The sequence below is a fragment of the Natator depressus genome, chromosome 4 (genome assembly GCF_965152275.1).
Source record: "Natator depressus isolate rNatDep1 chromosome 4, rNatDep2.hap1, whole genome shotgun sequence".
Taxonomy (NCBI): domain Eukaryota; kingdom Metazoa; phylum Chordata; order Testudines; family Cheloniidae; genus Natator; species Natator depressus.
In genome coordinates, this window is record NC_134237.1 from 135,263,620 (window position 1) to 135,335,708 (window position 72,089).

The window sequence follows — 72,089 nt, forward strand, 5'->3', positions numbered from 1 at the left end:
ACAACGCACAGTTAAGCTGTCAAGTATCGGGGGTAGTCGTGTTAGTCTGTATCACAAAAACAACGAGGAGTCTGTTGGCACCTTAAAGACTAACAGATTTATTTGGGCATAAGCTTTTGTGGGTAAAAAACCCCACTTCTTCAGATGCAGTTAAGCTGTGGAACTCGTTGCCGGGGATGCCGTGAAGGCCAAAAGTATAATTGGGTTCCAAAAAGAATTAGATCAGTTCATGGAGGTTAGGTCCATCAATGGCTATTCGCCAAAATGGTCAGCGATGCAACCCCATGCTCTGTGTGTTCCTAAGCCTCTGACTGCCAGAAGCTGGGACTGAATGATGGGGGTGGATCACTCGATAATTGCCCTGTTCTGTTCATTCCCTCAGAAGCATGTGGCACTAGTCACTGGTCTGACCCAGTATGGCTGGCCTACCGTTACCGTTTCCTCCCCCCCTCCCCCCCCCAAACAAACATTCAAACCAGAAAACTGAACAATTTCAGGTTTTTGAAAGTTGTTTTTGGCAAAAAACATTGGTGTTCAGTCCAAGTTTTCTAAACTAAACTCCAAATATTTTTACTGAAAGTTTTTTGGTTTCTGGCTTTTCATAAGAAAGAAAACCTGAAAATTTTTGGCCAAAATGAAAATTGTCCGCAACATTTTTTTGTTTTCATTGAGAAGCTATTTTTTGTCAATAAAATGTTTCAATGAAAATATTTCGACCAGATCTGAAGTTTTGCAAAAGGAAATTCAAACAAAACCGCTGAGTTTAAACTGTCCAGTCAGAACTATGTGAATCTGTTTTGCACTGAAAACAAGAAATCTGGCTGAACCCCCACTAAAATGCAGCCCAGGTCTGTGAAGAACGTGATTGAGAGTCACTCACAGTTTGTGAACTTCTGTCCGTGTTCTCTGAGGGCCCAACAGAGCAACTGGACTGGAGTGTTGTTGTGTTAAGTGTGCAATCTTCTCTCTGTGCATGCCATCTAGGGAGGCAGGGGTATCGGCCACCTTAGCTAAGAAGGAAGAATAAAGCAATGCCATGAAATCTAGCTCAAATTTGCCATGTAACTCATGAACGAAAGGGCCTCACGATCCCAGCCTGTTAATAATGCCTATCTCTTACGTAACACTTTTCATCCGAAGATCTCAAAGTGATTACTAATCTTTAGTAGATTTATTGTCACAGCACCCCTGTGAGGCAGGGCAGTGCTATTATCCTACATGTACAGATGGGGAACAGAATAACAGAGAGGCTAAGTGACTTGCGAAAGGTCACCCAGGAGATCTGTGGAAGAGCAGGGAACTGAATCCAAGTCTCCCAGCTCTAATGCTAAGGCCCCTACCACTGCACCATTCGTCTATCCTATTACCCTAGCCCTTAGACCACCCACCCTCCTTAGTTGAGAACACATAGGAAAGATTTCAGGTTGACCATCAGCCATTTCCTCTCATTTTAGGTGTTATAGTCCAGACTCCACTGTAAGGGTCACATTTTCAAAATGAGGTAACTAGATTGGGCCCATGAAATAGTCAATTAGTTGTGCAGACAGGTAATTATGTATGCAAAAGTGGTGATTATGCATGCCACTCCGTCAGTGTAATTTTCCATTGGGCCATACCTTGGGTAGTGATTTCCATCAATGCAAGTTGAATATAAAATGCACTAAATCAGAACGCCACCTTTTTACAGCCACTTCCCATTGGGTTAAGCGACGACATTGGGTAGGGATAGCTCAGTGATTCAGGGTTGTGAGTTCAATCCTTGAGGGGCCATTTAGGGATCTGGGGCAAAAAATGGGGATTGGTCCTGCTTTGAGCAGGGGGCTGGACTAGATGACCTCCTGAGGTCCCTTCCAACCCTGATATCCTATGATTCTACAGAGGGTGCAGGCCATGGGGAATTAGACCTTAAAAGTGCCATTTCCAATTCATGTGCAATTTAGACAAAGTAATTCCAAGCCTCCTCCACATTCAGATCCTTGAGTTCTTCAGTCTAGTCCAGTTCCCTACCCAATTCCCTTCTTTTTAAAGTTTGCCCTTTTGAAAACAAGGGTCCTAGTTGCAGACCTAGTTTTGTTGATCCTTCCATTTAGATTAATCTGAATTAGCTCATGATCTCTCAAACCAAGGCTGTCCCCTACAGCCAGTTCTTCTACGAGGTCCTCACTACTTACCAACACAAAGTCTAAAATGGCATCCCCTCTTCTTGGTTCGGTGACTATTTGGTGAAGAAATCTGTCGGCTCTCACATCCAGGAATATCTGGGCCCTACTCTTATTAGTAGCATTCGTCCTCCAAGCGATATCTGGGAAATGAAAGTCTCCCATAGTCACACAATTCCCAGTAGTATTTATTTCATTAAAATAGGACAGAGGTTCTATCCATATCCAGATCAGATCCTTGGGGTCTGCAGCATATCCCAAGCACTAACCCAGTGGAGCCACTGTTAGGTTTCCTCCCCGAAGTGATATTGACCCAAACAGAGTCTGTTTTATCCATTCCATCACTTCTAATTTCTTTACAATCTACCTCCTCATTAATATTCAGTGATATCCCATCACCTTTACCTTTATTTCTGTCTTTCCTGAGCAGCATGTACTCTTCAATACCTGTACTCCAGTCATGACGACTATCCCACCATGTTTCCGTTATCCCCATAATATCTGGTTTCACATTCCGCACAAGCCCATCATTTCAATCATCAGGAGAACCAGTGTCTCAAGATTAAGTACTATAAATAAGGCTGCGAGTCTGTCACGGAGGTCATGGAAGTCACGGATTCCATGACTTTCCAGGACCTCTGTGACTTTTGCAGCAGCCGGTGTGGCTGGCTCCGGGGGCCACTGCTGCGGCAGTCTCGGGACCCCGCACCGTCTCTACCCCCTAGAAGCAGCAGCGGGGGTCTCGGGCCGCCACATCCCCCATCCCCCCAGTAGCAGCAGCGAGGGTCCTGGGCTGTCGCTGCCCAGCCCCCCCTTGCCAGAACCGGCGGGGGTCCCAGGCCATGCGCTGCCCCCCCCACAGCACTTGCGGTGCCCTCCAGCTGTGTGCTGCTCCCCCCCAGCACCCAGGATGCCCCCAAAGCACCCGCGGCACCTAGGGTTGCCAACTTTCTATTCACACAAAAGCGAACACCCTTGCCCCACGAAGCCCCACCCCTTCTCTGAGGCCCCGCCCCTGCTCACTCCATCCCCCCTCCCTCTGTCGCTTGCTCTCCCCACTGTCACTCACTTGCTCATTTTCACTGGGCTGGGGCAGGTTTTGGCTGCGGGAGGGGGGTGAGGGCTCCAGCTGGGGGTGTAGGTTCTGGGTTGGGGCTGGGGATAAGGGGTTTGGGTGCAGGAGGGTGCTCTGGGCTGGGATCGAGAGGTTCTGAGGGCAGGAGGGGGATCAGGGCTGGGGCGGAGGGTTGGGGCACCGGGGGGTGAGGGCTCCACCTGGGGGTGCAGGCTCTGGGGTGGGGCCTGGGACGAGGGATTTGGGATGCAGGAGGGGGATCAGGGCTGGACCAGGGGGTTGGGGTGCAGGAGGAGGCTCTGGGCTGGGGAAAGAGTTGGGGTGCAGGCGGGGTGAGAGCTCCAGCTGGGGGTGTAGGCTCTGGGGTGGGCCTGGGGATGAGGGGTATGGGGTTTGGGAGGGGGTGAGTGCTCTAACTGGGGTTGCAGGCTCCGTGGTGGGGCCAGAAATGAGGGGTTCAGGGTGCATGAGGGGGCTCCAGGCTGCGGCAGGGAGATGGGGTGCAGGTGGAAGTGAGGGTTCTGGCTGGGGGTACAGGAGAGGGCTCCAGGCTGGGGATGGGGCAGAGGGATTCGGAGTTCGGGAGGGGGCTGTGGGTTGAAGCAGGGTGTTGGGGTGTCGGAGGCGGTGAGGGGTCCAACTGGAAGTGCAGGCTCTGGGGCGGGTCTGGGGATGAGGGGTTTGGGCTGCAGGAGGGGGCTCCAGGCTGGGGGCTGAGGCAGAGGGATTTGGAGTGTGGGAGGGGGCTGTGGGTTGAAGCAGGGTGTTGGCGTGTAGGAGGGGATGAGGGGTTCAACTGGGGGTGCGAGCTCTGGGGTGGGTCGGGGATGAGGGGTTGGTGGTGCAGGAGGGGGCTCCCGGCTTGTGGGGGGGCCCAGGCTTACCTCAGGTGGCTCCCGGTCAGTGATGCTGCGGGTCTAAGGCAGGCTCCCTGCTTGTCCTGGCACCACGCTGCACCCTACAAGTGGCCAGCAGGTCCGGCTCATAGGCGGGGGGCCAGGAGGCTCCACGTGCTGCTCTCACCCACAGGCCCCCCCCAGCTCCCATTGGCCGCGGTTCCTGGCCAATGGAGTGCAGAGCCGATGCTTGGGACAAGGACAGTGTGCAGAGCCACGAGGCCCCCCAGCCTAGGAGCCGGATCTGCTGGGCTCTTCCAGTGCGGAGCACAGTGCCGACAGGTAGGGACTAGCCTGCCTTTAGACCCGCAGCACCGCCAGCCGGACTTTTAACGGTGCTGACCGGAGCCGCCAGGGTCCCTTTTTGACCAGGCATTCCGGTCGAAAACCAGACACCTGGCAACCCTAATGGTGAGCCAGACCAGGGTCTGGAATTTATGCCAAAATAAGGAAAAAGTGTTTCTAAATATTCTTGCCCTTTTCCCCCCGACATATACATTTCATTGACTTTTACTAAATCAGTTCTTGATGTTTTTTTAATAGTAGACATCAGCAAATTTAGCTGGGATTGGCAACCAACATACATAGAGAGACACAGTAGCATAAAGGTCTCTGAAGTGAGACATAAGGTGATAAAAACCTTTTGATTTGTATGAATGCCATCCAGACAGATTTTTTTCTACTTCTTTTCTTGTGTCCTAATTCTATAAAGACATACACACATGCTTAACTTTAAGGTCTGTGAGTAGTCCTACTGGAGCTGACAGGACCATTATTATTTATTATTATTATTATTATTTATATGTTTTTGCAGGATTGGGGTATCAACTAATAGCATGGGTTGGAAAATGGCTTTTTCCTCTCTGCCCACAAAAAATGTCAACAAAAATGATTCTTTAACATTTTTGTTGACATTTGGTTTTTCATCAAAATAATTATTTAGGTTTTTTCAACAAACACCTGAACATTCTGGAGAAAAACATTCTGTATTAATTTTCATGTAGTTGAAAAGCCATTTTCAGGGAAGGGGGTGAGAAATGTTTGGATGGAATTTTTTTAACCAACTCTATGAATCATAAAGGTATTTTATGTCTGTGCAAGTCTATAATATTTTTGAAGAGCTGTTGCGAGGCTAGGACACGAAGAGGTTGTGGGTTTGGTTTTGTGTTTTAAAACACCAGGGCTTGATATTCCACTGCCTTGTACCTTGTGTCGTCACTGATACCGGTGCAAAGAGTGTGTAAATCACTACCATCCTGATCAGGCAGCATTTTGCACAATACAAAGTGTAAGTCAGGGGAGAATCAGTCCTCAATCATAGAATATCAGGGTTGGAAGGGACCTCAGGAGGTCATCTAGTCTAACCCCCTGCTCAAAGCAGGACCAACCCCCAACTAAATCATCCCAGCCAGGGCTCTGTCAAGCCTGACCTTGAAAACCTCAAAGGAAGGAGATTCTACCACCTCCCTAGGTAACGCATTCCAGTGTTTCACCACCCGCCAACTCCTTTAGCACTCTCGAATGCAGCGCATCTGGCCCCATGGACTTGTGCTCGTCCAGCTTTTCTAAATAGTCCCGAACCACTTCTTTCTCCACCGAGGGCTGGTCACCTCCTCCCCATGCTGTGCTGTCCAGTGCAGTCGTCTGAGAGCTGACCTTGTTCGTGAAGACAGAGGCAAAAAAAGCACTGAGTACATTAGCTTTTTCCACATCCTCTGTCACTAGGTTGCCTCCCTCATTCAGTAAGGGGCCCACACTTTCCTTGACTTTCTTCTTGTTGCTAACATACCTGAAGAAACCCTTCTTGTTACTCTTAACATCTCTTGCTTTAGTTGTTCAATGCTTTAGTTGTTTTAAAAATGAATTGCTAATACTTGTAAAAAAGACTAGAATGCAGAGCCATCAGTTTAAAGTCCTCTACTCAGCCACGGAGCAGGGAAAGTTTTCCCCAGAGTGCATTGCCAGCATAACTTCACAAGAGAAGTGTGTTTTCTTTTTATAACTCATTGCATTTTTTGCCTTTCTGCTGAGGCTACCAATGAGCGCAAGCTGTGACAGGAACACTTTGCCACTCATCAGTGGTGCTCATTTCACATAGGCTATGACTGAAGACAGCTCTCAGAGGGAAATAACTTCCACCTATCATTGATCTGGGATGGACTTGAACTGATGACCTAAAAGAGAGAAAACCCATAGTCCACAATTAATCCCCTGCAGCAGACCTTTGCATAGTGCTAAGAATTTGTTTCAGATGGATTCTTGCCAGGCAGATCTACATATCTTGATCTGCTGGTAAACCAGGTTCACGGCTGCTGAAATGAATGATGGAAGCCTTGATGATTCAGCAAAGGGTTAAAGAACATGCAAGTCCCTCCAGAAGCAGTTTAGCGCCGTGATTACAGGCAGGTAATTGGGAAACTGCACATTATAGCCGCTGAATGAGTGACCCTTAACGTCATGATGACACATCACCATTGTCCGTTGTAAAATATTTCCTTTGGGAGTAAGATAAGTGAGAAATGAGCTCCCAAATGATTGCTATTGAGAAAAAAAAAAAGACTGCAGAGGCTAAGAGCAAATTACTCCGCAATTCAGAGAGTGATTTCGGGAACATGCTGCAGGGATAATGTATTCTGAGTGGCTAGAATTTCATCTAATTCCACCTCATTGTGGAGCATCTTTTCCAGTATTTTTATGGTCAAACACTGAGTGCCCATTTTCCTTATTCTTAAGCTTGCAGTTTGACAGTACACTGTGTTCGTGTTTATTTGCAGGAAGCCTCTTTATGGCAAATCTCTCCCCAGGATTCTCCTTGGCCAGGATGCCTACAAAAAATTTGGCAAGGGTTAGGCGACTGCTGCGCTGACACCACGGCCCATCAGGCTGAACGATCCTGTCTCATTGTTTCCTTATTCTCCCCCATGGGTCTGTATCTTGTCTCAGGTCTGTACCTGCTGTCTCTGGTCTTAGGTCTTTAGACTGTAAACCCTTTGGGAGCAGGGAATATCTTTTCTTCTATCTTTGTACAGTACCTAACTCAGTGGGGTCCGGGTCCATGACTGGGGCTTCGAGGTGCTACAATAATGCAATTAATACATAATAAGTGTGTCCCTAGGTAGAATCATAGAATATCAGAGTTGGAAGGGACCTCAGGAGGTCATCTAATCCAACCCCCTGCTCAAAGCAGGACCAACCCCAACTAAATCATCCTGCATGAGCAAAATATTCACAAAGAAACCACCAATCTTGCCCTTAGGTTTCATTAGCGACTGAGAACTCAAGACCTTTGCTTCCGTTCAGCCTTGGTGTGAGAGAGTGAACACAGCTCTATTTCAATGAAGAACCTGGAGTTAAATCCACTTATGAAAGGGCTGAACTGGGCCTGATGTTCACTGAAAGCTTTTCAATTGTTTTTGAGCTGGGAGAGAGAGACAAGGTGGGTGACGTAATATCTTTTATTGGACCAATTCTTTTTGGGAGAGACAGGTAGTTGAAGGCAGCTATCAAATCCCCCCTCACTCTTCTTTGCAGACTCAATAACCCCAGTTCCCTCAGCCTCTCCTCGTAAATCATTTTCGTTGCCCTCCGCTGGACTCTCTCCAATTTGTCCACATCCCTTCTGTAGTGGGGGGACCAAAACTGGACACAATACTCACCAGTGCCGAATAGAGGGGAATAATCACTTCCCTCAATCTGCTGGCAATGCTCCTACTAATACAGCCCAATATGCCGTTGGCCTTCTTGGCAACAAGGGCATGCTGCTGATTCATATCCAGCTTCTCGTCCACTGTAATCCCCAGGTCCTTTTCTGCAGAACTGCTGCTTAGCCAGTCTGTCCCCAGCCTGTAGCGGTGCGTGGGATTCTTCCGTCCTAAGTGCAGGACTCTGCAGTTGTCCTTGTTGAACCTCATCAGATTTCTTTTGATGCAATCCTCCAATTTGTCTAGGTCACTCTGGACCCTATCCCTACCCTCCAGTTTATCTACCTCTTCCCCCACCTTAGTGTCATCTGCGAACCTGCTGAAGGTGAAATTAATCCCATCATCCAGATCACTGATAAAGATGTTGAACAAAACCGGCCCCAGGACCGACCCCTGGGGCACTCCGCTCGATACCGGCTGCCAACTAGACATCAAGCCGTTGATCACTACCCTTTGAGCCCGACAATCTAGCCAGCTTTCTATCCCCCTTATAGTCCATTCATCCAATCCACACTTCTTTAATTTTCTGGCAAGAATACTGTGGGAAACCATATCAAAAGCTTTGCTAAAGTCAAGATATATCTCGTCCACCACTTTCCCCATATCCACAGAGCCAGTTATCTCATCATAGAAGGCAATCAGGTTGGTCTGGCATGACTTGCCCGTGGTGGATCCATATTGAGTCTTCCTGATCTGAACGTGACCAAATTTATCTGCATCTGAGATTTTGCAAACAGAAACGTTTGTCTCATATTCTTGTGCTGTCCCTGTCCCTGTCTGTCGGTCTCCATCTGTTCCCTCTTGTTTTGTGTTAGGATTGTAAGCTCTTTGGGGAAGGGACTGTCTTTTTGTACAGCACCTAACACAATTGAGGTCTGATCCATCATAAAAGTCATGATTCCACAATCAAGAAAGAGGATTTCTTTGACTAAAAGCCCATTATAGTTCAATGGCAAAATGAAGGCAGCAATTAGAAATTTTAAAAAAGCAATATATAACAAATGGGAAAAAAGGACTAGATAGCAACCAATATAAATTGGAAGTTGTGAAGTGCAGAAAATTGATATAGGAAGCTAGGGACATGAGAGAAAAATCGATGGCTGGAAAGGCTAAAGACAATAAGAAGGAGCTTGTATATTGGGAAAAAAGAAATGCTAGCCACAGTATGGGCCCATTATTAGATGGTGATGGTAAAATTGTTAACAATGCACAAAGGCAGAAGCATTCAATAAAATATTTCTGTTCTGTATTCGGAAAGAAGCAGGATTATGTATGCAGATCTAGCCTTGGCAGAATTTCAATTTTATAATGTTGATGGATAATATCGATGTTTATTTTTAAGCATTTTTTCTGTTTCTATAAACATATGTTTTCACAGTTGTGGGAAACTGATGGGGGGGAGGGTCAGACAATTATTTAATGACAGTAGACTGAGATTCAAAGAGTTAAAGCTTTACAACTGCTAAAACCCGAACTGTCAACATCACATGCCACAATGTACCAAGTAAATATCCTTAAATCAAACTCAAAAAAGTTCTCAAACAGCGTTTTTCTTCCTTTGCCTATCTGTAAATTTCAATTATTATTGGTGGAAATATGTTTCCATTGGCTTGTATGCGCACAGTGAGATTGATGTTCACCGATAAACATCTAATCCTTCCAAGTCAACTCATATCACATGAGGATGATGAAGAATTTTCCAGTCTGAAGAGGAAGATAGACAATATCTGCTAGGGGTGTCACAGAGCTGGCCTCTGTAGTGCCCCCTTGTGACCCAGTTGGGCACTACTCACCCTGTTGTGGGGTCTCTGACAGCCGGTTGCTGCATCTCATAGGGTCCGGCACAGTGGTGCTTTAGCCCCCTGGGTAAGGCATCCTTGTATCCCACCTCTTCCAGGGTATTAAAATCCAAAAAGAAAGCAATGCTAAGAACCCTAAACAGGACTCACCAAGGAGTCTTTGGCTGGACCTCACCCTTCTATTTAGGGCTTGTCTTCATGCAGCCAGTGCTTCAGTTGGTCTCTCTAGAGCCAGTCATACCATCTACTGGGAGGCTCATCCAGGCAGCAAGCTGTCTCAGACTCTTGGTTGTACCCAAGTTTTCCTCACCAAGAGGGACACAGAGCTCTGCTCTCCTTCCTGGCCAGTCCCAAACTGAACTGGAGCTTCTTCTGTTACCTTCCCCAACCACAAGTGCCATCTGCTGCAGGTATAGTGGGGTGGGGCCTGCAGGCTCCATCACACCAAGATAAATATATTTAAATCACCAGACCTGGACAACTTGCACCCAAGAGTCCTAAAAGAGTTGGCTGAGGAACCCTCTGGCCTGCTAATGTTAATTTTTAATAAACCTTGGAATACTGGGGAACTGCCAGAAGACTGGAAGAGTGCTAATGTTGTGGTAATATTCAAAAAAAAGGAAAGCAGGATGATCTGGGAAGCTATAAGCCAGTTAGCTTGATATCAATCCCTGGAAAAGTAATAAAAAAGCCAATGCAGGATTCAACTGATAAAGAATTAAAGGACAGGAAGATAAATATACAACCTACATAGATTTATGGAAAATAGGTCTTGTCAAACAACCCTGATTTCATTCTTTGATGACATTACAAGTTTGGGAACTGTGAATATCGAATATACTTTTGGAAATCATTTGACTTAGTACCACACAGCATTCTGATTAAAAAATTAGAACCACACAGTATCAGTAAAGTACATGTTAAATGGATTAAGAACTGGCTAAGCAACAGATCTCAAAAACTAGTTGTCAATGGGGACACATCACTGAATAGGGGTATTTCTAGTGGGATTCTGCAGGGATCTGTACCAGTCCTGCCATAATGCAACATTTTCATCAATGATCTGGAAGTAAATACAAAAATCGCAGCTGATAAAGTTTGTGGATGGCACAAAGGTTGGTGGAATAGTAAATAATGAGGAGGACAGGGCAGTCACACACAGCCATCTGGATCACTTGGCTCATTGAAATGAAATATGGTTTAATACAGCCAATGCAGAGTTATGCATCTTGGAACAAAGGATGCAGGCCCTACCTACAGAATGGGGGGCTGTTTTATGCAAAGCTGGGATGCTGAACGGGATGGAGGGGTTACAGTGGAGAAACAACTCACTGGGAGCTCCCGGAGTGATGCTATTGCAAGGACAGCGAATGTGATCCGTGGATGTACAAACTGGGGAATCGTGGGTGGGAGTAAGGAGGCGATTTTACCTCTGTGCATGGCATTAGTGAGACCGATACGGGAATACTGCATCCAGTTCTGGTGCCCACACTTTAAACAAGTTGTCAAAAAATTGGAGATCAGGCAGGAAAGAGCCACAAAAATTATTTGAGGGCTGGAGAAAATGCCTCACAGCAAGAGACGGAAAGAGCTCCATCTGGTTAGTTTATCAGAAAGAAGATTGAGAAGTGACTTGACTACAGGGGAGTACCTTATCAGGGAGAAAATACCAGACATTAGAAGGGCCCTTTAATCCAGCGGGAAAAGGCAGAAGAAGAACCAGAGTTTGGAGGCTGAAGCCAGATACATTCGAATTAGAAATTAGCACCACTCTTTTTTTAACAGTGAGGGTGATTAACGAACGTGAGTAGTACACCTCCAGCTCCGTCGCTGACCCGCTGGGCGAGTGGGGGCAAATCCCTTCCCTCCTGCCCACCTCTCTTCTACCTTGTCTACCTCCTTCATAACACAGGCCAGGGAATCTCACCTGCTAATCCCTACATCAAGCCCATAGCTTCTGGTTCAGCTAGAGCATATATACAGAAAAACGCCCAGTCTGGATTTAAATATTTCGATGGCAAATCCACCAAATCCTAGGTGAGTTGTACTTTGTAAATTCTTCAGGGCAAGTACTGTCTCTTACTATATGTCTGTACAATATCTAGCACAACAGGGCCCTGATTTCGGCTGGGTCTTCCAGGAGCTACTATAATGCAAATAAGCATGAGAGTGGGAAGAATAAAGTGGATAAATTGGAGAGAGTCCAGTGAAGGGCAACAAAAATATTTAGGGGTCTGGAACACATGACCTATGAGGAGAGGCTGAGGGAACTGGGATTGTTTAGTCTGCAGAAGAGAAGAATGAGGGGGGATTTGATAGCTGCTTTCAACTACCTGAGAGGTGGTTCCAGAGAGGATGGTTCTAGACTATTCTCAGTGGTAGAAGAGGACAGGACAAGGAGTAATGATCTCAAGTTGCAGTGGGGGAGGTTTAGGTTGGATATTAGGAAAAACTTTTTCACTAGGAGGGTGGTGAAACACTGGAATGCGTTACCTAGGGAGGTGGTAGAATCTCCTTCCTTGGAAGTTTTTAAGGTCAGGCTTGACAAAGCCCTGGCTGGGATGATCTGATTGGGGATTGGTCCTGCTTTGAGCAGGGGGTTGGACTAGATGACCTCCTGAGGTCCCTTCCAACCCTGATATTCTATGATTCTATGAAAGTGAAGGGAGAAACAGAGATGGGAAAAGAACCCGTGTTTTGAGGATACCTGTGAGTAACTCTCATTGCACACAGTTGTCAATAAAACCATGCTGCTGACTGGGCATAGTCCATCATCCTCGGGAGAACTCAACATAGCATCATGCTGAAAATGGAACAGGAACCACATCATAGAGAGTCATGGAGTTTAAGGCCAGAAGCTTTCCTCTTTCTTGACCAGTGCTTGTCTCGCCACCTAGCCTCACGCCCGTGGCTTCAGTGGGATCTCAGCACCACTGATCTTCTGTCCCTTCACAAAGTGTTACGGAGCCTTCTGGGGAGCATCACCTGGTCAGAAACCCAAAGAGACTTAACTGCAATACCAATGGGCATCTGAACTGCTAGCCAGGACTCAGAGCTCACCACATCCAAAAACTGAAAGTCTCCTCACTGAAGCAGAAAATAGGAGCCATCACATGGCCTCCAATAAAACTGGAAGTGAGACCAGGGGTTTCCAGGGAGGCTCTGTGCATCCCTCATTTTATTTTTAACGTTTTTTTTTTTTTAAGAAAAAATAATATTCCCATCCCATGACGACAATAATGTCTATTTACTCCACAGCTCTTAGCTGATATTCACCACTCTCAGGCTGGCACTGGCCACGGATTTCAGTTACAAGGGATGGGGATGTGGTGGCAGGGAAGTTAATGTCTATTGGCCCGATCGTTAGCGGGTGCAGATTGGCAAAGCTCTGTAGAAGCCAATGGAACTATTACGAGTTATACCAGCTGAGGATCTGGGGACACGTTGATTAAGCCCTGTCCTCTCTTTCCAGCCCTTCCACAGCTGTGAGCTCTTGCCATTGCATAAGGGAGCTTGATTATCATCATCCAGCAGCATTGGGATGAAATTAAGTGAAGGAGGATTTAGGAAGAACACCTGGAAGAATTTCCTAACAGTGAGATCTATTAGGCTAGAGAATACTCTCCCAGCAGAGAAACCACATCACTTGGGTCACTGAAACCTAAGCTGCTCAAAGCACCGGACAAGATGCTGTAGGGAATAATCCTGCTCCAGCCTCGAGTAAATATGGGCTCTGGCTGAACTGCTGCAATTGTATGATTATCTGCTTCTGAGTGAGTAATCTGTCTTCCCAACTATATGCTATCCAAGCAGGGCATCAGCTATCTGAACGATTATCCAAGCAAACGCTCTCCCTCTTGAAATCTGGGAAGTTTTCCAGCTTAATTAACATTAGCAATTGTTTTCACTAAGCCGTCTGTCACAGTGCTCTGAACACGGGCAGGTAAGATGCCTTTCAGGTGGACCATGCAGTTTTATTCCCAAGGTTTGTTCCTTAAAAGCTTTGTTACTTCTCAGCACTTTAAATCATCTTTTCTTTGAACTGCAGATGTTTCCCTCGACACATGGTCTCACCATAAGCCCCGTGTAGCATCTATGGCTCAGCTGCGACCATAAATTAGCCCTGGGCATTTCTGCTGGTATTGCTGTTGGTAGCAGCGTGGAAGGGGAAAGCTTTAGAAAGCAATGAAAGAGGAGGGCAATTGGCAGAAGAGATGGACCAAGAGGCAAGGAGCTATTTTATTGTTGGTACGTTCTGCCCCGCTGCCGACCAGATACAGCATGATCCACTCTCTATCCTCTGAGTGAGCACACACCACTCACCAACAGAATGGTCTGTATGTGAGAATGGCATGAACCCATCACCCACCTTCGCCCTCTTTCCTTTTATTCCTTCTGTGGGTTCGCTGCTCACCCCCCACATGCCTGGGCCAAGGGCTGTACGATCTCTCTGCCCAGAATCCAGCGCAGATGTTGGAGGGAGTTTGCCAGATGTGCACAGGCAGATGCGATGCCCCAAACAAGGGAAGGCAAAGGGAGGAACGGACACAAATGATCAAGCCACCCAGGCATTCTCCTTGCTAAAAATCGGTTAAATTCCTTGGGGAAAGAAAAAATCAGACAATTGAGACCCAGACCCCCGCAGGCAGCTTTAAACTTGCACAGCTGAGGCTCATCAGATCACCATTGGTCTCCCTGGCCTAGACACACTTGCAAATGCCGTGTTTTCCCACGGCTGAATTGCTCTTGAGCAATTTATTTGGGACAAACAGGGTCCTCGTCGGCAGTGGGCATGTTACACACCTTTGCTTTGCAGCGGTTTGTTCAACAGACGTATGAATCGCTGCCCTAGTGAGGGGAATCCCACCCAGCCTTAATGCTTGTGCTCCCCGGCAGCGAGTCCCCGACGGGGTGACAAAGGGGTTCCATGTGCCTAAGTTGCAGCGAGAGATGGTCCTGACCCAAACCCCAGATCTGGCTTCACACTCAGCAGCTCGGTCCCATCTTGGGCTGGGGTGGTAAATGGAACTGTGAAGAGGTTTTTCAAGTGAAACCCGGCACCAGGCAGGCTGAGTTTGGCTTGGGTTTCACTGAGTTCAGGTTTGCCAGGGAGGGATTTATGGTGTTTTGGATGGAACTTGGTGGGATTTTTAGGGAGTGGGGTGTGGAGGAGTTTCCATTTGAGATATTGTGTCTGTTTGAGGCAATCAGAATTTGCAATTGGCACTCAGTGGTTTGCAAATTCACAGGCATTGACACAGAACACAAGGTTGGCAGGGACCCCTGGGGTTTGCCCAGCTCTTCTTTTAACCCTTGAAATATCAGATTCCTCAATTTCTGATCCTTCCCACAACCACCTCAACTGCCAAGTCCACCCCCTCCCTCACAGCTCTCTTGCCACTCCCAGAATGCCCCTTCCTCCTCTGCTTGTTTTCTTCTGCTAATGCCCAGTCTTTCCACTGCCACAAACCACCCCCAGCATCTGCTCTCTTACTTCACAGCCTCCCACCTGGCAGTTCCCCCACCCAATTCTGGACCTGCCCCATCTCTGAGGCACCAAACAGCTTGCTGTCCCCTGGAATTAACACCTCTTGCAGGACTCACCTGCCAGGCCTACTGACTCCCCCCGGGGCCTTGCACAGACCACCTATGCTCAGAAAGCAGTGTTTAACTTTGGCCATCTCTGTCTTGGGGTGCCCAGCTTCCGACTCCCTGAGAACCCACAACTCCAGCTGCAGCCAGCGGTGCTTTTGCCTGGGTGATGGCCGAGAATGTAGTGGCCAGGTTTGACCCTAAATGAATGCACATGAGGAAAGGTCTCTCTGATGGGCTAGGAAAATCTGTTATGGATAGGAGAGTTCGCTATGGGCCGAATGCGACCCCCTGGTCCCTACCTGAGTAACTGGGCTAGGTACTGGTTGGAGGCAAGAGGGAGAAATCCCCCCAGCGGGGTTGGAGAGTAGGCTGGCAGCTACATACAGTCCCTGACGTGCCCATTCTCTGTGGGGAGGGCTGCAGGTGTAACCCAGGCCTGCTTAGCATGGCACTCTGTTCCCTTCTGTTGGCGGCTAGACCAGCTAGAGATTGATGAGCCTGCTACAGCCTTGCCGAAGAGAGACATGTCTTTTAGAGCAGGCAGTAGAGGCTCCAACATTAAGCTCAAGAGGTCCCAGGTTTGATTCCGGATGACGACGACCAGGGTCTGTCAGTGTTACACGGGGGCAGATCCTCTGGCCGCATTCATACCACTGCTGAGCAAAACAAAACAAAAAAAATACCTTCAGGGAGCTGTACCTCCACACTGCGTAGCCGTCTGGAATCCTCCCCTCCTCCTGTGAACAGTGGACCTGCACCGATTCCACTCCCTATGGTTCCCTGTGGCTGGCTTTGGTCCTGGCTACAGAGATTCACTCCGAGTTCACTGTTGATGGTCCTTGTTGGGTAGACTGGATAGAACAATGGTGACCCAGGCTAAACCACCAAGGTGAATGAAGAGGAACATTCCAGTAACCCTTCTGCCCATCAGAGTTGGCAGCAACGAGGGCCGGGTTCAGTATCTAGGGGATCCATTCCAATAACACAATGCAAAACCGGCTCGAGCCCCCACCCAGTGACAAATATATACCACCCCTGCTGGGCGCCTCCAAGAGGCAATACTTCCCCTCTCCCAAGCACAGAGTCTGAGTGTAGCAAAGCCTTTTAATAACAGAGAGAAACAATGTGGCATTATGTTGGGGAAACACCACCAACAGGATTCATAACACAACCCATGAGCAAAAAACCCACCTCAAGCAAATTGGGGCATGTCCTTTCCCTTTGGTTCTTGAGTCCAGCAACCCAAAATCACCCAAAGTCCCAAAAGTCCAACACCCCAAAAGTCTCTGTCCCTGGTCAGTGTAGCGCCAGAGTTTGAAAGTTTATCTGCAGAGTTTTACCTCCCAACCTGGGTGGAGATGGGGGGGGTTAAGGAGCACCTTACGTGGTCCAAAGCCGATTGCCCCACCTCTCCATGAGGCTCTGCTCCACTCCACCAGCCATCCCACTAATTGCTCCGCTCTGCCAGCCGCCCCCATGAGCTGCTCCAGGCATCCCACAAACTGCTCCGCTCCTCCAGCCGCTCTGCTCTGCCAGCCGTCCCATGAGCCACTCCAGCTGTCCTGCGAACTGCTCTGCTCCAAGAGCCGCTCTGCCAGCCGTCCTGCAAACTGCTCCACAATATATCTTCAGGCTCCCCCACTACTTAACGCAACACTCAGTGATTTCAGCTCTTAGTAAGTTTAGCTCTTTTGTGATTTCAGCTTGTAGTAGGGGAGCCTCAGTGCTAGTGCACCATTGGCCCAAAGTGAATTCAGCTCAGCAGCCTGTAACTAGACTCCTAATGGAATCAAAATTAGCTCTGATATTCCACAGTGGAGAGAGAAGGAAGTGCAATTAGCATCTAAGGCCCTCACCACAGGGCCCATACCATCTGGTATTAATACCTATCCCCAGCCTCTCTCTATTCACTGGGTTTTGGAACCCATGATCCTTGCCTAGCGAGTGCTGCTTAGTTGATGGTGAGTCCCTCCATCATAACAAAAGGCCAAGTACAGTTCCACTGTCCTTGATTCACATAATCGGGATAACAACAGTTTATTCCTGCCCCAATAACAGAGAAACTGGGGCTCCTACAGCAGCCAAAGTGACCATCTAGGCGGGATGGGTGTGTCTATGCAAATGAGATCAGCCCCTGAAGTTCTTTTCCACAACCCACCATGACTCGCCACCAGATGTCAGGGTAGAGCTCATCCTGACTCTGCTTACAAGTGTGTTGGCGATGAAGGGCTTTTGAGAAGGCCCTGGTGGGACCTGAGAAGGGATGATGGGCTGGACAACACACTTGGAAATAACCTGTAGGGAATGACAAGTGATACAGAAGGTGAGCCACATTCTCCCTTCATGCCAGGTCTTCACTATCCAATAATATTAGGCACATAAGAACCCTAAAGCTGATGGGGCGGGGGGGAAGGGTGAATCTCAGTGGGACTCCTTAAGGAGCAAATTGCTTCTCACCAGAATCAGGTCCTTCCTTGTAACACTATGATTTAGTCTTCAACTTTAGCTGCCTAGTTTAAAAAAAAATTAAAAAATTTCACTGGAATACACAAAAATACAGTCTCTCCCCTCCCGACACAGACTGGCAGTCCACCGTAAACACTGCCTGATTTAAATATCAAATCTATTCAATGCATCAACCACAACAACAAATAATCCGGGTAATTTTATCTGACAATGCACAAAGCACAAAAATAGAAAGTCCTGCTCCGCTAAGCTGCCACCTCAGCCTGCACTGTAATTATAATCAGCAGCTTCTTCAGAGAAAAGAAAAAGGGAATGTGGGAAACGGAGGAGAGAGAAATGGGGAAGCACTTTCCATTGCACTTAAAAGACCAGATTCTGATCGCACACCAGCTTTATGCAGGCGTAGCTCCCTAGACTTCAGTGGAGTTCCAGTTACTCCTGATTTACACCAACTGTAAGGGAGGCAGGATCTGGCCCATAATGGTTATCTGGGACCCGATTCTCACCTTTCATTGTCATTTACACCTGTGCAAAGTGGGTTCCCAATTAGAATTTTCCACTCACTCACAGTGCTGACAGCCTTTTGCGCCTGGGCCCTGTGAATGTAAATGACAATGACAACACAGGGTGCAAAGCTGTGGAAAATAAGGTCTAGAGTGTCAGTTTTTAATTGGCAGAGGATTTAGCTATTTGGTCCCAGCTTAGTTCCATTAAGTATGCTCTGAGACAAGGAGTTATGAAAGTCACAATCATAACTATATGTGGACAAGACCTCGTAGGTCATTTAGGCCATACTCTGCGGGTCAGGGCTGAGCTCTGTATGTATCTTCTAATCCTTTGTCCAGTCCAGTTGGAAACCATGAGATTAACAGTAAGATGTATTAAATGAGGGGTTCTCATTGTGGGGATAATGACCCTAAGGCATCTCGAGAGGTTTGGACAACCCTACAGTTATCATATTGCTCAATGGGAATGAGGTGCAAGCTAGAAGTGAACAGGGTCCTGGTATGGAAAACTTGAGAACCAGTGTATTGTTATGGCAGGAGTCACTAGAGAGTGCTGTTACAAGCAGTGTACATTCCTTGAAGAAATGCCATCTTGTCATTAGTTCTGGCAAGCAGGGTCTTTGGGGGGAGCTGTTGCAAACAGCAAGAGAGTTTACCCTCTGCCTTAGGCTCTTTAATTAGGAGTATATTCTTGGGGCAGAGATGGCTCCCGAGAATAAGGCACTGGGGTTTGGAATGAGATTTCTGAAAAGGGAGATGCTGTTTGTGCCCACCTCTGTTCAAGGACTGGTGCATGCAGTGTTGATAAAGAAGCTGTGTTAAGAAAACATCCAGGGTAAAATCCTGGCTGTATTTAAATCAATGGGAGTTTTGCCACTGACTTCAATGGGGCCAGGATTTCTAAGACACACCTCTCTTCCCCCCAGATGTTATGCCACTGGTTTTTCCTCTAACAGGAGTGGACCTGCAAAGCCCTGGAATCTGCAACTGCTCCACAGAGGGCTACCAATAGTAAAGGTGTAATACTTAATAGAACTCACTCTTGAGAAAAGGTTTCCCTTAGCCTAAGCTTTTGGATTACCAACCTTGTTTTAACTAAACAGGAGTTTGGGTTTGTGTTCTCAGGATCCTGCACATGCAGAGGTGAGTAATTCAGGATTTAATTGCAGGAACATGCAAGGATCTTGCCTTGACACGGGTACACTGGTCTATACCATGCAGTTTGACCAGTATATTGGATTCTGTGACACAAAGTGTGAGATTGCATGGAAAATTAAATGGCCTCATACAGTTGCAGAGTTGAGTGATTCCACCATTGGACGCATATGTACTGCAACATCCTTCATAAATGTATTAGCTGCTGCATTGCCTTGGATCTTTATTTTTTTAATTTGGACTAGAAATATACACTGGCTTCCCATTTATAGTAAGTAGCACTGACAGCATTGGTGTTGGTCATTTAAAATTAATTCCTGTTTTGCAGGGCATTTCTTACAGTCCAGGGTGAACCCTGTTGAATAACACCAAGTAAAGAGTAAACAAGACACTCACTTTCATGCAAGACAGGAGAAATGGTAAAAGGCTAGCACCACATACTGTGAGGATCCCCACCGCCCCCCACCCGAGACATAGGCTCTATTAACATCGCTATAAAAGATGCATTACAGCAAAGTCTGCCTCTCCTTAGGCTACATATCAACTCAGTGGGAACCAGATTTCAGACTTTAACTCCAAGGTTATTTCCTTATCATCATCATCAATACCTAGCTTTTATGCAGTGCTTTGCACCCGTAGATCTCAAAGTGCTGTACAAAGGAGTTCAGTATCATCATCCCCGTTCGACAGATGAGGAAACTGAGGTACAGAACAGCAAAGTGACTTGCTCAGGGTCAGTAGCCCAACGGCAGAGCCAGCAACAGAACCCAGGTCTCCTGTGTCCCTGTCCATTGCTTCAGGCTTGGAACTCGAGCAGTGGAAAATATTTCAAATGTGGTTTGTCAACGTATTTGATTGGAAATTCAAAGGGAAATTCCCCCTCCCCCCCACCCATGAAACATTTAATCTCCATTTTTCTCTATTTTTGGACCAACTCCAGAGCTGGTTATAATATTTCAATAGCGCCCAAAGTAAAACCAGCAAAGGATTTTTTTAAAAAGTGTCGTGACATTGTCAAGCCGGTTTTCCAATCAGCTCTACCAGGAACTTGCCAACGGGACCCCGTCAGTGGACCTCCTCACATGAGTGAGGATTACGCCTGTAAGAATGCGTTGCACGGTCCGTCCCCAGGTCTCCAACCCGTTTGGAAGGTGTTTACCCTTCCCTCCTGCAGCAACAGAAGCCAGTCTTTGTTATTGTTACATTTTTTATCGTTGATTTATGGAAATGAAAGTCAGAAACACCAGCACTCCACTCAGAAGGAAAAACGCTGCTTTTACAGGCTCAATATTTCACACAGATTATTCGTTCTTCCTCACGAGCTACTACTTTCCCCTCACATTATGTTTTTACTGGTAGCATTAAATGCTGGATGTAGACAATATCTTTGATATATGGACAATTTACAACACATGAACACACAGACAGAATCCTGACAGGATTTTCCCATCTTCCAGTACAGAAACGAGGGGTGATCAGAAAAGGGGCTTCTGTGAAAGGCAGATGGGGACATGTTTTGAGGGGCTATCATAGAATCATAGAATCATAGAATATCAGGGTTGGAAGGGACCCCAGAAGGTCATCTAGTCCAACCCCCTGCTCGAAGCAGGACCAATTCCCAGTTAAATCATCCCAGCCAGGGCTTTGTCAAGCCTGACCTTAAAAACCTCTAAGGAAGGAGATTCTACCACCTCCCTAGGTAACGCATTCCAGTGTTTCACCACCCTCTTAGTGAAAAAGTTTTTCCTAATATCCAATCTAAACCTCCCCCATTGCAACTTGAGACCATTACTCCTCGTTCTGTCATCTGCTACCATTGAGAACAGTCTAGAGCCATCCTCTTTGGAACCCCCTTTCAGGTAGTTGAAAGCAGCTATCAAATCCCCCCTCATTCTTCTCTTCTGCAGACTAAACAATCCCAGCTCCCTCAGCCTCTCCTCATAAGTCATGTGCTCTAGACCCCTAATCATTTTTGTTGCCCTTCGCTGGACTCTCTCCAATTTATCCACATCCTTCTTGTAGTGTGGGGCCCAAAACTGGACACAGTACTCCAGATGAGGCCTCACCAGTGTCGAATAGAGGGGAACGATCACATCCCTCGATCTGCTGGCTATGCCCCCACTCATACATCCCAAAATGCCATTGGCCCTCTTGGCAACAAGGGCACACTGCCGACTCACATCCAGCCTCTCGCCCACCGCCACCCCCAGGTCCTTTTCCGCAGAACTGCCGCCTAGCCATTCGGTCCCCAGTCTGCAGCGGCGCACTGGATTCCTCCATCCTAAGTGCAGGACCCTGCACTTATCCTTATTGAACCTCATCAGACTTCCCCCGGCCCAATCCTCCAATCTGTCCAGGTCCCTCCGCATCCCATCCCCCCCCCCAGCGCATCCACCACTCCTCCCAGCCCAGTATCATCTGCAAATCCGCCGAGAGTGCAATCCACACCATCCTCCAGACCATTCACGAAGACATTGAACAAAACCGGCCCCAGGACCGACCCCTGGGGCACTCCACTTGACACCGGCTGCCAACTAGACATGGAGCCATTGATCACTACCCGTTGAGCCCGACAATCTAGCCAGCTTTCTACCCACCTTATAGTGCATTCATCTAGCCCATACTTCCTTAACTTGCTGACAAGAATACTGTGGGAGACAGTGTCAAAAGCTTTGCTAAAGTCAAGAAACAATACATCCACTGCTTTCCCTTCATCCACAGAACCAGTAATCTCATCATAAAAGGCGATTAGATTAGTCAGGCATGACCTTCCCTTGGTGAATCCATGCTGACTGTTCCTGATCACTTTCCTCTCATGTAAGTGCTTCAGGATTGATTCTTTGAGGACCTGCTCCATGATTTTTCCAGGGACTGAGGTGAGGCTGACTGGCCTGTAGTTCCCAGGATCCTCCTTCTTCCTTTTTTTAAAGATTGGCACTACATTAGCCTTTTTCCAGTCATCCGGGACTTCCCCCGTTCGCCACGAGTTTTCAAAGATAATGGCCAAGGGCTCTGGAATCACAGCCGCCAATTCCTTCAGCACTCTCGGATGTAACTCGTCCGGCCCCATGGACTTGTGCACGTCCAGCTTTTCTAAATAGTCCCTATCCACCTCTATCTCCACAGAGGGCTGGCCATCTCTTCCCCATTCTGTGATGCCCAGCGCAGCAGTCTGGGAGCTGACCTTGTTAGTGAAAACAGAGGCAAAAAAAGCATTGAGTACATTAGCTTTTTCCACATCCTCTGTCACTAGGTTGCCTCCCTCATTCAGTAAGGGGCCCACACTTTCCTTGGCTTTCTTCTTGTTGCCAACATACCTGAAGAAACCCTTCTTGTTACTCTTGACATCTCTTGCTAGCTGCAGCTCCAGGTGCGATTTGGCCCTCCTGATATCTTTCCTACATGCCCGAGCAATATTTTTATACTCTTCCCTGGTCATATGTCCAACCTTCCACTTCTTGTAAGCTTCTTTTTAATGTTTAAGATCCGCTAGGATTTCACCATTAAGCCAAGCTGGTCGCTTGCCATGTTTACTATTCTTTCGACTCATCGGGATGGTTTGTCCCTGTAACCTCAACAGGGATTCCTTGAAATACAGCCAGCTCTCCTGGACTCCCTTCCCCTTCATGTTAGTCCCCCAGGGGATCCTGGCCATCTGTTCCCTGAGGGAGTCGAAGTCTGCTTTCCTGAAGTCCAGGGTCCGTATCCTGCTGCTTACCTTTCTTCCCTGCGTCAGGATCCTGAACTCAACCAACTCATGGTCACTGCCTCCCAGATTCCCATCCACTTTTGCTTCCCCCACTAATTCTACCCGGCTATAGTATGTTCTGTGTAGGACATACCCCTGGGAGTGGCAGGCTGTATTTGCCCTCATATTTTCGTTGAGTATAGCATGCTTTTAACAATACTGACCTCCTTTGCAAAGGACTTTGAGAACTACTGATGAAAAGCAGTGTCTATATTGGAGTTGGGTATTTCTCTCTGAGGCCCACAGTACACACGCATGCAAAGGGAGCGTAACCCCTTAATCCCCTCTTTGGGATAGCTGTACTATGGGTCAAAGCATAAGGGACTGAACCGCCTCCATAGATGGGTGGGGGTGGGGGTGGAGTCAAGGAACTGGCTAGCACAGCTGGGCTTGTGCAAAGCAGCAGGCGATCCAGGCCGAGGATAGGGCTGCTGTGGGTTGTTTTCTCCTGGAGGAACAAGGAACCAGATTAGGACTCTGTCTGCTCTGCTCCAGGGGTGAATACACGCTGCTCTTTACTCTGGGTTGTGACAAAGCCACTGTCAAACCCCAAATGCTTAGATAACCTCAGTCCCCGGAAAAATCATGGAGCAGGTCCTCAAGGAATCAATCCTGAAGCACTTAGATGAGAGTAAAGTGATCAGGAACAGTCAGCATGGATTCATCAAGGGAAGGTCATGCCTGACTAATCTAATCGCCTTCTATGATGAGATTACTGATTCTGTGGATGAAGGGAAAGCAGTGGATGTATTGTTTCTTGACTTTAGCAAAGCTTTTGACACTGTCTCCCACAGTATTCTTGTCAGCAAGTTAAAGAAGTATGGGCTGGATGAATGTACTATAAGGTGGGTAGAAAGTTGGCTAGATTGTCGGGCTCAACGGGTAGTGATCAATGGCTCCATGTCTAGTTGGCAGCCGGTGTCAAGTGGAGTGCCCCAGGGGTCGGTCCTGGGGCCGGTTTTGTTCAATATCTTCATAAATGATCTGGAGGATGGCGTGGATTGCACTCTTAGTAAATTTGCGGATGATACTAAACTGGGAGGAGTGGTAGATACGTTGGAGGGCAGAGATAGGATACAGAGGGACCTGGACAAATTGGAGGATTGGGCCAAAAGAAACCTGATGAGGTTCAATAAGGATAAGTGCAGGGTCCTGCACTTAGGACGGAAGAACCCAATGCACCGCTACAGACTAGGGACCGAATGGCTAGGCAGCAGTTCTGCGGAAAAGGACCTAGGGGTTACAGTGGACGAGAAGCTGGATATGAGTCAGCAGTGTGCCCTTGTTGCCAAGAAGGCCAATGGCATTTTGGGATGTATAAGTAGGGGCATAGCGAGCAGATCGAGGGACGTGATCGTTCCCCTCTATTCGACATTGGTGAGGCCTCATCTGGAGTACTGTGTCCAGTTTTGGGCCCCACACTACAAGAAGGATGTGGATAAATTGGAGAGAGTCCAGCGAAGGGCAACAAAAATGATTAGGGGTCTGGAACACATGACTTATAAGGAGAGGCTGAGGGAACTGGGATTGTTTAGTCTGCGGAAGAGAAGAATGAGGGGGGATTTGATAGCTGCTTTCAACTACCTGAGAGGTGGTTCCAAAGAGGATGGTTCTAGACTATTCTCAGTGGTAGAAGATGACAGGACAAGGAGTAATGATCTCAAGTTGCAATGGGGGAGGTTTAGGTTGGATATTAGGAAAAACTTTTTCACTAGGAGGGTGGTGAAACACTGGAATGCGTTACCTAGGGAGGTGGTAGAATCTCCTTCCTTAGAAGTTTTTAAGGTCAGGCTTGACAAAGCCCTGGCTGGGATGATTTAATTGGGGATTGGTCCTGCTTTGAGCAGGGGGTTGGACTAGATGACCTCCTGAGGTCCCTTCCAACCCTGATATTCTATGATTCTATGAACTGGAAAAAAACCAAGCAGGGCGAGATACATAATGCTTATGCCATAAAACAATGGATGGCACTTCTACACACCTTCCTGCACCATCAGCTGAGACAGCTTTGCGAACACAAAGGCCAAATTTTTCACACTAAGGTGCCTAAAGTTAAGCACTTAAATCCATATTCAGAGACTTAAACATCATGGTTTGGGGAGGCGGGTGTGCGGAGCAGCCACAGTTCCCTCTGAAATCTAGATTCCTCTGAGGTCACCCGTCACTGTGGTACCTGAGTGGTGGCACACAGAGAAGTTCGGTGCACTGAAACCCCCAGAAAGACAGGATCACTGCTTTCAGTCTAATGGTCTTGGATTACCATGTAAAGGCACGGACTATTGCCCGAGGCCATTCCAGAAGCAAGCCTTAGGTATGTCAGCTATACATTGTGCTGGAACTGTACTAACCTTCATCTACACGTGGATTTCACATCCCTTGTCTGAGGACATTCAGTCACCCTTATCCCCTTTTCAGGGGGGCTGGTGGGGGAGCCCACTCTCTCCCACCACTCTCCCAAAGTCTGCTCGGTCAGACTCCTTGCTGCAGCTTTCCTGGCACGTCTTCCTCCATAGCCTTTCAGCAGGCCTCTCCCACAGCCTACCTAAATTCAACCTTCTCTGGGGCCCAGGACTCACAGGGCCTCCCCGGCACACACCCCCCCCCAACAAACCCCCCAAAGTACACCTGGAAACCCACTTCTGCCCTTCTCCAGCTTGAGCTTTCATCCCTCTTACATTTCCCTTACTCAGCTCCTCACTTGAACATCCCCCAGGGCGCTGTTCGGGGAAGGAACTGTCTCCTTATTTTAGTCTGTACAGTGCCTGGCACAATGTGGCCCCGATCCTTGATTGAGACCCCTACATATATTATTATTAGTATGAATAATAAACATAATACAAATAATTTAACATAGGTCCCCACAGAGCCATAAATGCAGCTGACTTTCAGTTTCTACTGACCTGAGCTAAATTCAAGAGTGTCCCCGCAGTTCATAGATTCTAGTCTGACCTGCTGCATAACACAGGCCGTGGAACTTCACCAAAATAATTCCTGGAGCAGATCGTTCAGAAAAACATGCAGTCTTGATTTAGAAATTGCCAGTGATGGAGAATCCACCGTGACCCTTGATAAATTGTGCCAATGGTTAGTTACGCTCACTGTTAAAAATTTACTCCTTATTTCCAGGCAGAATTTGTCTAGCTTTGGGTTCCAGCCATTGGATTGTGTTATGCCTTTCTCAGCTAGATTGAAGAGTCTATTATTAAATATTTGTTCCCCACATAGTTACTTATAGATTGTAATCAACTCACCCCTTAACCTTCTCCTTGCTAAACTAAACTCTTTGAGTCTATCACTATAAGACATGTTGTCTAATCCTCTAACCATTCTCATGGCTCTTCTCTGAACCCTCTCCAATTTTTCAACATCTTTATTGAATTGTGGACACCAGAACTGCACATGGTATTCCAGCAGAAATATTGGTTCAACATTAGCTTTCTTCCAATCTTCTGGAACTTCCCCAATGTTCCAAGACTTATTGAAAACGAATAACAGTCCAGTGAGCTCCTCATCCAGCTCCTTTAAAACTCTTGGATGCAAGGTCCTGAGTGGTGTAGTTAAGCTGACCTGTAACTGTATAGACAGCACTAGGTCAATGTAACAATTCTTCCATCGACCTAGGGACCACCTCTCAGAGAGGTGGATTACCTATGTCTATGGGAGAATCCCTCCCGTTGGTGCAGGTAGTGTCTACACTGAAGCACTACAGCGGTGCAGTTGTGCCACTGTAGCATTTTAAATGTAGACAAGCCATGAGTAAGGCTTGGTCTACACTGAGGGGGGAATAGATCTAAGTTACACAACTTCAGCTATGTGAATAACGTAGCTGAAGTTGACGTACTTATATCTACTTACCGCGGTGTCTTCACTGCAGTAAGTCAACAGCTGACGCTCTCCTGTCGACTCCGCCTGTGCCTCTCGCTCTGATGGAGTACCGGAGTCGACAGGAGAGTGCTTGGCGGTTGATTTATTGCCTCGAGACTAGATGAGATAAATTGACCCCCCCGCTGGATTGCTCGCTGCCTGTCAATCCAGCTGGTAATGTAGACAAGCCCTAAATCACCAAACAGGAGAGAGGCATTCATTAGTGTGACATGCTGGCCCACAACAAAAGGTGTTAGGACCTGCCCCACAGAAAAGACCCATCAACACCAAACAAACTATTGTGGAACATCAAAGAGGGCAAAAGACTCTGTTGATTGCTATCCCCCAAACCCATGAAGAGGAGACCTGCAAAAGAATTCCTCTCATCAGCTAAGCTGGCAACTCAGAGAAGGGGGGCAGGGAATAAATGTCCCTGACAAGGAGAAACTATTTGTATGCTGCTTGGACTCTGGGGGGCAAGATTTTCCAGGCATAAGCAAGTGATCCTCAGTGTTTAGCCTGGGTTAGCTCTAAGGGACATATAGATCTTGCTTATTATAGAAGCTTCTATTACAGTTTGAAACTTAAAACTGTAACTCTTGTGTGTATAAATGTTGTCTTTGGTGTGATATCTAAGGTGCAATTAACATGGGGTAAGTGACCAGCTCCTTGGGACTGGGAGTAACCTGAACATTATTGTGATTTTTTAGTGTAAGAGACCATCTGTCACAAAGACAAGCTTGTCTGGGTGGCAAGGGGGCTGTCTGTGACTCCATGGTTAGGCTCTGATAAAGCCTGAGGAGTTTACACTTGTTACTTGGTTGGTGACATCTAAGTATAGACCTCACAACAAATTTGGGGTTTGTGCCCTACCTCTTAACAGGCTGCCCTGAGGTTGGTGCTTATCCTCCTGAGCAGGGATTTCAAACTCAAATCACCAGGAGGGCCACATGAGGACGAGTACATTGGCCTGAGGGCCACATCACTGAAACCTTTTCATACAACAATACAAAAGTATAGTCAAAAATGAAAAAAAAGAAGAGTAATATAGTATGCTATTAAAAGTCAATGTATTCACTTTTTAAAAACTGTAATGCGACAAGTCAGTGCTAACTTTGATAGTCATTTCATTTTCGGCCACTTAGCTGGCAGCGTTTCGCATCAACCAGAGCATCAATATTAGGTTTGATATCCTGAGACAAAACCAGTCTTGTACCACATTCCACACTAAGGGTATGTCTACACTACCCGCCGGATCAGTGGGCAGCGATCGATCCAGCAGGGGTCAATTTATCGCGTTTAGTCTAGACACGATAAATCGACCCTCCGAGCGCTCTCCCGTCGACGCCTGTACTCCACCGCCACGAGAGATGCAGGCGGAGTTCATGGGGGAGCGGCAGCAGTCGACTCACCTCAGTGAAGACACCGCGGTGAGTAGGTCTAAGTACGTCAACTTCAGCGACGTTATTCACGCAGCTGAAGTTGCGTAACTTCGATCGATCCCCACCCCCCCCAGTGTAAACCAGGGCTAAGAGAATGTTAAGACTCCACAGTTAAGCACACGTGCCAGAATTAGGGTTGCACACACAACGTTTTCTCTGCCCCTTTGAGACTATGTGTTATCATGTAATCTTTTAATGAGAGGATCACGTACGGTTTCTCATATAATATATACGTTTTTTTCTACACCCTTAAATTGTTTAGTATGTTACAGTGATTTTTCTTCTGACTTTTATTGTGTTGTCACAGTAGCCCAATATACGCTTACTAGCAAAGGACTTGCCACTTAGCCACTCAAGTGTATGGTAAGTATGAGTGAGAGTGGGCAAATGGGTGTGGTGATGGGAAGCTGTGTTGATTTGTGCCTGGGTTGTGTTGTGCTGGGAGATTTTGGTTGATTTGTGTTGGTGCAAATAAGGGGTGTGTGCTGGGACGGGGGGCTATCTATACTCAGACTTGCTGGTTGTGTTGTTGTGTACATGGTTGTGTTGATATGTGAGGTGGCAGCTAGGCACAAGGGTGTGGCAGTAGAGCCAAATAATCCACCATCTGTGAAGTCTCCCTCATACAACCCAATGAAACAGTAGCATGCAAACTAGCTGTTGAGAAAGGGTGGTGATTAGTTGAGTTCTCTCTGATATCACCACTGTGGTCTAGTACTCTTGGCACAGCACAGATGCGCACCTTTCTGTAGTTGTACACCAATTCTCAAGTCAAAATAGCTGAGAACTTCAAAATTGGTTGGTAACAGACTGCAAAACCCCCACTCTACCCCTTCCATGAGGCCCCGTCCCTGCCCTGCCTCTTCCCACCCCTTCCCTGCCCCCATTCCAATCCCTTCCCCAAAGTCCCCACCCCAACTCCGCCCCCTCCCTGCCCCTATTCCAACCCCTTCCCCAAATCCCCGCCCCGCTTCCTCCCCTGAGCGTGCCTTGTCCCCACTCCTCCCCGCTCCCTTCTGGAAAGTCCTAAGCGCCGCCAAACAGCTGTTTGGCTGCAGGAAGCACTGGGAGGTAGGTGGAGGAGCAGGGATATGCGGCACGCTGGAGCGAAGGGGCAGGGGGTGAGGGGAGCTTGGCTGCCGGTGGGTGCCCAGCACCCACTAATTTTTCCCTACGGGTGCTCCAGCTCCACAGCACCCACAGAGTCAGCGCTTATGGTGGGCCGCAGGAAATAACTCCATGGGCTACATGTGGCCCGCGGGCTGCATGTTTGAGACCCCTGCTCTTGAGCCATTGCAGGAGAGCTTGACACAAAACACATGTATTGAACACTTCTGCCTTTTCTGCATTATTACTGATAACGCTTCCATTTCTCTCTAGTGATGGACCAGCACATTGTTAGGATTCTTTTTGTTCCTAAGATAGTTTAAAAACTCCTTATTGTCTTAAATTCTGCTGGCCACAGATTTCTCCTTGTGTCCCTTTACTTCCCTTATCAATTGTCTGCAATTCCTAGTGTAACCCCTTGGGGTTTAGAGAGCATGGCCCCTTTAAATCTTTTTCCTAAGGGGGGAGGGGGAGAGTGAGAGAAAGGGGGGAAACTCCAAGTGGGGCACTGGAGCTGGAGGGAGAGAGAAGGGCTTCAGCAAGCAGACCCTCACAAAGTGAAGCAGCAGAGAACCTGCCTGAAGCCTGGGAAGGACAGAGCGGCCGATCGGGGACATGCCAGGACAGGAGCCAGGAGGAGCACTGTGCCAGGGGGAATCGCACGAGAAGGACAGGCCGGAGCTGGACCCAGGATCACTGCTGCCCAGAGCTGCATGGGGCTGTGAGTCCTGGGGCTTGTGACTCTGCATTGGGAATAAGGAGGGAGGCTGTAGCTAGTTAAGTGGGGAGGTGGTTGCTCTGTGTGGCTTTGCAGAGAGCGGCAGAAGAGGGCACTGGAGGGGTTTGTTGGGGAAAGTTCACTGGCGCCAAAGATGACCAGGAGCACCCAAGACTCAGCACTGGACTGGACCTTTGCTCAGGCTTCCTGAACTCTGTGTGCAGACACATTGCTCGGTGTCTGCCCTTTCAGACTGTGCTACCACTGGGCCGGTGGGGCCTTGATTTGGATGCAACCCTGTTCTACTGCTCCCCCTACATTTCCCCTTGTTGTTTTTCTCCTCTGATCCCTTTGTAAATAAATATTTCCCTTTCTTATATCCATTGTACTTTTCCGGTGGGTGTGTGTGTTCACTCTGGGGGGTTTGGAGCAGGTGCCCCTGGGGCAGAAGGGATTTTTCCTGCTGCATTCCTGCGCGCGCCTTCTCTTGGCAAGAGCTGCCTGCAGGAGCAGACTCCATCTTGGCCACGAGGGCGCTAAAGTTACACTAGCTTCTGATTGATATTCATTACTATCAATTTCTCCTTTCTTCCATTTGTCATATACTATTTTATTTCTTATAGCTGCCTTCAGTTCCCTTCTAAACCAGATTGGTTTACTAATACAGCCTTCTGCCTCAAATGTGGCTTTTTTGGCAACTAGTAAAGTGGTGTTAATTCCAATTCACATATTTCTGATTAAATTCTTCCTCCCAGTTGATCTGGCTCTTAATTGTTTTCAGCTTTGTTACGCTGGCCCTTTTAAAGCATCAAGTACATAGATCACTCGTCTGGACTGTATTGTGTTTGCACAAATGTGATCAAGTCACGATCACTTGCATCTAAGCTATCATTAACTTTTTAGTTTGTGATCAGTCCCTCTTTATCTGCTGAGACAAGGTCTAAGAAAGAGCCTCTCATTGGCAATTCTATCTCCCATTCCTGAGCCACCCAGTCCCCTGTCCTTCAGCCCCTTTGAAATGGGTGCTTTCTCTTTTCGCCTGATTGATGCATGGCAGATGTTCCTGTTACCCACAATGCAATTGGTGTGCTGTCACTTAACCACAGCAGTAACTTATTCAAAGGGGAGGGAGATTCTGCCTAAATGCATGATCCCATTAACATAAAATCACCAGTAAATAAAAGCCCAGCAGACAAAAGAAAAGCATGCAATCAAAAAGCCTGAGCCAGGCTCACTCGGGTGAATCACAGGGCTCATGATAGTCCGTCAGACACACAATAAAATGTCATACCATGACAAAGCCTCAGTGTCTTGCCATAAATCCTTTCCCTGATTGTTCCTGTCTCCTGCCTTTCTAAAAGCCACTGAACATTTCAGACCCTTCTGTAGTGCTCCCTTTGCCCTACTGCCCGTGGGAATGGAGCCAGAGCTCTCGGAAGGAGGAGGGCCAGGGGGGTCACTTATCCCATCTGGGTCAGGTTCAGGGTCTTCGCAGAGCTCAGGGTTCAGAGCCAGCAGAAACAGTAGTCATGGGGTTTGGAACAGCAGAGACCAGCTGGGCCTGCAGGATTTCTGGGCCAGAACCTTGTATAACTGCTCGTGTGTGATTTCAGCCATGGCTGAACTAGATGCAGAACTTCTGAATTCCTACCAGGAGGAAAACTCTAGCTGAGGATTCAGATCCAGCCACCCCTGAAGTTAGGAGGGGCTTAGTTCAGACTCATCTCTAAGGCCCTGGCTCAGCGAAGTACCTAAGCATGCACTTAAGTGTTTTTCTGACTAGGGGAGGATTTAAGCCCATGCTTTGCTGAATCAGGGCCCACACTGAGCGGGCTCAATCCTGCAAGGTGCAGAGCTGAGTTAGCTCAACACCTGGAAGCGGCAGGTCGGGGGTTAGGTGCACAGTGTGCTTCTTGTCCGAATTCAGCTCTGCTGTGAAGACTTTCAGAGTTCAGCTGCCAGAGTGAGATTCAACTACACGAAACATCCTGGCGGCTTTGGGAATTCTCCATTAGCCTGTCACCGAGGCTAAATTCTGCTCCCAGTTACACTGGTGTAAATCTGGAATAACATCTCTTCATCAGCACCGTTACTGTGGAATTACACCTGTGTAAGCGAGAGCAGAATTTGACCTGATGGCCATGAACCATACAGAGCAGAACTTGTCCTGAAGAGCTTCATCCAAATCCCATTAGTTTCAATGGCCAGCGGGTCAGGCTCATAGACTGTGTGCTATTTGGGGCAGATAACTTTCCTTCTATCTATTATATTTATGCCGACTCATCACTATAGTGCCTTTTTCTAGATCCAGAGCGCCCCTGGGCCTCAGGACACAAATGGGAACGAATTAACAGGTAAAGCTCGGATCTCGCTGGAGGTGGAGATGAAGCAACTCAGGCCAGTGGCTTATGGCTGGCCACACAGAAGAGCCAGAACATTAGCAACAGCAAGCGATTGGGATGAATGACTTGTACAGCTGCAATGTACGGAGATACGTCACGAGGACACCCCTCCACTGTCCATCATAAAACATTTTCCTCTAAGAAGACGGAGCTGTGTGTCTGGGGAGGACTTCTCAGCTGATTACAATTCAAAACCGCGCTGCCCGGGCTGTAGAAAAATCACCCTGCCGTCCAGGGATCATTTCTAGTGAGCGCTTAAAATTTCATCTCAGCTGATTGCTTATCACTACGTGCATTCGCATTTCTCTTTACTCTGGAGGGACAGAGGGCTGCCCTTGCCGTGTTCGTGGGTTGCTGATTAATGCCCATCTTTATAGACCCAGCACCCCTTTGTGTTTTGTCCCACATTTCAGCTCAGATAAATACATCCTGGAAAGAATTCTACTTTTAATCATGGGTAAACTGCAGCCAACCCCCCTGCACCACAATCTGTCCAAAAGGGGGGTCCAATCCTCCTCCTCCTGATGTCAGTGGCAACACACACATTAGCAACATAGGAATTTCCATCCCGTATCAGACCCACGGACCATCTAGTCCCATGGCCTGTCTTCAACAATGGCCAGCACCAGAGGCTTCAGAGGAACGTGCACAAAAACCCCGCAACAGGCAGTTATGGGGTAACCTGCCCCCCAGCGAAAGTTTCAAAGACTGAATGGCACAGAGGGTGAGACCCTCTGCACCTAATCTGCAGTAGTTTTGTTGGCCAGTGGGTGTAGTGTCCCCTGGAAAATTGGGGGTGGGAGGGGTGAGTGAGTTAACCCCCTGGAATGAAAGTTTGTTCAAAACGCAGAGGCTACGTCCATGCTAGGGGTGTGATTCCCTTCTTGCCTAGCCAGACTCATGCTAGCTCTCATCTGTGCTAGCATGCTAAAAATAGCAACGTAGCTGCAGTACTTCGGGCCACCCCAAATATGTACCCACAAGGTTCAGGCGGGGTTGTGCTTCGGGCAGCTAGCAAGATGCCACCCCTGCGCATGCTACCACGGCTTCGCTACTGTTTTTAGCGCACGAGCTCAGAGGAGAGCTAGCCCAAGTAGGTCTGGGTGAGCTGAGGATCGCACTCCTAGTGTGTAGCGTAGACATTGCGATCATCAAGCCAGAAGAGACCGTTGTGGTCATCTAATCTGATCTCCTGTAATCACAGGCCATGTGACTTCCCTGTAGTCATTCTTGCTGTGGTTGAACCCAGAACTTGTCTTTTAGAAAAGCATCCAATCTAGATGTACAAGTGTCCAGTGATGGAGAATCCACCATGGCCCTTCCTCAATTGTTCCAATAGTTAATTACTGGAGCTGGCTGGGAAGTTTCTGTCAGAATGATTCTCCACTGGGAAATGCAGTTTCTGCAACAATCTAAGTTTTCCGTGGGAGAGTTCTGACTGTGCCGAAAATCAAAATGAAATATTTCATATCGGGTCAATCTGACCCAAACCAGGCAGTCTGATTTGTTGAAATGATCTGAAACACATTGTTTCAAGTCATTTCAACATTAACCATGTTTCTTATCACATGCCCGTTGCTTTATGAGAGTTGTAGTTCCAGTCTCCAAACTCCTCTATGCTCGGATGCTATCTGGTGGCTACCCAAGAGCTCAGGGTAGATGAATTAGTGGTTCATTCTGGCCTTGAACTCTGTGATCACCTGTCAGGGTCTGCAGCAGAGTTAGTCCTCAGACAGCCTCAGCTGTACAGCCAGCCTTACAGCAAGCTGCCTGATTAGCCATGCCACCTGCCTGGCTGGAAGGGCCAGCAGGCTGGCTCTTAAGCCAGCATTAATAGCCACTTGCTAGCTGCCCAAGCCCACCCCTGTGCCTGCTCCTGGGTTACTTTGTTCCTGCTGCTCCTGCTTTGCAATCAGTCCTGCCTCTGTCCTGCCCCTTCCCTGAACCCCTCTGTGCCTGATACCCTGCCTGACCTGTGGTTTTGGCTGAGTGCTGACTCAGGCTCTGACCCTAGTCCTTGGTTCCTGATGCCTGCTCCAACCCCTAGGTCGGGCACCTACTCTGACCACTAGGCTAGACCGCCCTCGCTCCGGGCGGCTGACACTACCTCTCCCACCAAGCTGCGTGGCACAGCATGGGAGTCGCCCGGAGCGATGTGCATTATGGAAGATGTAGCCCGGCCACGGAGCCTGGCCTAGAGAATGAAGCTCTCAAAATACAACTCCAATTTGGGATGCAAGCAAATGTTGAAATGTCAGCATTTCCCAGAGGATGGACATTTTTTAAGTTCTCTCAGCTCTATAAATTGCCCGCCCTGTTAAAAAATGGGTGTATTATTTCCAGTCTGAATTTGTCTAGCTTCAACTTCCAGGATTTTTGGTTGTATTTTTGTCTGCTAAATTGAACTGTTGTGATAATTCGGCCGACAAATGTAGCTAATTGTGAGCCCAACTGAGAGAAGTGAGTGAAAGTTCATCAAGTGTCACAATAACCTGTAGCAACAAATGTTGTTGGGAAAAGTTGCAAACGGGAGAGAAAGACTGAATCGGTCCAAACAAAAAGGCTTGCTGTATAATTCAAGAACTGTATTGAGATCATGCCTGGTTAACAAGAGATGTGTGGGACTGGGAAACAGTGGACCAAAACCAGTGTGTCAGAGATTGGAGTTAATTGGTGGACAAAATAAATGAGGGAATGGGCTATTCTACTGTGACATTAAGAGCAGCCAAAGGCAGAGAGCAAGGGGCATCTGATATGTGGTAATGAACTGCAGCTGGCTTAACCCGTTCATGTGTATTCCACTTCTTCAATGTCATGAAATGTATCTAAGTGCCATGCTAGGTGTCAGTGAAAAGCTCCTGATTCACAGGTTATTAACATCATCACGTAATGTGGGTGCAAGCAAATGATGCAAAGCTATGGACATAAACTGAAATTATAATTTTTAAAATGTGTTTGCCAGCCAACATGGAGTTAGCCCACTCTAAACAAAGGAATGTGGTTTCTCCACCTGGAGTTACTTCCGAAGTATTTTGAAAGACCATGAGAATGTATTGACATCACATAAGCAGAGCCATCAAGCTAACAAGGGGTGGAGACAAACCACACACTATCATGGCAGGGGAGGAGACCAACGCAGGAACCAAACCCTGCAACAAACCCCGGTGTCAACTCTGTCCACATATCTATTCAAAGGACGCCATCATAGGACCTAACCACATCAGCCACGCCATCAGGGGCTCGTTCACCTGCACATCTACCAATGTGATGACTCACCGGTGCAGCGCCTCCTGCTGGTCGTCTGGGAATTAGCTATTTTCCAGTGTTTGGAGCATCTCCTTCTGGCCGGTGTCTAACCTGCTGCTGGCCCCGTGCCCCTCCCGGACCCCAGTGCTCTTTACCTTGGGTTTCTGCCCCAGCAATAGCCCCATGCTCTTGGTCTCCTCTTCCAGGGGAACCCCCAACCCTCTAAACCCACCTTGCCTCAGTGGCTACTGCCAGTCATCATCTAGCCCCCGCTGACTGGGGCAGACTGCAGTCTGTAATGGCCACTCATCACTGGAAAGGGGGTAGGACCTGCTGCCTTTGCTTATCCCCGGGTTGCCTCTCTGCAGCTCCAGTACCTTTTGTACGCCTTCACCAGGCTGGCGCTCTCCATTCCCTTTGCTTTTCCCCAGCACTGCTCTGCTTCAGGTACCTCGCTTTCAGGCAGCTAGCCCTTCCCACTCCCAGGCTAGAGTGAGACTCCTCCAGCTTCTGGCTCACAGCCCTCTTATAAGGGCCAGCTGGGCCCTGATTGGGCTGGCCAGAGCTGTGGCTGCTTCCCCTCTTTTTCCCAGCTGCAGCCCTCTCCAGGGCTGCTTTCAACCCCTGTTCTGCGGGAGTGGGGCAGCCGCCTCACTACACCATCATGTGCCAGCAATGCCTCTCTGCCATGTACATTGGCCAAACTGGACAGTCTCTACGCAAAAGAATAAATGGACACAAATCATAGAATCATAGAATATCAGGGTTGGAAGAGACCTCAGGAGGTCATCTAGCCCAACCCCCGCTCAAAGCAGGACCAATCCCCAACTAAATCATCCCAGCCAGGGCTTTGTCGAGCCTGATCTTAAAAACTTCAAAGGAAGGAGATTCTACCACCTCCCTAGGTAACCCATTCCAATGCTTCACCACCCTCCTAGTGAAAAAGATTTTCCTAATATCCAACCTAAACCTCCCCCACTGCAACTTGAGACCATTACTCCTTGTTCTGTCACCTGCTACCACTAAGAACAGTCTAGATCCATCCTCTTTGGAACCCCCTTTCAGGTAGTTGAAAGCAGCTATCAAATCCCCCCTCATTCTTCTCTTCCGCAGACTGAACAATCCCAGTTCCCTCAGCCTCTCCTCATAAGTCATGTGTTCCAGACCCCTAATAATTTTTGTTGCCCTCCGCTGGACGCTTTCCAATTTTTTCACATCCTTCTTGTAGTCTGGGGTCCAAAACTGGACACAGTACTCCAGATGAGGCCTCACCAATGTCAAATAGAGGGGAACAATCACGTCCCTCTGACATTAGGAATTATAATGTTCAAAAACCAGTAGGAGAACACTTCAGTCTCCCTGGTCACTCAATAAAAGACCTAAAAGTGGCAATTCTTCAACAAAAAAACTTCAAAAACAGACTCCAACATGAAACTGCAGAACTGGAATTAATTTGCAAACTGGACACCATCAGATTAGGCCTGAATAAAGACTGGGTCATTATAAAACCTAAACCTAATTTCCCCCATACTAATTTCCCCCTCCTGTTACTCACACCTTCTTGTCAACTGTTTGAAATGGGCCACATTCATTACCACTACAAAAGTTATTTTCCCTCCCTTGGTATCCCACTGTTAATTGAATTGTCTTATTAGACCGACCTCACACTTGGTAAAGCAACTCCCATCTTTTCGTGTATTTATACCTGCTCCTGTGTTTTCCACTCCATGCATCTGATGAAGTGGGTTCTAGCCCATGAAAGCTTATACCCAAATACATTTGTTAGTCTCTCAGGTGCCACAAGGACTCCTCGTTGTTTTTGCTGATACAGTCTAACATGGCTACCACTCTGAAACCTGATTCCATGTTGCCTTCCTCACAGCCGGAAATCGCCTTTATCTGGAAGTATCCTTCAGAAGAATCCATTTAGAAGATTCAATGGACTATAAAAGAGAGGGGGACAGAATCCAAAGTTATCTGTCTTTCATTTAAGACAGCTCTTCGACTTTGTGGAATAGACCCTGACCCAGGAGCTCGGTCAGCATCTAGCTGGAATCATGAGGTGAGGATTTTACGTTGAATGCAGTCTAGCTTGTTAAGTTTTAGTCACTAGTAAGTATTTTAATCTTTGTTTCTCTTGCAACCATTTCTGACTTTAATCCATGTAATACCTCTCTCTCTGGAATTAAATAGATTTTGTTTTATTTTTAATCTAGACCAATCCTGTGCTGAGTTTGAACTGAACTGTTTGGTTACTCCAGTTAGGTAACAAACTGTTTGATATTGATTCTTTAAGGGACCAACAAACCTGAACATTCCTCTGATTGTTCCAGGACAGGACGGGACCTTTCAGAATACATGTTTTTGAGGAAACCAAGGGCTGGGGAGAGTGTGGAATCAACTTACTGGTTGCTCACCAAGGCTGGTGGAGATCATTGGAAGTCTATAGTATTGCCTCGGGCTCCTGGATCCAGAGTGTTCTACCAGGGCTGTCCAATACACAGACATACAGTGCATGCTTGTTGCCCACTGTGGGTATCCCAAGCAGAGAACTACAGGAGCAAAGCATGAAGGTACTTAAGGGTTGCAGGGTAAGAGGTGGTCCAACTCTTCACCAATCTGGATTGCACCCCAGAAAGAGACTTCCGCCAATCACTCCCTTTGGGGCTCCATAAAGAAAGAGGAGAGAAAATTTTTCTCTTGGAGCAAGCAAGTGTTGTAAGCAAGACAGGAGAAGTACTTTTTCCACTCTGTTCCATGCTGATGAGGCCTCAGCTGGAGTATCGCATGCAGTTCCAGGCACTACATTTCAGGAAAGATGTGGACAAATTGGAGAAAGTCCAGAGGAGAGCATCAAAAATGATGAAAGGTCTAGAAAACATGACCCGTGACGGAAGATTGAAGAAGACTGGGTTTGTTTAGTCTGGAGAAGAGAAGACTAAGGGTGAACATGATAGGTTAAGTACATAAAATATTATTACAAGGAGGAAAGTGAAAAATTGTTCTCCTTAATCACTGAGGCTAGGACAAGAAGCAATGGGCTTAAATTGCAGCAACGGAGGTTTCGGTTGGACATTAGGAAAAACTTCCTAACTGTCAGGGTGATTAAGCACTGGAATAAATTGCCCAGGGAGGTTGTGGAATCTCCATCATTGGAGGGTTTTCAGAGCAGGGTAGACAAACACCTGTCAGGGATGGTCTAGTTATTACGTAGCCCTGTCTTGAGTGCAGGGGACTGGACTAGATGTCCTATTAAGGCCCCTTCCAGTCCTACACTTCTATCCTTGACAATCATGGCTGCCATCCACACTATCTCCTAGGATCCCAGACCTTCTTTATTCTAATGCTGAGAGATGTCTAGAGACTGGGCTACAGAGAGGAAGCCAAATTACATCACTACCTTCAGCTAAATTCCAGCTACCACCTGGGATGTGTGACTTTGTCTCTCTCACACACACACATATACACACACACTTCCCATTTGTGGGTTCTTTTCCTTCCCCACTTTATTGCTTCTCTTTCCTGTCCCTCTCCTTTTTCCTTCTGCTTAATAAGAGTCTGGCTTAATCAGCCAAACCTGTGTATTTTGCAATACTGATGCAAGCCCTAAACAACCCGATGCCTGTACGAGTTTGTCAGGTCTCGGAGTGGCTGATCAGACCATGCCCTGGACCAGTGTTTTCCCAGCAGTGAGGTTGCAAGTGAGAGTCAATGCCAGAGACAGAAGCTGCATTTTCTATCCCTGCTGTTCTTTTTCCTCCTCTTTTGCGTGTATTTGTCTTGTTTTGTCTTAGAAAATGAGATCAGACTTTAACAGAAACACCACCACCACTAACGCCTTTTCTTCTCCCCAAAAGGACAGTTATTATAATCTTTAATACCATCTAACGACGTCAAGCAGAGAGGGGTGGGGTTTTTCTAATAACTAACTCTCGCCAGCTAGCGGGAAAGAGAACAAAGCGTGTTATGAAAATGCCAGCCTTAGTTAACACTTTACATTTCAAATGCTGTAGCTGTTTTCCCTTCTATTCTGTATCTTTAATAAGAGGACCTTTAATGGCATGTTTCCCCTGGTGCTAAGCAGGTTGGGGTGGCTGCATACCAATCCCTGAACCTTGCGTATCAGTGTTTAACATTGGACAGTGAGTGGGTTATATTAACACCTTTGGTCCATATGTTCCCTCTAAATTAATACAGCAGAACCCTCCGTTAGCAAATTTCTGTTTCCCAAGCAGGTACCATCCGACTGTGAGCAAGTCACATCTTAACCTTCTGTTAGTAGCCAGGAAATCAGCTGGACCCGGACAAACTTGTTAGGGCTTCAGGGAGGGCATTGCGCAGTCTCAGATTTTACAGCCCGAAGGGACCATTATTAACACTTAGGCTGACCTCCTGCCAACCACAGGGCAGAGAATTTGACTAACATGTCAGGACACTGATCACGCCGCTTGCCTGTTTTAGCCTTTCCCCCCACCCTTTGCCTTTTTACACAACATAGATTCTCAATTTAGATTGTAAACTCTTGGGGGCTGAGCCTGCCTCTTATTCTATGTTTGTACAGCGCCTAGCACAATGGACCCTGTGATGGGGTATACAAACCCCACACTGGGATGGAAGGGGCTAAAGGACTATATTCAACCCCACTCCAACCCAGCAAAGCATGCTCCAGCTGGAGACAGGCTTGAAAAGGGAGCATCCCAGCTCAGAAGGGGGAGGGCTGGGGAGGAGCGCAGACCTACCCTGCCGGCTCCTGCCAAAAGGAACTGGCGAAGCCTCTCTGACGGAACAGAATTGTGTGTAGACCCCAGCTTTTCTCCTTATCTGGGACCAGAAGCTGATGGAAGGAAGAAGTGGTCAGAAGCAACCCAGGAAAGGTAGCTTAGCGGGCCCCTCCCAGGGGCCAAACCTTCCTAGGGCCCTGGGTCAGAGCCTGATGGAGTAGGTGAGCCCGGGCTCCCCTACCATTGCCTCATGACCGAGTGGACGATAACCACTAAGCTTCTCGGCTCACCCGAGGACCCCATTTTACAGACCCACATTCTCAGTCAGCCTCATGGCACCACCATAATAAAAAATAATAATTTCGTCCAATAAATTCATGGCATGTGGGTGGGGAATCTCTTCAGATTTGTGCTTGGGACCCGTCAGACCATTACTCCACCACTGGTCTCACATACACATCACTCCACTCCTAGGAGGCACCTGAGTCCCCAAGGAGCCTAAATGCCAGCCATTCGCATGGCATCTCTGTCCCAACCCAAATACTACCCAGAAACCACAGAAGAAGGGATGTCCACATGAGGCTTCAGTCCCTAGACACTGGGGTGACTGCAGCTCTGTACAGAGACAGAATTCTAACTCAGGTGTGCAGAAGCCAGAGATGAGGGTATTCGTGGACCCATCTGAAATCTGGGTGTTCAGTTCATCATTGCTCTGCATCTTGGCCAGTTTTTGACCATAAGGAACAGGGCATCCAATGGAACAATTTCCATATGAGGAGAGATTTAAAAGACTGGGACTGTTCAGTTTAGAAAAGAGATGTCTAAGGGGGGATATCAGAGAGGTCTATAAAATCACGAATGGTGGGGAGAAAGTGAATAGGGAGATGTTGTGATTTACCTCTTCACATAACACAAGAACCAGGGGTCACCTGATTAAATTAATAGGCAGCAGATTTAAAACAAACACAAGGAAGTACTTCTTCACACAACACACAATTCATTGCTAGGGGATGTTGTGAAGGCCAAAAGTATAACTGGGTTCAGAGAAGAATTAGAGAAGTTCCTGGAGAACAGGTCCATCAGTGGCTATTAGCCAAAGTGGTCAGGGATGCAACCTCATTCTCTGGGTGTCCCTAAACCTCTGACTGCCAGAAGCTGGAATGGGATGGATCACTCGATGGTTGTCTGTTCTGTTCATTCCCTCTGAAGCATCTAGCACTGGCCAATGTCGGAAGACAGGACACTGGGCTACATGGACCATTAGTCTGACCCAGGGTGGCCATTCGTATGTTCTTATTGAATTAGGAACATAGGGACCTCCTGGATTACCATGTCCAGTCCACTGCTATCCAGGCAACCACGTCATATAATCTTGTTTATAAATTTATCAAACCAGTTGGCTTGTTTATTGGGCACTGGGCACTCATCCAAACTGACCCTCTGAAGTACCCTAGGGTCGCTCCTCACTCAGGGATATGGAATATCAAGTGTCTCTGGTACCTTATTAATCATACCCAAGAGTCAAATCAAGAAGCACAAAAATACTTAACCCAGGAGATATAAACTGGTGCGCTGTTGTGTTGGATGAAGCTGTGTTATTTTTCTATTGCATCTGACAGCTGGACCAGTGCCAGCCCAGCATGGTTTCATGATGTCTCTCTAAATTGCAGTTTGACAGTGACATGCTCAATCAGTGTTAATTCTATCCACAAGACATTCAGAGCAAGGAGAAAGGTCTCATTCAGCCTGTGAGCGTATTGATCTGAGCATGCAGGATCCTTGGCAGGAATGAAAAAGAGATGGTCTTTATGAGCGTGAAAGAGGCTGCATTGTGTTCGGCGGGAGGAGAGGGAAAAAAGGGTGCTTGTCAATTTCAATGAGCGGTTTCATATGTAAGGAACTATTTACGGCCCTTTCTAATTGCTGTAATATTCCTGCAGCAGCCACAATTCTCTTTCTATTTGCTCTGCTTGCTCTGACCGATCGGCCGCCGAGACAAAGGAAAACAGGAAAGTAAATAATGTAAGAAATGAGAGGAATGCTGACCAATGCCGCTGACTTCTCGATCTGCTGCATGAAGGGATATGCTGCACCCAGTCAAAGCACCGCTCCATCAAGCCTGGCATCCAGCCTCCAGCAATGGACAGCCCAGTACCGAACACTTCCGAGGAGGGCAGTCCCCCTGCCCCGCAGTGCATCCGACCTGTTGTGCGCTACTGCCCACGAGCGTTGGCAGCGATTGTTGTCTTCGCTCCTGCAAATGATCCCTCTTGCTTAAAGCTTCCGGCTGGATTGCCCTTGTTTTAACCTTTGTAAGAAGAAATGTCACTGTTGCTCAGAATGTTCCGCATCACTTTTAAATCCAGCCACTGCATCCGAGTCAACCTCCTGGTCCAATTGTTAGTTTAGACTAATATTCATTACCAATGTGACCCAGTGTTCGTTTAGCAAATCATTTGTCAACCGATCCTACATTCATACTTAGACGGTAAGCTCTTCAGAGCAGGGGCAGTCTTTTCTTTCCTGCATATGCGCAGCACCTGGCACAATGGGGCTGTGATCTAGGATTGCAGACTGTAAGCACTACTGGAATACCCATAATAAATAATAATCCTATCACGCATCTGCACATGGATTCACAGATGTGCACTGAATAGTTCTGGCAAGTCATTTTCAGGATTTGGGTTGTTTCCGAGCTGTCCAGCCTAATTCTTCTTGATTTGTCATTCATGCTTCTCACCTGTGTCACGTGGTCTTGTTTCTGCTCCCTGACTGGATGATTGAAACATTTGACAGGTTTCAGAGTAGAAGCCGTGTTAGTCTGTATCCGCAAAAAGAACAGGAGGACTTGTGGAACCTTAGAGACTAACAAATTTATTAGAGCATAAGCTTTCGTGGGCTATAGCCCACTTCATCGGCTGCACAGAATGGAACATATAGTTATATACACACATACAGATAAGTTGGAAGTTACCATACAAACTGTGAGAGGCTAATTAGTTAAGATGAGCTATTATCAGTCGGAGAAAAAAACTTTTGTAGTGATCATCAAGATGGCCCATTTAGACAGTTGACAAGAAGGTGTGAGGATACTTAAGGAAATAGATTCAATAGGTGTAATGACCCAGCCACTCCCAGTCTCTATTCACACCCAAGTTAATGGTATCTAGTTTGCATATTAATTCAAGCTCAGCAGTTTCTCCTTGGAGTCTGTTTTTGAAGCTTTTCTGTTGCAAAAATGATTCGCAAAAGAATAAAATGGACACAAATCTGACATCAGGAATCATAACATTCAAAAACCGGTAGGAGAACACTTCAACCTCCCTGGCCACTCAGTAAAAGATTTAAGGGTGGCAATTTTGCAACAGAAAAGCTTCAAAAACAGACTCCAAGGAGAAACTGCTGAGCTTGAATTAATCTGCAAACTAGCTACCATTCACTTGGGTTTGAACAGAGACCTTCTTGTCAACTGTCTAAATGGGCCATCTTGATGATCACTACAAAAGTTTTTTTCTCCTGCTGATAATAGCTCATCTTAACTAATTAGCCTCTCACAGTTTGTATGGTAACTTCCAACTTATCTGTATGTGTGTATATAACTATATGTCCCATTCTATGCATCCGATGAAGTGGGCTGTAGCCCACGAAAGCTTATGCTCTAATAAATTTGTTAGTCTCTAAGGTGCCACAAGTCCTCCTTTTCTTTTTGTGAAACATTTGAAACAAGTGGCTAACAAATTTCCAGAATAAATTTTTGGACAAAAAAACCCCATTTGTACTAAACTTCTGGAACACTTTGCGATTCTTGAACACCCAAGTGCTCTGAAATAACAGGTAACATGACCCCGTGCACCCTAGTGACTAAAACTTGGCCTTTTATCCATGGGAAAGTTGCGAGTCCCTTCATCTTTACTCTCCAGCTCTGCTCCGGAGACGGTGAATCCTAGGGGATGACCAAATGCTGATAGGAGTGTAACAACAGTGGTAAAGATAACAAATATACATTTCTTCTTACTGATTAGTGGATAGGGATCAGATTTTCCACAGAACAGATCCAGCAGACTCACAATACTCAGCGGAGTTAATTGAGTACTTGTGTGGGAACAAGTGCTGGGAAGCGACTAGCAGACACTTGACCCATTATATTGAAGAGTGGGGGGCTCCATTTGGTGTTGCACAGCAGTCCAAGAGGAAGGGGAAGGTACCCCAGCACCCACACACAGGAACACTGGTTGGGGTTGGTTCTGATTGACACCCATACCTCCTGACTCATGAGTGGCATCCTGGGTGTATGCTCCTAAGAGGTAGGGTGTGATCTTCAAAAACTCGCAATGCTGGCCTAACTCTGCTCCCACTGGAGTCAACGACAAAACTCCCCCAGATTTCAGAGGGAGCAGAGTTAGGCCAGCATCGAACGCTTTTGAAAACCCCACCTGTAAAGTGTTGTGGGAGAATTTAAATCGCGGAGCATCCTGATGCATTGATGGCGAGGAACAGTCTGGCTGGAGTTTTGAACAAAGCTGGTGACGGATGTCCTGGAAGTACTAGGCTACATCTGTGAGTTAATGAGCGCTCAGCTTTCACTGGGTAATATTGCTGTTCAAAGGGGCTCATAGAGCAAAGGAGATTGCTCTAGAACAAAGTACCCAGCATCTGATCCAACGTCTCTCTCTCTCCACAAGGAAATGGACCCCTTTTGGAGACCAGCCCCACCTTGGAATCATGGACAACGTCTCTGTTTGTCTCACACCCAGCACTGTAAGATCTGAGCATCTTGATATGTATAAGAGCGAACGCACGCACTTCTGTTTCCCTCACTCCAAGGTACCTTGGGCTGTATGTTTGCTGGAGAGCAAGGGTGGGTAAGGTGGTTGCCTGTGTCTCAAAAGATAGGGGTTCAAGTCCCTGCTACACCACAGACTTCTTGTGTGAGTTTAGACAAGTCACTTAATTTCTCTGCACCAAATTTTTCAAAGGTATTTAGTTGCCTAAAGATGCAGATAGACAACTAAATACCTTTAAAATCTGCGCCTCCATCCCCATCTGTAAAATAAGAATAATAGGACTTCCATAGGGCACAGGGGTTGTGAGGATACATACATTCATACTGCAAGGTACTCAGATACTATGGTAACAAGGGCCACATAAAGTACCATCGATGGGTCAGTTTAATCACTGGTATGTCTATTGGCCTATGGACTGAGACTCATGTCTCTCATGAGTAGCCACGGGTAAGGCATTGCGATCATGTGGGGGATGGATAGCTCAGCGGTTTGAGCACTGACCTGCTAAACCCAGGGTTGTGAGTTCAATCCTTGAGGGGGATCTGGGGTAAAAATTGGGGATTGGTCCTGCTTTGAGCAGGGGGTTGGACTAGATGACCTCCTGAGGTCCCTTCCAACCCTGATATTCTATGACTCTATGACCCCTGCTGGCTTCGAAGTAGCAAGCCAGAGGTGAAGGGCTCCAAATCCCATTAACCAACCCCCGAAGCTATTTATTCCCCCCTGCCCTCAGTGAAGAGAGAGTTGCAGTGGGGCTCTAAGGCAAGCTACAGCCTACAACGAACAAAATCCGACTGGCCCAGTTTCATGGAAAAGGTCCAGATTAACAAGAGCGCCACTTCCCCACCTCTTCAGGCCATGGCTTGTGAAATTAATTAGCAGACACCCACAGAGAGGAAAATTGGAAGCTTACAAGATGGAATTGCACTTTTTCTAATAGAACTGGGGGGGAAAAAAAGAAGATAGCATTCCTCGGCCACTTTTGGACGCCACACAATTTGCGAGATGGGCGTGAGCTGTGAAACTGGGAGGTGGGCCAAGATCTAGCAACCTCCCAGTTCCCTCACAAAGAGCAGAGGTGCTGAGGAGGCCCAAGGCGCTGGCTTGTCCTATTGGAGAGAGAAGAGTCAGCTGCAAAATTCAGCTCCTAGATGAGCACTGACAGGACAAAATTCAGTGTGGCAGAAGGGGGCAGAGGGCTGATCATTTGAGGCTTGATCCTGGGTGATACAGAGCCCCTTCCTCTCAAGATCAGACCCATAAGGTGTGGTTAAGCACCACACTCAATCCTCTTGGCACTAGCTTTGCCAGCAAAAAAAAAAGCATATGGTTCTGGCCCCCTGAGTACTCCCTCAGTGTAAGGGGCTTCCCTGGGTGACACAGATCCAGTTTAACGACTCTGTGCCACCTCCTGTTGCAGTCCCCTATGTTCAGGGTGGTGGCACTGGGATGTGACCACAGCACCACCAGGCTCCAGCTATTACCAGGTGCTGGAACAGCCCCCTGGGGACAGCAGCAGGCAGGGGAGACCCAAGGTTGCTGTAACCTGTGCCGGGGACCAGAACAGGGGAGACGAAGAGTTGACACAAAGCTACCATTGCCCCCTTTTCCCCTCCCTCCTCTGAGCTCCGTGTGGGTGCCGCGATGAATGTGGCCCACACCCCTCTTTGTGGGATGGAGGTATTTCAAGAGAAACAAACAAAAAGAAGTCAGCTCCAACCAAGCTGGGGCTAGTTTCTTTCCTCCTCCAAAAATCCCGCTCAGTCAGAGAATGAACGAACGGATTGTTTGGGTTTTCCCAGGCCAAGACAAAGGCCAGGGTATATCACAAACACCCCATTTAACAACGGACAGAGGCAGGCCTGCTCGGTCCCAGTGCGGAGCGTGACATTTCAGTCATTAGCGCACTGTGCCGAGTGAGATCACCACTGCACCGTCACTGGCCCAGAACCCTTCGTTAGGAACATACTCCCCCATCTGTTGCCTGTAACATTTCAGTGTCTGCTTCATAAGGTATTAATGGGATCAATTTAGCCAGAGGGACAGATGGTTATTGTTGCTTGTTAAGGATTAATGTTTAAGGAGAAAGTTTTAAGGTCCTCTCTGTTATTAATTATTATTACATTAGCACCCACCAGCCTTAGCCAGGATCAGGCCCCAGGATGCTAGGGACCGTACAAACGCATGGTAAGAGACAAACCCTGCTTTGAAGAATTTACAGTCTACATTTGATTTTGGTATAGATTTCAATGGCACTCGAATCAGGCCTATTAACTGCACGATCTTATTAGCATTAGCCGTCTCCTCCCTTCCTATCATTTGATAGTTACATTAATTTGTTGAGACTTGTTCTCAATTAGATTGTAAGGATTTTGGATTGGGAACTGAGTCTGTCTGCACAGCACCTAACCTTGGGCCCCTGATCCTCACTGGGACCCATGGCCACAATACAAATCACACCCCCTTACAACATTCCCCTGCGCGTGTTACAGGCCGGGAAACTGACGCACTGATCGGTGAACTGATGGGCCTAGCAGCCCCGCAAGCTGGTGGCAGAATCAGGGAAAGAATCTGGTGCACAGCCCCGTGCTATAACCATTAGACAAGGCTGTCTACCTTCAGCACTGCTTCTGTGAGCGTCATTCACATGTTGTGTCTAGCTGCTCATTGGTTTGGTCAACACATGGCCCTGCTGTAAGGGGAAACAGAGACCCCACGCAGGTCCAGTTACACAGCTTTCAGCACCTATGTGCCTGCTGTTTGGTAAGCCTTAGTACAGAGACAATGGGTTCCCTTCCTGGCAGGGATTCTCAGGGCTTCTCTTGAAGAGGGAAGGATACCTGCTTCTCTTTAAAAAGCAACTTTCAGGCCCTGGCTACCTACCTTTTCTAGATATACTTTTCAGCCATCGTTCTCAAAGCACTTTACAAAGTAGGTCCATATCATCATCCCAGGTTCATAGATGGGGAAACTGAGACACGGGAAAATGAAGTGACTTGCCCGGCATCACCCAGCAGGTCAGTGGCAGAGTCAGGACTTGTATGCCAGTCTCCAGATTCCCAGGCCACTGCTCTGTCTACTAAGCAGCACTGCCTTGTGAAACCTTTGCTTCTTGGCATTGATACTGTCACTTAATTATCACTGTTTAATAATTTGTATTGCAGAAGCCCCTGAGGCCTTAATCCTGGCTCAGGACCTCATTGTACTAGGTGCTGTACAAACACAGTACAAAGATACAGGCCCTGCCCCAAAGAGCTTCCAACCTGTGCACAAGACAAGAGACAATAGATGGGATGCCGGCAGCCGGATGGCGGCGAACACAGAAACGAGACCAAACTAGTCAGCACGAAAAGCAGCAGTCTCAGCACACCTGCAGTCAAATCATTGTCATGCAGTTTGCAGGCCTCGTGGCAAAGGAGAGTTTTAAGGATGGATTTGAAGGATTACAAGGTGGCTTTGCAAAAGTTTGCAGAGAGAAACTCCTGTGAAGAAGAGGCAGCGTGGTGTAACCAGTGGGTGATGAAGGCCGGCTTCACTGCCCGATCGGAGGTGTGGTTGATGTCTCGATAGCATCTGAGACAGGATAAGGTAGAGAGGGGCTAGGCCATGAAGGGCCTTAAAAGCCAAGCTGAGTCGAATGCAGTTGATGCGATGGAGAAGGGGGAGCCAGAGGCGGGACGTAAAGAGATTGGAAGCAACAAGCCAGGAAAATGCTCTTTGCAATACTGTAACTGCTTCATTAACAAGTAATCATTGTCTAGACTCCGGTCTTCCTCTCGTGGTGAAAGACAGAGGAGCAAAGCAACTCAGGAGCCTTGCTAGACCTTAGTGACGGTGCAGAGATCGCACTGGTCAGCAAACTCCTCTTGGTGATGAATGAAAAAATCACATGTCCATGCTCATTCTTCTGTATCTAACAGGTGTCTTTGGTATTGTTGACCCACCTCAAGGTGGTTTTGAGCACAGGCTATTCTGCATTACCACACAAACACCCCTGCAAGACAGGGAAATATTATTAGCATCCCTATTTTAGAGAGGATAAACTGAGGCACAGAGCAATTGAATGACTTGCCCAAGATCTGTGGGAGAGCTAGAAAGCGAATCAAAATCTCCTGAGTCCCATCTGTCCTCTTGTTGACAGGCCTCTGGCAGGGGGACATGGAGCCATTGTTCAGTGGCTGTGTTTTTTGCTTGCTGACAGGATACAGGGGGCAGTGCTGGGTGGTTGTTCATATGCCCTGGGGGTTCTCTCATCAGGGGTGCTGCCAGGGTGTGTCGTGTGGGATTGTTTTTTGTCCTCTGCTTGTGTCTGTCGAACCAAATGGGGAGAGGAACCCTGCCAGTTCATTGTGGAAAGAGATAAGAGTTAAAAAACCCGAACATCAAACATTGTAATATTCAATTAAAGAGGTGTTTGAATAAATGCAAAAAAACCCAAGCTACATTTCATGGTGTCATTGGTGGTTAGACACAACCCATAATTTCAATAAACAAAGAACAAAACTGAAAAACACAGCAAGAACCTTTCGGAGCTAATTCTGTGTACGCTGCATTAATTCTGCATATTAATACAGATGGGGAAGCAGTAAACAATATTTAAGCCATCACATCATCCCCAGCCAATCCCCATCATTCGTGCTGGGTCCAAACTAAACAGAGTCTCCCAGCACTCCAACTTGTGCTGGTTGAAGAATGATGTTTTCACTGGGGAAGTGCAGAAGTGGGAGTAATACTTGGTTGTTGCCAGAGGAGGTTAAGAAGAATTGGCTCTACAGAACTGGAAAATGGGCCAGGGATGTAACAATACTTTCAGGACGAGTACAATCTTGTTCCGAAGGGTGAGTAAACTGGCATGGTTAAAAGGACGTCCCCGAGTCTGCACCCCCCTTCACGTCAGGCGTTGCCTTGAAGTGGATTGAACTCAGTGGAGTTGAGTAAAAATGGAAATTTCTGTCCCACAGGAAATTCCGCTATTTCAGTGTTTGGGTTTTGGCCCAAATTGTAATGTAAAGCTGAATGTAAAGCTGAAAGCAGATGTAAAGCTGAAATATAGAGATTTTTTCATGGAATGAAAAGTTCCAGAAGAAGTTTAGTTTTGAGTCAGTTCAACACTAATCTGCATCTCCCTATGCTGCCCCATTGCCTCATGGGAGTTGCAATTTCAGTGTCTGATGCCCCCATTCTCCTGTATGGGCTTGTCTCCGTGGCCTGGACTACACCTCCCATGATGCACCCACAGTCATGTGACTCCTATGGTGCACCATGCAGCTTGGTCAGAGGACGGACCACATTGTATCATGGTAGCTGTAATATGGCCCAAGAGCCTGGTCCATAGGAGAGAAATAGGGCAATAAGAACCTGAGCTGCAACTCCCTTGAAACAAAGTCCTTTTTTTGCAGAAAAGGACCTGGGGATTACAGTGGATGAGAAGCTCGATATGAGTCAGCAGTGTACCCTCATTGCCAAGAAGGCCAACGGCATATTGAGCTGAATTAGTAGGAGCATTGCCAGCAGATTGAGGGAAGTGATTATTCCCCTCTATTCGGCACTGGTGAGTATTGTGTCCAGTTTTCGTCCCTCCACTACACAAGGGATGTGGACAAATTGGAGAAAGTCCAGCGGAGGGCAACGAAAATGATTAGGGGGCTGGGGCACATGACTTACGAGGAGACGCTGAGGGAACTGGGCTTGTTTAGTCTGCAGAAGAGAAGCGGGAGGGGGGATTTGATAGCAGCCTTCAACTACCTGAAAGGGGGTTCCAAAGAGGATGGAGCTCGGCTGTTCTCAGTGGTGGCAGATGACAGAACAAGGAGCAATGGTCTCAAGTTGCAGTGGGGGAGGTCTAGGTTGGATATTAGGAAAAACTAGTTCACTAGGAGGGTGGTGAAGCACTGGAATGGATTACCTAGGGAGGTGGTGGAATCTCCATCCTTAGAGGTTTTTAAGGTCAGGCTTGACAAAGGCCTGGCTGGGATGATTTAGTTGGTGTTGGTCCTGCTTTGAGCCGGGGGATTGGACTAGATGACCTCCTGAGGTCCCTTCCAACCCTAATCTTCTATGATTCTAAAGTGGCACCATAAGGAGATAGTTTAATATTGAACTAATCTGAAACTGAACATTTTGGGTCAGCTCAACAAACCAAAATATTTGGATTCAGGTTGAAATGACCTGAAACAAAAATATTTCATTACTGTTTTGATGATGGAAAAATTAAAAAAAAAAAAAAGTGTGTGTGGGGCGAGGGGAGAAATCAAAATTTTCATACAGAAAATTTCATTTTTGCATAAATTCTCTTTTCTGTCAAAAAAATAATTGGATGGAAAATTCCCAACCAACTCTAGAACTCAAGGTTAGGAGGTCTTGAGTTTGAATCCCACCTCGCCTACCGATTCACTGAAGGGCACAGACAGGAATAAAGCATGAGAGTCCTTCCCCAGTGCCCAACTATTCCCCTAAAAATAATCATTAAAAAAGGAGTGGAGACATAAAGTAAGTCTTTCTATGGCTCACTGACCACATGGAGGCAAGAGTATTCATGAGTCTGTCTCATGGTGTTGCCACATGGATAAATTAATTGACTGCATGTGAAAAATACACAGTACTGTATAAACGCTAAGAGCTAGATAGAAGTCTGGTTGCCAACCCTCCAAGATTGTCCGGGAGTCTCCAGGAATTAAAGATTATGTCCTGTGATCAAACCTCCAGGAATACATTCAACCAAAATTGGCAACCCTGTGGGGGGGGGAGGGGGGGAGAGAATCTGCATCTCATGTTGTCTTCAGTGGGAGCTGCAAGCACGCCTCACCCTTCAGGATTTGGCTCCCGTTAATATTTTAGAGTCCTACTCAAATTAAGCCATTGGTGGGGGAGTCTAAAATATTGGGATTAGAGATGGGCCCAAGGTGTAGTGTTTGGATCAGAATCCAGACCTTTCCAAAGTCATGTGTTGGGGGGATGGGTGGATGCGCTTACAAATCCAGGGGTTGTGTTTGTGGGTGTCCAGATACAGAGTCGGGGGAGGGTGGATGGATCGAGGTATTTTCTTTTGAGCCCATGCATGTTCTTCACTTCAGGTCTCCTTCCTGGGAGGCCAAACCCCACAGTTCTTACTCATGTTTGCTCTTTCCTGACCTCAGGCAAGGGGAATTTGCCAGAGGAAACACTGAATCCAGACCTGAGGATCTCACTCAGGACAGGGAGAAGTGGAAAGCTTGTGACATTAAAGCTAAGGGTGGAAATCCTAGAAATCCCATAAATCGACGTAGCTCCAACAAAGTCAAGGGAAGGACTGAAGTCATGACACACCCCGACAGGATACAGGGGGCAGTGTTGGATGATTGCTCCTAGGCCCTGAGGGGTGTCTCTTGTGGGGTGCTGTCAGAGTTAAGCCAATTGATACCAACGGAGGATCTGGCCCAAGGTGTTCTCAGGAGATTTCTATCCCAAAGGATCTGAACTCAGGGAGATTTACCAGAAGTCGGACGCTTACCCTCACTTCATTTGTGAAGTTCCTCAGTGTGTGTAACGGGCTTAGTGTCTAGCTGCAACATAATCGCCATGTCACTCACGCTCACTTTTCAAAGGGCTCATTTATCGCCCTATCGAAACTAGAGACTGGCCCGAAGCAAATCGCCAGCTCCAAAGACTCTGGTACTTTGGGGGAGAGCAGATCCAGAGCCCGACGCAGCAGCTGAAAAGGAGGGAGAGGTGACCCAATCTCTGTGAGAGACCCACCAAACCGGACCTTCCCTCCACACGCAAACCACAGCATTCATGCAGGTTCAAAAACATTTGGATCACGTCAGAAGAAGCGACTGCACCAGCAGTCTGGAGAGGCTGTTCCTCGTGATGCTACCAGCCTGGACAGAGGCAAGAAATAGCACGTTAGACAGGTTGGAGAAGCACCAGAACTTTGGGGGCCTACCTCAACCAGATGCTGAGTGCTCTCTCCCACGTGCCTGCCTTTCGACACGTGCGGCGATATGTTTACTTTGCTTTCCTCTGAGAGGAGACTGAACAACCCGGCATGGTGGGGCGCCATGATTTCTGTACCAAATGTGCTCAGTCCTCTGGCACAAAGCCCCATCTTCCAACTGCCAGCCCTGCAAACTCCTCCCCTGCTTCACGAGTCAAAGCAGAGTCTTCCCTTCCCGTGCATCATCCGCGGGCATACAGGCTTTTTGCCTTCAGGTGGGCTCACCCGGGGGGAAAGGGATGGAATTACGTTAACCGTTTCTGATGACGACGAGGAGATGATGAAGATTAAGCAGAATCCAGTCTGCTCGCTCCCAGCTATGTGGCGCCATGATTGCCCACTGGGGCAAAAAGCAGCACAATCTTAAACTAAAGATTAGCAGCTAAGAGTGTGAATATGCCCAGGGGCCAGATTGTCCATGGGTGTAAATCAAGGTAGCTCCACCGCTGCCAGCTGAAGCTTGAAATCAAGAGATTCACCCGGCCCACCCCCAGGGTTCTCTAGCCCTGGTGCCTTAAATTGTCCTTTACTTAATTTCATAGATGATCACAATGATCCCTTCTGGTTTTCTAACCTAGGCTGACCTCCTGCAGAACTCAGACAGAGAATTCCACCTAGTCGTTCGTTCAGCAAGCCCATAATCTCTGGTTGAGCTAGAGCAGGGCATTAGCCCCTAGTTACACTCACATGTCCTCCCTGGATTGATTCCTCTCCCTCCTTGGTGGTTGTGCCCTTTAGGTAATTGCTGGCTGCTATCATGCCCCACCCTTACTTGTTGTTTAGCCAAGCTATAAACAGTTAGCTCCTTTAACCTTCCCACATCGGTCAGATCTTGCATCCATCTACTCACTTATGTGGCTGTTCTCCAAACTCCATCCAGTCTGTTTATATCCTGCTGCTGTTCAAGACTGAGCACAGTGAGCCAGACCTGCATCTGGTGTAAATCAGTGGCGCTCCCTTGACTCCAATTCACGCCAGCTGATGATGGGGCCTACAGGTTAAGGTCAGAAGGGACAACTATGACCATCTGCATAACACAGGTCGGGGTGGCACAGAGGGGGGCTATTCGCTATTAACCCCTGGCTTGATGCCAGCCCCTCCCCCTGCTTTTGCAGCTTGTCATCACATTATATAGCAGCAGGAAGTCATTGCTGCTTAGGGTTTTTTTTGAAGCCATGGCCAGTGAAAAGGACAGTCGATGTATTAATATGGGCCCCGTGTGGGATGGAAAGGTCTGGCTCTCTTGCTGCGGTGTAGAGGACGGAGTGCGGGTGGTAGAACCTCAAAAGGCTTCTCTGAAACTGATCCGATTATTCTTTTCAGGTCCTTTTCCTGCTTCATCCTATTGTTTGCCACTTCCCACCCTGCTACTACTTAATCCCCATTCCCGGTGGAGTCTTCTCCTTCCCTGGCCACAAATCACTTCCCTCTGACGAACCCACAGCCGAGTGAGTGGAGGCTCCCCTCCCCACATCTCTCTCTCTCTCTTTATGCTGGGCTCTAACTCCCCTGTTCATGACCTTATGTACTCCTGGACTTGATGTGTTGCCACCAACCACCCACACCCTTCCCTGGAGCATTCCTCAGAGCTTGCAGGACCTGACCCTGCCTTGATTGCCAGAGCTTTCCAAGACACCCAAGGATGGATTTCACCTAACCAGGGAGTGGGAGGAGAGTGTTTGCACATTGAGTTCAGGTTTGGCTCAAGGTTTAAGCTGAGTTAGCATTGGGGGCTGCGTTATCTTGAGCTGCCAGACAAGGGAGTTCTTCTTGCCCATCCCTAGCGACCTTGCTCTTACGCATCCCGAGCAACCGTGGCTGAAGACCAAGGGTGAAATCCTGGCCCCACTGAAGTTAATAGTAAAGCTCCCATGGACGTCAGCAGGGCCAGGATTTCACTCCAGGTTTGAGAATATGAGCAGGGATTTGTATTTTAAACACTGAGCACGTAATAAACCTTGTCAGAGGGGGTTAGATTCTTATATTCCTCACTGCAGACCCGGGCCACCACACCTCCTTATAGCGCGCTAACTCTCATCGAGTAAGTCTACTGATTGTGCAAGGAGCTGAGGCTGCTCAGCACCCCCCAGGCTTGAGCCCGTGGCTCCTTGCAGCCCTTCCTGGCTCAGAGACTGGGCTCTGGGAACAGGCAGGCAGCTGGCACGTACCGCGCAAGGCAGGGTTTTTAATTTCCTGCAGGCAGCCCGTCTCAGGGCAAAGGGGCGGGAGGTCTGTGGCCTTTTCTGAGCACACGCTGCCAGGCGAGCGATCAGATTGCGTGTAACAGCATGTCAGCCTTTGCAGGCTACGGGGACACCATGCAGAGGGGAAAAGAGGAGATAATGACGATGACATCGGCTGTGGCAGCATGTGTGCAAATTTCAAATGGCTTGCTGCACCTGCAAGGTGAGTGTGTCACTCACTGAGCCGGACTGCAAATGTCTAGAGTGACACTTGACGCTAATCCCATCCCTCAAGGCACGATTATGGTGCAATCAGTACTGGGCTATTATCCACGCTTGTTGGTGGGCACGTGGATTGGAGGAGGAGGCCGCTGTATGGACATGGCCCTTCACAATGATACTTCCTCAATTTGCCAAGTGCTTACACTGCTCTACAGCAATTTGTTCTCCTTCGCTTTGACTGGAGGGTTGTTTTGGGAAGGAATTTCTTGATGTTTTACTGCTTCATCTAACACTTATTCCCAGCAATCAATATTGATTTTAACATCACATTTTATTTTAAGACTCCTTTTGTTGCTCTGCAGATGCACCACACGAGAAAGGGGTTTGCAAAATCTGTGATATTTTCTCGTTTAATGAAATCTTACTGAGATAATGATCTTGCTTTGTTGAGAGATAAGTATTCTTTATATAATTCAGACAAAACTATCAGTTTTTCTCCCCTTACTTTAAGAAGGCTTTGCTAGGTGGGTTATGTGTTGTTGCATGAATAGATTTCAGAGTAAACACTGGGAAATATTTATCACATGCATTCCAGCCTCGCTTATAGTTTCCCCTCATCATATACTTTCAGTCCAAGTGACCTTTATTTTAGATTAGGAAAGCGAACGAATGAGAGGGAACAATGTTCAAGCCTTCCTGGCGGAGCACATAGTAAGTGCCTGTCACTTATTTAACAGTCTGCTTGGAACTGGGCACAAAATGGCTGCCTGGCTCTGCAGACAGGAGAGCCTTCAGTGTTACAATAAAGAGCTTCCCAGCATGGGGGGGCTATCGTGTGATGTCCAGCAACTTCCAGAACTCTGCTGTCAGGAAGTGCTTGATGAGAGAGAACAGTATTTGTGGAGGAAGGAATAAAACCTAAATGTAGCATAGCAACATGAAGGTGGTTTTTAAGGCCCGGCTTGACAAAGCCCTGGCTGGGATGATTTAGTTGGTGCTGGTCCTGCTTTGAGCAGGGGGCTAGACTAGACCTCCTGAGGTCTCTTCCAACCCTGATCTTCTATGATTCTATGATCTTGGATCTACAACCAAGCCCTTAGAGATCTGAAGGTGCAAGACAAAGACAAGAAAGTCTTAACAGTTACACAGTTGGATGCTCCATGTTATTCAAGAATGTTTTTGATCATCTTCGGCCTGTTTCTCTTTTTCATCCTGGTTGGTGGTTCAGAGGGATGCTAATCCAATCAATTTGAATTTCCTGCTCAAGGAAGTGATAAAACACGTGATCTCTGCTGGAGATGCCTAAGGGAAACCAATAGAAACAATTGCAAGTCTATAGCGCCTCCCCTCTGAGAATCTGAACTCAGCACAAATTACATCAGCCATTAACTATGGCCGTCTGCCACAGAGCATATTGAGCCCACAGTGGCACTGGCTGAGATGTGACAATCAGCGTTAGACCGCCTGAGTTGGATTTACAGCTACTAAAATGTAGTAAAAAAAACATTTAGGGGACAATTTGACAGTTTAAGTGTCTGGATATTCTCTAATAAATAGCTCCTCCCCTATGTCCTAGCAGGATATTTTATTATCCAATCTTCAATCAGCAATTTCCAAGCATTTTCTGCTCCTCTGTAACATGATATATCCGTATTATCACCCATGTCTGCACTTACAGCTGTTCAATTTTGGACCTATCAGCTAGCCTATTTATTTTTAGGGGGGAAAATCGCTCATATGTAGTATAGGATAAGATAAATATAAAATTAAAGAATTAGAGTTAAGTATGATATATGAAATATATCTAGGTGTTATACAGACAGGCCCTGACTAGCAAGTAGAAGGAAACTTTGAAAATAATGAGTTATAAAGGACAGAATGGATGAAGTAGGGAGAAAATCTGGTTCAAAGAATAACTAATGAGATAAGGGAACCCTCTAAAAAGAAGGCCCCGACTGATAGGGGTGACTGCCGAAGATTTTAAATAAGACAAAAAAAAAATCATCTCTTAAAATGAGGCAACATGGTCTTTCCTCCCCTTCGTAACAGTGTTATATCAAAAAATAGATCCTATGTGAATCCAGGTGCAAAGAAGAAGCTGTTAGCCAGCAAGAAGGAAGGGAAGAGATAGGGAGGAAAAGCCTTGGGGACAAAGGAGATTGTAAATCTGAACTGGATTAAGACAGGAAATAAGGGTGAACTGGCTCAAATTGGTTCTTACCGGAAGTCAGATTAGCAATGACACCATTTGTTCGTTAAAGGGTATAAAAAGAGCTATGAATTTGAGGGTCCTTTGTCAGACCCTACCTGATCATGCTGAAGGATGCAAGAATGAGACAGTCTTCCCTAGGTCTGGCCTATTGATAAGTGGACTGATCACATAGAATCACAGGACTGGAAGGCATCTCAAGAGGTCATCTAGTCCAGTCCCCTGCACTCATGGTAGGACAAAGTATTATCTAGACCATCCCTGACAGGTATTTGTCTAGCTTGCTCTTAAAAATCTCTAAGGATGGAGATTCCACAACTTCCCTAGGCAATTTATTCCAGTGCTTAACCACCCTGATAATTAGGAAGTTTTTCCTAATGTCTAACCGAAACCACCCTTGCTGTAATTTAAGCCCATTGCTTCTTGTCCTATCCTCAGAGGTTAAGAACAACAATTTTTCTCCCTCCTCCTTGTAACAACCTTTTATGTACTTGAAAACAGTTATGTCCCCTCTCAGTCTTCTCTTCTCCAGACTAAACAAACCCAGTTTTTTCAATCTTCCCTCATAGGTCATGTTTTCTAGACCTTTAATCATTTTTGTTGCTCTTCTCTGGACTTTCTCCAGTTTGTCCACATCTTTCCTGAAATGTGGTGCCCAGAACTGGACACAATACTCCAGTTGAGGCCTAATCAGCATGGAGCAGAGCAGAAGAATTACATGCTTATGAATACTTTGTTACTGTATTGAGTGTAATGACTGCTTATGTTTAGGCTGACAAGATGGACAAGGTAATAGCTTTTACTGGAACAGAAGAGAGAGACAAATTTCCGAGCCACACAGAGCTCTTCTTCAGCTCTGGGAAAGGTACTCCTATCATCATAGCAAAATGCAAGATGGAATAGATTGTGCTAACTACTTATGCTAAACACTGTAAGGGACCATTCAAGGTAGAATGGTGCATTAACACCTCTGCAGTAATAGGACAAAAGAGGGGGTTAGTGGGTTACAGATGGTTGTAATAAGCCGTAAGTCCAGTGTCTCTGTTCAGGCCATGATTTGTAGTGTCTAGCAGAGTAATGAATTTAAGTTCTCACCCAGACTCATCTTTTGAAAGCATTGTGCAGGTTTCCTTTGAAGAGAAGGACTGAGGGGCCAGATACGGAGTGATCACTTTGTGTAAACTGAAAAGGAGGACTTGTGACACCTTAGAGACTAACCAATTTATTTGAGCATAAGCTTTCGTGAGCTACAGCTCACTTCATTGGATGCTCATTCACAGGTGAAGGGGTGTTCTTGTCTTTTTTCGTTTTCCTGTGAGAGTTCATTTCAGAGTGTAGTAATTGTCTGGTTTCACCCACATAGTTATTGGGGCATTTAGTGCACTGCAGGAGATGTTAGACATGTTTAAAGCAACTGTATAAAATACTATTTGGCCTTTGTACTTAATAAAGGAATGTATGGTTAAAATTGATGTTTGGTGGTTTTCCATATTAAGAATTCCAACAGGTAGGGCCTGATCCAAAGACCACTCATGCCAATGAGAATCTTTCCATTGATGTCAGTGGGGTTTTGCATCAGGTCCATCACTAATGACAAGCCCATGAACAATAATCATCTTCCATGGCTAGATCAGGACTCACCATCTACCAATACATCAGTGGTTTCTAGGGTGCCAACCAGTGCCCATCCCCTCCTACCCAACTGCTTACTCCAGTGCCCAAGACAGCAGAGGCTGGGACTTTAGGACTGAAAGGGACCTTCTCAGTCATAAATTCCCAGTGCCTCACGGATTGCACGGCTGGGATTTGGAAGAACCCAAGCAGCATGGAGAGTTCAAGGTTGCGCAGGTGAGTGGGAGATAGTAGGCCTGGGCTGAGGCTCATGACTAAGGTGGGGATGGGATATACCATTTACTAAAGCCAGGACTGGTGCACATTTCAACAGCTAGGAACTAGTGCCTCTGCCATATTGCAACCCCGTCTTAGTACTGGATTTGCTCCCTTCTGTAACACCAACAAACCCCAGTTGGCAGTGGCCAGGATCAAACCTGGGACTTCTGAAGCTTAGCGTATGAGCCTCTACTGCATGAGCTAACGACCACATAGAATATCAGGGTTGAAAGGGACCTCAGGAGGTCATCTAGTCCAACCCCCTGCTCAAAGCAGGACCAATCCCCAATCAAATCATCCCAGCCAGGGCTTTGTCAAGCCTGACCTTAAAAACTTCCAAGGAAGGAGATTCTACCACCTCCCTAGGTAACGCATTCCAGTGTTTCACCACCCTCCTAGTGAAAAAGTTTTTCCTAATATCCAACCTAAACCTCCCCCACTGCAACTGGAGACCATTACTCCTTGTCCTGTCCTCTTCTACCACTGAGAATAGTCTAGAACCATCCTCTCTGGAACCACCTCTCAGGTAGTTGAAAGCAGCTATCAAATCCCCCCTCATTCTTCTCTTCCGTAGACTAAACATTCCCACCTTATAGTGCATTCATCCACATGGCTCGTAGTCAAGGCTGTAGCAGACTCATTAATCTCTAGCTGGTCTAGGTGCCACTAGAGGGAGACAGTGCCAAAACAAGCAGGCAAGGGTTATACTTCCTTCACAGCTGGGAACGAGATTCTTTTAGCTGCATTTAGATGGGCACAGATGGCAATGCCAGCTGTTTGTTCTTGTTGGCCCTGCAACAACTACTCTTGGTCAATTACAGTTATTGCTGTCTCTCTGCTGAGTCTCTCAGGTTAGCAACCTCTGATGCATTGCAGTGGCTGCACTAGACAGAGCCGGAGTTTGGAGCGAAGGCTTGGGCACCGGCTCGCTCTTGGATTGCGAATCCAACAAACAGCTTATGCTCCATCAAGCGAGGTGCCAGTGAGAGGGTAATACAGAATCTCCTAAGGTCAGGGCCCCCAAAGTCCTCCCCCAAATTTACACAAGAGGAATCACTTCACCAATTAAAACAGAATAGCTGCTTTGTAATACATGACATTGTGCAAGAGTTTTAGGACAGGAAATAAAATAGAGGGGCAGATTGTGGAGTTTTTGAGCTGAAGGAACTAGTTCTAGTCCCAGCTCCATAGCTCTTTGTGTGCATATGGGATTTCATTTTACATGGATTTCTACCGCCTTCACTTTATGGGTTTGCTATAGTGCAACTCCCTTTGGTAGCTGCAGGCAGACAGTGAAAAGAAATCCTGGCTAATTAGTTCATCTGCAAACTGTTGTGAAATTGCTCTGCCCAGGTGCAATCCTGAGGGAGGCTGGGAAAAACTGGGTCCAGGGGTGGGCACAAGGAGGATAAATCTGAGCTCCCCAAAGCTCCAAAAAGTCCCAGCCTCTCCAGGGACACAGAGCAGATGCAGTCAGGGCTGTGATGAATGGGGAGCCAAGTCAGAATTCCAGGGCAACAGCAGACAGTTTGGAAACCCTGTTGGGGCTCACATGTCAACATTCAGCCAGACGGTTTGCTTGAGCTCTGCTTCTTGGGTCTCCCACGCACCCCATTCTTCACATGAAAGAATCAATCAGGGCCGAGTCTGTGAGGCTCAGCTTGATCCTAAACTGCCAAAGACAGGAAATGCGTGGCTGCATAAGGACACAGGCTCTGCAGACACAGACTGTGTGGCTTGCCAGCTCCAGCACCCTATAAAAGAAATGGGCATGGCCCTCTGCACAGAGAGACGGGGGGCAGAGATGGGGAAGTCATGCAGGGATCCCCATGAACAGCCAGGTTTAGGGCTAAAGTGTAGGCTGAGGTTTGTTCCTTTTATTTCGGTTCCCAGTAAAGGCAAACCCCAGGAAGGTGATAAGTTTGACCCTATACAGCACACGAAGGCTGTATCTGGGGCAGAACAGGAATATCCCTGCTCACAGGAGGGTTTGTGCTTCTCTTCATAATAGAGAAAAACAGAGATATTTTACATTAAATCCATCTTAAACACCCACTCTGCATTGCTTCTGAACTCAAACTAATGTTGCAGACCTCAAAACCCTCTCAAAAAGCCTAGATCAAGTGCACAAAACCTAGATTTGTGCAGCCCTCCTTGCTAGAAATAAATCTAAGGCACCCTTGCAAAACTGGTCACCTTACACTTAGATTGTAAAGTCTTTTCGTTGGGGCAGGGACGGTCTTTCTATTAGGTATATACAGCACCAAGCGCAATGGAGCCTCACCTCTTAGTTGGAGAGTCTAGGCGCTACCTCAAAACAAACAATACAGTGAAATGTCCCATAAAAATCTACATGCCTGTTCTTCCCCTTGATAATGGATGGTGAAAGCACTAACAAAATCGTACAGGATTGGGCAGAGAGATATGCTCAGATAATAAGGTGATGAGGGCAATGTGAGTACAGGGGGAATTATTGTGTAGCGGTTGGGACACTAGCCTGGAACTTCTGAGACCTGGGTTCAAGTCCCTGTTCTACCACAGACTTGCTGTGTGATCTTGGCAAGTCACTTCATCTCTCTGTGCCTCAGGTCTCCATCTGTACAATGGGAATAATAGCCCTTTGGTACCTCATGGCTGTTGTTGGGAGGATAAATGCCCTGCAAAGATTGTGAGGTGTTACAATAACAACATGAGCCATATAAGTTACTTGGAAAAATCTATGCTCCCATTTTATCTAAGTAAGATACTGTTAATGGATTACAGAGTGCATAATTTTGCTATTCACTTTGTGGTCAGGTCCAATTTGCTAATTTTCTTTTAGTCTAACTTGAGACTGGATTGAAAATTTCCCTTCTGGCACATTGAAACCTTGAAGTTGCAAACTCTTCTGCATGGTTTTCATACAGAGCCTTGTTGGGATGGTCTCATGAAATGAGAGCCCAGGGAAAAGAATTACATGGGTGTTAAAAATTGAAAGTGAATTTTGTGCCGGACTTCCAGTGTTTGGTAGCAATCATGATTGTACTTCAAGCTCGTTATGTGAATGAGGTGTCCCTTCTGAATGGAGGCACCCTCGAATTCTCAGAGAAGGCTATGTACAAGGTCAGAGAGAACTCCAAAACATCCTCCACTAAATATCAATGTGTTGCCGTGTGATGGCATTTTAATGAGCACCAACTGTTTGCATTTTGTTGAGATTTCCAAATAAGTGAAGACAATATGACACTGGAAGGAAGAGAAGCATATTCAGGCTGTTTCATAATAGCAATAAACCTTCCCCAAAAAGCTAATAACTGCAATTAGGAGCCAAAGGAGACATTTAAGCATGGGCGGCTGTCAGACAAGTATGTCCTCAGTAGCTGGAGGATTTTAAGGAAGGCTGTAAGTCATGGCTAACAGGCACTGGGTGAAGGCAAGGATTAATATGAAGTCTCTAATACTGCTTTTAGCAACCCTTTGGGTTGCTTTTCAATGCGCTCTAGAGGACATTCTATCTCTATCTATCTATCTCTAGAGGACATTCTATCTCTATCTATCTATCTCTAGAGGACATTCTATACTGTCAATGAGTGTCCCCATCACCAATTGTTCCTTATAGTAACAGCAGCCCAACCATCTGCCTCTACTGTCCCCTCACAGACACGGATATTCTAAGCAATCTGTATGAGGCAAGATTTCATGGTGACTGCTATGGTGCGTGCAATAGCCAGGCAGAACTCCTGCCCCCCCAAAGCATAGGATCCTACCACTTGAACTGAGAAAGCATCTCTGTTAGCATTATTGGGCCTACATAAAGGATCCAAGCAAGGGGGAAGGTAAAAACAAACAAACTAAAACTATGTCCCTTTTAAGACCGTCTCAAGGAAGGACCAATCTTAAAATTCCTAAGGCCGTTACCTTCGAGCCCTGGTTCAAAGCTTCCAAACAAAAGTCTCAGGGCCCAGGCAGTGGAGCACCATAGAGCCTGAGGGTGTGTCTACACTGCAAACTAAGGCCTGGCTCTGGCTAGGGTTTGAGCCAGGGCCTGCCTTCTGTCCATACACAAATCAGTCTGACTCAGGTCAGCAAGCACTCAGGCCCCGGGACCTAGGACCCTGCTAGGGCGGTGGGTCAGAACCAGAGTCCCTCTGGGACTCAGATCCAAGCCCTGTCATTTTGCAATATGTACGCAGCTCAAGCCACAGCCCCAAGTCAGAAGGTCCGCGTGGTGCAGGATGGACGCACTATCACGGCAGCGAGACCTCAGGCCAGCAATTGTAACCCAGGTTTACAATGCAGGGTGGACACTTAAGTCCACAACCCTGGGTCCCACCGACCCCTTTACAATGCACCGTAGACATACCCCGAGGTTAGGTCTGACACACAGAGCACATGGCCACCCTAGTGTAGGTACAAATAGCAGATTCCACAGCGAGACTTTTTAGGTGAGTAAAGACACACCCGAACCGTGGAGCACCGTACACTACACGGCTCTCTATGCGCCCAAGCACTACCTCCCTCACCTACACAGCCAGTTTTAGCAGCTTAGTGTCCCACTGCCTCCTCGCTGCTGGAGCCTGTCCCCTCCCCGGGGAAAGACTCTGGCAGCAAAGAAAGGCTTTGCTGGGGGGGGGGGGGCGTGGGGGGGGAGAGACAGTGGGGAAAGGCTCCGGCAGCTTCCCATCTCTGGAGCTTTTCCCTGCTGCCTCCCGCCACCAGAGCCTTTCACTGCCCTAGGTAGCTATGCATGCCACCATAGATGACCTGTGACTGCTGACAGTGGGGTTGCACAACCCCGGAACAGCTCAAGTTATGCTTCCCTCCCCCTGGCCCCTGCATCCCCTGCCCTCCCTCTCTGAGTCTCCCAGCTGTTCCTTTGTTCCTGCCTCGGTCTTTGCCTCTCCCTGCTGGGTGCAGCTCCTTGGCACAGCTGCTCCGCAGGGAGGAGGTCTGGCCAGACCATGGGGGGGGGGGGGCAGCAGGTGACTGCATGCACCCCCATGCGTTGCCTCTGCCTGCCAAACCTACTAAATTTAACACCTTAAGCTCCACCTGGAAGCTGATAGGCAGCAGTGCAGGCTGCTCAGCCCTCGCGCAACGTGCTCTGCATGCGGCAATAGGCTGCTCCGTTCAGCCCTAACTCCAGCTTATGAGCAGGCCCAAAGTGCAGCCCGGTTGCATCGGACCCACTGTCACAGTCTTGTCTCAGGGTGAAAAAGCCCAGAGTCGCTATGGTCAGGTCAGAGTCTGAAGAAGTGGTCACACCCTTCTCGGTAGGTACTGGGTGACCAGACAGAAAATGTGAAAAATCGGGACGGGGGAGGGGGGCAATAGGAGCCTATATAAGAAAAAGGCCCAAAATCGGGACTGTCCCTATAAAATCGGGACATCTGGTCACCCTAGTAGGTACAGAGAGTGGAACATGCTCCCAGCCACAGAGACTGCTTGAGTAGCCAAGCAACCAAAGATCTCGAGATCACCAGACGGTTCAATGGGAGATGCCTCCTCTCATTCAGGGAAGCTGGTTGGAAAATGCCCAGTTTTTGCTGGAAATTTAAAAAAAAAAAAAAATTCCCATGAAAATGGTTTGGTTTTTCAACAGAAAAAGCAAAAAACAGATTTTCAAAAGTCATTTTCAGCATGAATGTTCAGTTCTCAGTAAAAAATTGGGGGTTTGAAAAAAGCTGGAAGTTTTACCGAAAGCCAAACCAACCCCCCAAAATTTTAACAAAAATGTTTATTGAAAATTTTTACCTTTTTTCCTTCCCAGTTTGATAAAATAATCTGTTTTCAAAAACCAAAAAAATCCCCCCAAACTGGTAAAAAATATAAATAATTTTAATATTTTTACCAAAACCCAAATGTTTTTAGCATTTTTTGTTTGGTTTTTGCTTTTCACATTTTTAAAATTTCAATCAGAATGAAAAATCTTCTACAGAAATTTGCATTTTGGGCACATTCTTCACTTTCGTGCGGATATAGGCCGAGATCCTCAGTCAGTGGAGCTGGGCTGATATAAGCCAGATAAGTATCCGGCCATAATCTTTGTCATTTCCTCTCATTGCTTTCCCCACAGGCGCTCTCTGACCTTGGTCTTGTCTGTGCTGAGACCTTGGCATCATCCATACCCCAGTCTAAGTTAGACACTAGCTAAGTCCAGGGGCTTCTGAATGGGGGTGGGGTGGGGGAACCACACGTGCAGAGGGCCATGCCCCCGTCCTCACTTTTTACTGACCATAAGGGCAAGCGATGGGGTGGGAAGAGGTGGTGCGAAGGTGGGGGCTCGGGGGAAGGGGCAGTGGAGCCCTGGTTCGGGTACCATTGGCCCCCACACTGTTAGGAAACTTCCACTGCCCCCGGGTAAATCATTCCACTGTAGGGTGACCAGATAGCAAGGGTGAAAAAAATCGGGACAAAGGGTGGGGGGTAATTGGCACCTATATAAGATGAAGCCCCCATATATCGGGATTGTCCCTATAAAATTGTGACATCTGGTTACCCTATTCCACTGTGCCAGCTGCAATGGTGACATAAATCATCCAAACCCATTTCCTTGCCAATGCAAACCTCTTTGCTGAAGTTAGGTCAGGCCTCACTACAATCTGCTGCCCTTAGGTAGTTTCAGGCTGTGGACCTCCCATGGAGCTTGGGAAATGTCTCACAATAGCAAACAGATTGAGCCAAAGTGTTGTAATTCAAATGATTTATCCCTGGGCTGACTTTGGCCCATTATTGCCATAACAGAGGGATGAAAAGAATAGACAATGTCCTTTGGAAGGTGTGGAGCAATGAATCCAGGCCTGAGTGTCAGGGAATCCTGAGTCCTAATCCTGGCTTGATCCCTGGAGGTCACTAAAACTACATCTAAGTGTCTCACTTAGGCACCCGTGTTTGAATATTTGACCTTTAACTCTCTGCCTCAGTCTCCCTGGGGCCAGATCATCAGCTGGTATAAATCAGCATACCCCCCCCCCAACAACAACTTTAATGTGGCTAGGCTCATTTACATCAGCTGAGGATCTGCCCTCATCTCAGCTCTTGCACGTTCCCCAGCATCCCACCAACGGGGGAGCCTCCTGGATTAGAGTTTACCTCTGTGGAGACGGTGATAGGCAAGAGCAAGTAGACCAGGCTTAGCAAAAGGGCTCGAGCTCAGTTATATCTCTTCAGGAGAGAGTAACACTGATCACCTAGAAACCACCCCCCACCCCCAAATGCAGTGCCCGTCACTCCAACTCACCTGTCGCTTGGGAGTCTGTCTGCGCTCTAGGTAGGCAGGGGTCCCCCTGCCTCAAGGGGTTTCTCGGCAGCTCCCCCCAGCTTGAGCTAGTGGAAATGGCCAACGAGTCTTTTGCAAAGACCAAGACTAGAGAAGCTCCTGCCCATTTTATAACCTTCTAGTCTCCTCTCTGCTGTGCCTTCCTGAGTTCCTGACCAGCCTCAACAGATGACCACAGACCCAGGTGACCTCTCCCCTGCTAAACCAGTTCTCTGGGGTAGGAGCCAGCCTTCTGCCTATGGTGCTTCTATTTGAAGAGAGGGCCATCAAGAGTTAATGACCCTCCATTGTTAGCCTTGTGCCACTATCCCTAGGAAGCCCAGCCCAGCATGGAGGCAAAAGGACATCAGAGAAGGCAAACAAACCCCACATTCAAAATGGAGTCCGCCACAGAAACACTGCAGAGTGTTTATGACTTAACCAGGCTTCGTAAGCTTGACATAGTCAGATGCCCCAAATAAGCATCCCACCCTGCCTGCAATGGATTTTTCGGGGGTGAAATTGTGAACACGGCAGGCAGATCTTGAACAGTGTTAGGGCAGCTTCATAGCACTCCCTGCACTGCAAATACATATCTAGAGGCCCCAGCTGAGATCAGGGCCCCATTGTGCCAGGTGCTGCACAGATACATAGCAAGAGAGAGTCCCTGCCCCAGACTGCTTACTGTTTAAACAGACAAGAGCGATGAAGGAAGTGTTATTATCTCCATTTTACACATGGGGTAATTGAGGTACATATCGATTAAATGATTTGGCCAAGGCAGAATCAGATACCAAACCCAGCTCCGGTGCCTTAAACAAAAGCCACCCTCTCTTGCAGTTCAGAATCTGTGCCAATTTCTAAGTGCTAAGTATTATTTTAATTTCTCTCTCCAGTGGTTAGAAAGCGCTCATATTTTTGGCTCAGACCCAGCTGACCTGACCTCTCAGACATTGCACAGCACATGAAAACTGGAGAGATCAGAGCTGGTGACAGTGTAATAAAAAGCAGGAGGAGAAAGAATGAAATGACTAATCAAAGCAATAGGCACTCACATTAAAAAAAAAAAAAAAAAAATCTATCCAGGTGATGAAGCCCCTATAAATATGGCATGTCAGAGGTTCTGTATAAATAGTCACATTCTAAGGGGAAGAAGAAAAAGAAAGAGCAGATTAAAAATTACTGAGTCTGCATTCCAAAAAAAAAATAATTGATGAAGAGTGACACATTAAGGATTTTTTTTTAATAGGTTCTCTCCAATAAATTTGGCCCAGAAAGTTCATTATTTAGTAATCCCACCATTCAATATGCTCGGCTCACCATTAACCCTCAACGGTACATGCACTAAACTCCCCGTGAACTCCAAGGGCGCTGCCTCAACGAACAGCTGATGAATTTTGCTGAATGCTGGCTGAGCACTGCATGGATGTTCACCATAATTTATGCAGACGCGAATCCCAGCTCATTTGGGCACAAGTGCCTGCTCTGATGGAAATAGGTTTATGGATAAATTGCTTTCCTAAACACACACACACACACCCCCCCCATTCCAGACCATCTCTTGCACAGATGAAAATTTCGATCTCAAGTAATAACAGAAAAAGACTGACCTCCCACTTGGTAAGGCAACTCCCATCTTTTCATGTGCTGTGTATTTAACCTGCTACTGTATTTTCCACTCCATGCATCTGATGAAGTGGGTTCTAGCCCATGAAAGCTTATGCCCACATAAATGTGTTAGTCTCTAAGGTGCCACAAGGACTCCTTGTTGTTTTTGCTGATACAGACTAACACAGCAACCCCTCTGAAACCAGAGAGAGAGTGTGTGTGGCATACACATTTGCTTCATGAAACTGGAATATGTTATGCATACGCTGTGGGTGCCTACCTGGGACTTGAGGAATGAACACCCTTCCTATCTTTTACTCGGCAGTGGCCATATTAGCAACATTGTAGCCTGGTGGTGTTGAGGTTTTGCATGATCATTAAGGCCCTACTTGAATTGTGGGATGATTGTCAAATAACTGCAGCTAAGTTGCGGACAAGACATGGAAAATTGTGGAAAAGTAATAATGGACCTTAATTTGCAGTAATTTGGAAAACCTGGTCCCGCTCTCAGCTGTGCGCAAGGCTGAGGGCCGGGGCTCCTGCTGTCAGCCACCCAGCTGGCAAAATTGTGGTGGAAGCCTAATATTGTGGGATCCGCAATTTCGCAAATTAATTAGGGCCTTAATCATCATATCATCAAAGTGGGTTAACCAGCTCTGTTTGGAACGACAGCAGGGCTGAATAGGGGCCCTTCTGTACTAAATGCATGAGCTACCACCATCTGAGCTCAAAGGGCTGGCGGCAGCAGGAGATTTATCCTCCTGTGTTGACCAGCTACCAGAGTGGGGTAGAAACTGCTGCCATTCTCATCTGTTGGCATTTCACGCCCACTTTGCACCCATGAGACTGCCCAACGGGCAGAGCACCTGAGAACAGAGCCCAACGCGTATAAATAAAACAATTGTGAAATGAGGAGAATATACTTGCACAGCATGGGAAATCCATCATGGGGAGTCATTTAACATGGAGGATTAATTATGCCTGCGAGGCAGGTCAAAATGTGGAGTTTGGAGGCAAAAAATAAATTGAAACCAGCCAATATAAACAACATTCAGTGGAAGGAAACCCATGTGTTCCTGGAAAGGTCTTAATCATCCTGCAGCCAGGAGGCAGGTTATAAGACACAGGGCGGTGTCAGAAGAAGCAGCTAGTGGTTCACGCATCACTTCACTTCAATTCTCAGTCAAAACACTACCTACCGTTCCCATTTCAGAGCAACACTGGGTCCCGATTCTTGTCATACCTGTGCCAATGCTGCTCCGCTCATGGCCACGGAGTCATGACTCTTATTGCTTGCATTACAGCAGCACCTAGAGGCCTCAGATGAGACTGCAGCCCCCACTGGGCTAGGCACGGTGGAGAAACTCCCTGCCCCACACAGCTGACACCCTACAGAGTGGTGGTAGAAAGCATAAGCCCCGTTTTGTAGACCAGGAACCAAGGCACAGAGAGATTAAGTGATTTGCCTAAGAAGTCTGTGGACAAAGGTAGCACTTGAACTCAGCTCTCCTGAGTCCTGTTCTAGTGCCTTAACCACAACAAATTCCTTAGTCTCTACTTGCTCATGCTTTGCAAAAAGAACCGAGTCTGCTGAGTTCATTCGTCTCTTCTACCTGGGAGGATGCTTAAGAAAAGCTTCCTGTAAGGGCTGTATTGACTTGCTTTTACCCCTCTCCACAGTCACATTTTGGGGCCCGATTCTGATCTTTACATGGTTGTAAAAGTCCAATCCAGCTGCCAAGAAGCCTGACTCTGATGAGACCCTAAATCAGGAGTAGCTCCAGGGCAAATCAACAGAGTAATATCGCTGTACACCTAGCATGAGAGCAGAATGGAGCCCTCTACTTTCAGGATGTAAAATGGGCCTGATTCTGACCTCCTATAGGTTTTACACCACCTCCAGTTAGGTTACTTCCGATTTATACCAGTGCAAGAAAACAGAATTGGGACCTAATATTTAAATCATTGATACTCACTACAGGTGACAACAGTGCAAATTTCACTGTTAACTTCTGCAACCAGCCCAGCGCTGTGAGTTTTGTAGTCAAGACCAGAGGGGTCTCAGAGACCAGGCAGAGATTAAAGCTTATACAAGTCAGCCGATTAATATGCAACCTCAGGGACGGCAGAGCTTCACTAGCATTCTTCATCCATTTTAATTAATGGATTAGTGGACCCAATTCCTATATATGCTCTGGACAGGAGATTCTTAATGCTGCCATAGCATGAGGTTTTGTTAATATGCCAACTGCCAGTCATCTTTTAAAGCCATCTTTTAACCTAGGTATTAGAAGAGAAACAAAAAAAGCTATGGAAATGTTTAAGTTTAGAAAGGTCTGGGACTAAGGAACGGAGAATTCCTAGCTGACTATTACAGCCTCTTCAACCCATCTCCCACCAGAATGTACCTCTGACAGAGGAGTGTGCCAGATAAACTTATCAGCTGGATTCCTTACAGTTGGTACCCCCATGTTATATGCTCCCTTGGAAGGATTGGTGTCCAAGTTGGGATCAAAGTTGCTGGAGCAGTGATGACAATTGTAGCCAATTAGTTCATTTGGTCATTCCTTTATCCTTGTGTTATGGTCAATTCATAGATAATCAATGTACGCTAAATAGATTTAAGTTACTAGGCCATAGGCTTAAGAACAGTTGACATGAGTGGGTGACCTAGGAATAACCCTTTGCCAGTAAGATCACAAGGCTTTGTACTTTGTATTGGCAGGAGAGTTGAGAACAAGACACGAGAAGTAATTCTTCCGCTCTACTCTGCGCTAATAAGGCCTCAACTGGAGTAGTGTGTCCAGTTCCGGGTGCCGCATTTCAGGAAATATGTGGACAAATTGGAGAAAGTCTAGAGAAGAGCAACAAAAATGATTAAAGGTCTAGAAAGTAGGACGTATGAGGGAAGATTGAAAAAAATTGGGTTTATTTAGTCTGGAGAAGAGAAGACTGAAAGGGAACAAGGTAACAGTTTTCAAGTACAGAAAAGGTTGTTACAAGGAGGAAGGAGAAAAATTGTTGTTCTTAACCTCTGAGGATAGGACAAGAAGCCATGGGCTTAAATTGCAGCAAGGGAGGTTTAGATTGGACATTAGGAAAAACTTCCTGTCAGGGTGGTTAAGCACTGGAATGAGTTGCCTAGGGAGGTTGTGGAATCTCCATCATTAGGGATGTTTAAGAGCAGGTTGGACAAACACCTGTCAGGGAAGGTCTAGATAATACTTGTCCTGCCTTGAGTGCAGGGGACTGGACTAGATGACCTCTTGAGGTCCCTTCCAGTCCTATGATACTGTGTTTGTGGTGTCACTCTCCTTGGACTCCTAGAGTCTACAACTTTGAGAAGAAGCCCCAGAGATCATTTTCACTCTGTTGAACTGT

General features: G+C 47.1%; 1 long non-coding RNA gene across 1 annotated transcript; it reads right to left on the reverse strand.

The window, feature by feature from the left end:
* Window positions 1-907: 907 nt before the first annotated feature.
* On the reverse strand, window positions 908-42,754 carry LOC141986020 (uncharacterized). The gene is made up of 3 exons (XR_012639105.1): window positions 42,647-42,754; window positions 2,172-2,302; window positions 908-1,010 (listed from the first exon to the last, which is right to left on the reverse strand). It is a non-coding gene; the product is annotated as an uncharacterized LOC141986020 (long non-coding RNA).
* Between the last annotated feature and the right edge of the window lie 29,335 nt (window positions 42,755-72,089).